This window comes from Gobius niger (genome assembly GCF_951799975.1).
Source record: "Gobius niger genome assembly, chromosome: 2".
Classification (NCBI taxonomy): Eukaryota; Metazoa; Chordata; class Actinopteri; order Gobiiformes; family Gobiidae; genus Gobius; species Gobius niger.
In genome coordinates this window covers 25,384,431-25,445,337 of record NC_136853.1, presented here as the reverse complement: position 1 = coordinate 25,445,337, position 60,907 = coordinate 25,384,431, and the positions used below count along the sequence as shown (strand labels likewise).

At 40.3% G+C, this 60,907-nt stretch overlaps 8 protein-coding genes across 9 annotated transcripts; 4 read left to right on the top strand and 4 right to left on the bottom strand.

Moving 5' to 3' along the window:
- The first annotated feature begins 8,107 nt into the window (after window positions 1-8,107).
- Window positions 8,108-13,748, top strand: grk5 (G protein-coupled receptor kinase 5). The gene is made up of 16 exons (XM_079582876.1): window positions 8,108-8,216; window positions 8,649-8,738; window positions 8,816-8,928; window positions 9,266-9,343; window positions 9,422-9,519; window positions 10,482-10,574; window positions 10,692-10,755; window positions 10,868-11,008; window positions 11,074-11,264; window positions 11,343-11,380; window positions 12,589-12,678; window positions 12,757-12,965; window positions 13,038-13,175; window positions 13,241-13,378; window positions 13,444-13,575; window positions 13,661-13,748. Exons 1-16 carry the CDS (start codon window positions 8,165-8,167, stop codon window positions 13,688-13,690), a joined length of 1,695 nt encoding a protein of 564 aa, XP_079439002.1. The 5' UTR covers window positions 8,108-8,164; the 3' UTR covers window positions 13,691-13,748.
- Window positions 13,749-13,907: 159 nt separating this feature from the next.
- On the bottom strand, window positions 13,908-18,703 carry ash2l (ash2 like, histone lysine methyltransferase complex subunit). Its single transcript, XM_079582879.1, has 17 exons — window positions 18,605-18,703; window positions 18,288-18,354; window positions 18,056-18,201; window positions 17,896-17,984; window positions 17,720-17,814; window positions 16,969-17,064; window positions 16,768-16,863; window positions 16,625-16,700; window positions 16,518-16,535; window positions 16,079-16,187; window positions 15,557-15,774; window positions 15,285-15,452; window positions 14,948-15,141; window positions 14,782-14,874; window positions 14,619-14,717; window positions 14,468-14,527; window positions 13,908-14,327 (listed from the first exon to the last, which is right to left on the bottom strand). Exons 1-17 carry the CDS (start codon window positions 18,664-18,666, stop codon window positions 14,220-14,222), a joined length of 1,794 nt encoding a protein of 597 aa, XP_079439005.1. The 5' UTR covers window positions 18,667-18,703; the 3' UTR covers window positions 13,908-14,219.
- A 4,477-nt stretch (window positions 18,704-23,180) lies between these two features.
- Window positions 23,181-24,074, top strand: pnx (posterior neuron-specific homeobox; the record flags this gene model as incomplete). Its single annotated transcript, XM_079551410.1, has 2 exons — window positions 23,181-23,277; window positions 23,635-24,074. The coding sequence occupies 2 exons, from the start codon at window positions 23,181-23,183 to the stop codon at window positions 24,072-24,074; spliced, it is 537 nt and encodes a 178-aa protein (XP_079407536.1).
- A 1,820-nt stretch (window positions 24,075-25,894) lies between these two features.
- aebp1a (AE binding protein 1a) lies at window positions 25,895-36,723 on the top strand. Of its 2 annotated transcripts, XM_079582878.1 has the most exons (20): window positions 25,896-26,726; window positions 27,452-27,664; window positions 27,745-27,804; window positions 28,350-28,406; window positions 28,473-28,532; window positions 28,607-28,666; window positions 32,183-32,260; window positions 32,394-32,503; window positions 32,571-32,710; window positions 32,806-32,890; window positions 32,971-33,115; window positions 33,192-33,271; window positions 33,341-33,464; window positions 33,541-33,737; window positions 33,821-33,994; window positions 34,158-34,283; window positions 34,365-34,611; window positions 35,447-35,586; window positions 35,714-35,813; window positions 35,880-36,722. In XM_079582878.1, the coding sequence occupies exons 1-20, from the start codon at window positions 26,504-26,506 to the stop codon at window positions 36,422-36,424; spliced, it is 2,964 nt and encodes a 987-aa protein (XP_079439004.1). In that variant the 5' UTR covers window positions 25,896-26,503; the 3' UTR covers window positions 36,425-36,722. The 2 variants fall into 2 exon arrangements, with proteins under 2 accessions (XP_079439003.1, XP_079439004.1); XM_079582877.1 differs by having other exon boundaries at window positions 25,895-26,726; window positions 35,714-36,723.
- A 17-nt stretch (window positions 36,724-36,740) lies between these two features.
- ddx56 (DEAD (Asp-Glu-Ala-Asp) box helicase 56) lies at window positions 36,741-43,152 on the bottom strand. Its single transcript, XM_079582880.1, has 14 exons — window positions 43,018-43,152; window positions 40,767-40,928; window positions 40,531-40,685; window positions 40,284-40,454; window positions 40,081-40,171; window positions 39,733-39,974; window positions 39,508-39,648; window positions 39,292-39,405; window positions 39,115-39,209; window positions 38,972-39,045; window positions 38,806-38,895; window positions 38,632-38,737; window positions 38,451-38,551; window positions 36,741-36,961 (listed from the first exon to the last, which is right to left on the bottom strand). The coding sequence occupies exons 1-14, from the start codon at window positions 43,072-43,074 to the stop codon at window positions 36,890-36,892; spliced, it is 1,671 nt and encodes a 556-aa protein (XP_079439006.1). The 5' UTR covers window positions 43,075-43,152; the 3' UTR covers window positions 36,741-36,889.
- A 100-nt stretch (window positions 43,153-43,252) lies between these two features.
- dusp26 (dual specificity phosphatase 26) lies at window positions 43,253-45,818 on the top strand. The gene is made up of 5 exons (XM_079551716.1): window positions 43,253-43,527; window positions 43,738-43,921; window positions 44,003-44,214; window positions 44,898-45,122; window positions 45,488-45,818. Exons 2-4 carry the CDS (start codon window positions 43,743-43,745, stop codon window positions 45,107-45,109), a joined length of 603 nt encoding a protein of 200 aa, XP_079407842.1. The 5' UTR covers window positions 43,253-43,527; window positions 43,738-43,742; the 3' UTR covers window positions 45,110-45,122; window positions 45,488-45,818.
- A 1,737-nt stretch (window positions 45,819-47,555) lies between these two features.
- On the bottom strand, window positions 47,556-49,176 carry ppiab (peptidylprolyl isomerase Ab (cyclophilin A)). The gene is made up of 5 exons (XM_079551947.1): window positions 49,002-49,176; window positions 48,637-48,667; window positions 48,190-48,278; window positions 47,933-48,105; window positions 47,556-47,852 (listed from the first exon to the last, which is right to left on the bottom strand). The coding sequence occupies exons 1-5, from the start codon at window positions 49,068-49,070 to the stop codon at window positions 47,717-47,719; spliced, it is 498 nt and encodes a 165-aa protein (XP_079408073.1). The 5' UTR covers window positions 49,071-49,176; the 3' UTR covers window positions 47,556-47,716.
- A 1,641-nt stretch (window positions 49,177-50,817) lies between these two features.
- Window positions 50,818-59,357, bottom strand: zmiz2 (zinc finger, MIZ-type containing 2). The gene is made up of 17 exons (XM_079551319.1): window positions 59,123-59,357; window positions 58,875-59,055; window positions 57,170-57,385; window positions 55,678-55,866; window positions 55,516-55,599; window positions 55,240-55,417; window positions 55,025-55,166; window positions 54,844-54,922; window positions 54,635-54,766; window positions 54,449-54,554; window positions 54,226-54,383; window positions 53,982-54,049; window positions 53,814-53,882; window positions 53,501-53,742; window positions 53,026-53,144; window positions 51,225-51,434; window positions 50,818-51,137 (listed from the first exon to the last, which is right to left on the bottom strand). The coding sequence occupies exons 1-17, from the start codon at window positions 59,305-59,307 to the stop codon at window positions 51,030-51,032; spliced, it is 2,466 nt and encodes an 821-aa protein (XP_079407445.1). The 5' UTR covers window positions 59,308-59,357; the 3' UTR covers window positions 50,818-51,029.
- Between the last annotated feature and the right edge of the window lie 1,550 nt (window positions 59,358-60,907).

Sequence of the window (60,907 nt, the reverse complement as noted above, 5' to 3'; positions counted from 1 at the left end):
GGAAACACTGACATGGTTTGAGAGAACTATATAGAGTTATAGAGTTTTTATAAAGTTTGGGATAAAAATATGCCACCTTTGCCAGGAAAATGAAATGCTACTGATCAAAATATAACATAGATATATACTTTAGACCAAAATGCAGTGTTGTAATGAAGAGCCATTAAATGGAAAAACTTAGAAGACATTACTCTACCCATTCCAAGAATGCTCCATTCCATGAATTTCCAAAAAATAAATGATTAAGAAAATTTGAAAAGAAATTCAGTATTATTGTGGTTCCAGAAAAAAATGATATGAGGCAGGTTCAGAGGAAGGGACATGATTAAGAGTTCAAATTTGAAAGGCAAATGGTTAATAAGATTACTGTAGAATAAAAATAATATTTCAAATTGTCTCTATATGACAAAATTTACTCACTTTGTAGCATAACAATTATGCTTACTGTGAGGAAATTCTAGCCTTAACCTGTAAAACCTATGCACACTCCACAGCCGCAGTTCATTCTACAGAACGGGCTCTACAAACAAGATGATGGCATATAAAGAGCCATTAAACCCACTAACACAGTCAGTAAAGTTCTATGATCTATTTGATTTTAATAGTCTTCAAGTAATGTATAAAGCAAACAAGATATTGCCATATTGCCAATGAACACCCATTCACCCAAGACTGACTGAGGAAAAAAAAAGAATAAAAAAAAAAAAAGGAAATCACTTTAATCTGAAATAACTGACCATATAAGGACCAAAGCAATGGGCCAAACATCGTGTTTGAGCTACAATTCTGAAGAAATATAAAAAATCTTGTTTTTATATGAACAAAGATGAATATGATGGTTTTGTATTGTGAATATTTGTAAATACTGTGCAGAAGATACAAAAACAACTGTAAATATTTAGAGTATCGGACATGAACGTTGAAATATTGCCAAGAACTGACTGATAATTGAAAATATTATTGAACACAGCCTGATGTGAATTAATAGTAGGAACTGAGGGGCAGATCATTAGATTGATCTCCTGATCCCTTACATTCAAATTGTATTGGCTTAGCAGTTTTAGTATTATCATTTTAATGGCACCTCTAAATGAAATGAATAAATATAATGGACTTGAACACTAAACAATACGGTGCAGTGTTTATCTTCTCAGGTACCTGGCACATTATGGAGACAGACTTGAACACCCTGATGGCAAGGACCTTTCCAGGTATATAACAATAATGAGGGGGACACTTGAAACGGACCCCTGAACAATGAATGGGGGAAAAGCCGTTCTAGAGACTGGAATGTGGAACGTGGACAGACCTGAGCAACCTGGCCGCAGTCACCATTCTTATTGTCTGACCTATTTTGATAAGGGTTCTATAAGAAAAAAGAAAAAACATGGGCAAAAATTAATGCTAATTTGAACCAAAAATTGTATATTAAGGGCTTCAGAGCCCTGGCACTGCCAGGTAATGGTAACGGTGCCATTGACAGTTACCCTGACTGACCCTGACTTTGACATGACGGACCCTGAGCGTTCCCTCGGTTCCAAAATGGCTCCTTTGTGGGGTGAAGACCCGGATGAAGACATCTTCCCTGTCCCTAGTATTGATTATAGCACACAATACACACTTTACGATTTGCTAATACACCTTCACTACAGATAATTGTTCCATGTGAACTGTGTGATCAATTATATATCACATGTGCCTTACTGACAAGAGCATTATTAGCATTATTAATGAATAATAATGTAGTAGCCATTGTATGAAAGCTTTCTACTTCGCCACAAACCTTACACTCATTTGATATTCTGTGACAGAAATATATGCACTCTGTTATCACATTTACGTTATACTCACGCACAGTGTTGATTCTCTATTATATACCTTTACGTAAATGCCATGTTTAAATTTTATCTTTCTAATTATATATATATATTACATATTAAAATAAACCTTAAAATGACACAACTTCTATATTGTTGATCTCAGTTCTCCTGAAACCACATCTCGCACACACATAGAGCTGGAGCTAACAAATAGGTTTTAATCAGGTACACCATTAGTTACGGCCCAGGGACAGACGAAGAGGCAGGGATTGAATAATTGAATAATTTTCATTTTTCTGCTTTCGCTAACCACTTGTGTCAGTTAGTCTCCAGGTCAGAGCTGCAAGTTAAGGTCTCCAGTGGGTTCTTAGGAGTGTTTCCTGTTCCCACTGTACGTGGATATATTGCTCCCTGGTCGTAAGTCACACTTTACACCGCTTACATGCTTCGTTTTTGCTACTCTGATGGCCTGGGTTGCCCCCGAGTCCAAAAGAGGGAAGATAGAACAGTAGATATTGACTGGCAGGCGTGCAACAATGCCTTCATACACCGCAATAATAGCGGCATGTACAGACCTTACAATCTCCGACTACTATTTTAATGTTGGCGTGATGCCACAAGACAATATGGCACACACTTACTCTATTGCAATAACTCCGTAGTCGTAACCCAGACCGGGAGGTGGGGCATACACATAATGGCAACTGCCAAGACCACATGCAATCACACTTTCCAGAACAACGATTTATGGTATGATGTGACCAGACCTTTTAAAATTTGTGCCCGACGCAGTGATTATTATACCAACCTCATTGACCCGCATGGCATGACACAGACAACCAAAAAAAAAAATGCATTAAGTCAATATATGGTACAAATATGCCAAATGGACTGCTTATCCCAGGAATCTGATCAATTGCTTTGTGTGTACCCAAATGCCCAAATCTTCAGGAACCCCATCTTTATTTGTCAGACCACACCAATCCAAACCAGCTCTGACATGCTACCCTCTGTCCTGTCTAAAGGACTGTTAAAAATATATCACTTACATTGAACAGAACCCCCACCTTTGAATTAGAAATTACTATAGAATTTTGCCACAAAAGCCATCTCTGACCTGCAAAAACAGGCAGAGACCAGAAATTTCTGATGCTCGTACTATTCATACTGATTTTGTTCTGTGTCTTTGCCATGTGCATAGAGCCCTGTCTTCGCAGCATGCTGTCTAAAATGATAATCTCGATGATGGGACCAGGAGGCCAGTACATTACATACTGATGCCGGTATCAACAGATGCTGCGGAGACAGCGGACACCACAGAGACTGATGAACTCCTGCCATAACAGTATGCATTGAACACACACACACACGCCGATATACACATTTGTATTGTAAGTTTTTTGAATTTGTATTGGACATTTAAAATATATATATATATATATATATTTTTATACACAGCCAATTCATTGTTTGCTTTTGCCATTTATGTGATCTCTGGTTAGAGATCAAAAGAGGGAATGTGGGAATTGATGTTTTTTAGCTAATGTTACATTTTAGAATGCTATTGAATGTTTTTGATGAATTTAATCTATGTGCTTTAAGTTTCAGTTGAAAACCAATCTTTTCACACGCACATTGCTGCAACAATACCCCATTTCTTGCTCTTGCATTCTTTTGCTCAAATCTATGGAGACGTCAGGTGCCCACACCAGTGTGGTGAAAAATAACTCAAAATAAGGCATCAGGAAGAATTTAACCTTATGTGTTTTAAGTCCTTGAGTTAGCACATAGCTGATTAGGCGGCGTCTTGCTTTTAAACTTAATAGCCTAAAAATCAATGCTGAAAATGAATAAGATTTCTTACGTGGGTCGGACTGTAACGTATAGTAGCCTATCTATCGTACAGGACGCTCGCGCGAATAAAATGTCTTATCGATTAAACAATGACATAATCTCAAAAGTAGACTACAAATTTGAAGAGAAAAAAATACATTGCATACATACCAATTCTATCATTAACAATCATTTTTAGAATTCTAGAATGTAGGCTATCGGCTTTTCTCACCTTTATGATTTGGTCATGCATCACGGCTGGACCCACAATCAGCATCACTCCACCAAAAACTACAGTGAGTATCCCCGCCACTAAGAACCCTATCGCCAACTTGGATTTGTTAATAGCCATGATTGCTCAATAGAGTCCTTAATAACTTGTTCTTCGTTGCAGAATTGAAGACAGACCTTGGACGGGCGTGATCGCGATTTATAAGACGCATACCACGCCTCCGGGGCCGAGACACCCCTCATCTGGGACAGCAGGGCTAGTGTGAGTCCCACTCCATCATGTTCACATTTTCCTAAATCCATGTCAATTTAGGTTAGAGTCACGCAGCAGTCAGATGATACACTCCGGAGCATAAACTGTGTGCTCATCTTTTTGCACCAAGCAAAGAACATTGGATTTATCTAATAGATTGTTTTATAAAAAGCAGACAAAGCATGAGCAGGTCTCCCGTTTTTGGCTTAATATTATAGCCTGTTTTTCAAGCATAAAGTGTAGGCTACTCATTTGAAACAACTCCTGGTGTCGCCCTGATCCATTGCCACAAAAAATGTATCTATGGCGATAGTAGCCTATATCATTTACGCTATATAAGCTATTTTATGTCGTAAGGATCCAGTAAAAAGGAGAGAATGTAGAAAGTCTGCTTTGAATAACTCAGTCATAACAGATGCGTTTCAAATGCAGAATTTCCTCTAGGCAAATTAAAAATTGGATGGACAAAATGTCTCAACTTGTTGGGGCAAGTACTTTGACTGTAGTTTTAATTTCATTTAAGCTAATTTGACATTATTGTGGGTTTTTTTTTCTTCTAACTTGTCAGCTCAATGTTTGTGCTGGCTCTCAGTCGTCCGGGAAGTAGTCATCATAGTGAAGCTTTACGTTTCCAGCCCAATACATTTCTTAAGAGTCATGCACATTTTTGTGAGAAGAAAAGCGTTACTCTGCAATTGTCCAGTGTTATTGCTTATGTAATTATAATCAGTTTTATAAAGCGCATTTCTGGATTTTGTACTACTACTAGTCAAAAACTTCCCAAACGAAGTGACTGTGATATTTGAGCATGCTGTTTCCTTTATGTGCTCATATAGAAAATTGCTTGTAGTCTTATAACAGCATGACGTTCTGTATAATCTATAATCAATAATTTCTGGCCAGGCACCTAAGAGATTATTTGCCTCCATTTTACACAGACGGGCTTTTGTGAGATTTTACAACAGGAGACAGCTATACAGACTATGAAATTGAGACTAACGTAGCTCAGAGGAATCACACTTTGAGCTCACAAATGATATTTATGCACTGCTTCATTAGTGGATTTGGTTCATTTTGAGGATGAAGGGCCCCTCTCTTACTGGGCACACACATGACCTGAGAGTACGCACTTGAGGGACATAAGGGCACAGAACTGCAGCCCACCACAGCCCCTCATCTGACTGAGCTGTGAAATCTCGCTTCCTCACACCGTTTCAGACATTAAAAGCATGAGTTGTCCGTTGTGAGACACCACCCACAAAGCCAACCTCTCTTCACATGCCTTCCTGCCGAAATGCTGAGTTTTGATTTTCACTAAAAGGAAGTCTTTTCAATAGAAAAAAGAGCCAAACATGCCACCCTTTGTTTAGGAAGCTGGTCACTAAACACTACATGCATCAGATGATTAGGATGACTCATGTCAAAAGGAACACGTTAATATATTGCATGAAAGGAGGTGTCTGGAAATAAGAGATGAAAAGCTTTGGGTCGTAAAACAGACTTTTGGGACAGTAATTACAGGAAGATTATTGTCAGGTCTTTATGCCTCTGACACAATAAACCCAAAAAACATTTAATTGAAAAGTGGAGAGTTTGGAAAAGTTCTCCCAACTAGGGGCATATGTAGCCCTATACGTTTGTTAAGTGATGATGTCATCAGTACTTCCAGGTCCTACGGAGCTTTAGTCGTATTCACTATAGTGGTTGATTTTAATCTGCTGTAGAGGCGACTACAAAGCTCTTTTTAAAAATCTGATCATACAGAAATATTACATTTACTCTGGATTTCCTCTTGTGGTTCTTTTCAGACATTAACCCCCCCCCATACACAGTGAATACTTATTTTAAATATTACTCTTTTTCCTGGAGAAATGGTGAGATATATTATTCTACTTTGATGTAAAACAGTTTTTGGCCTTTTATCTTTTGTCATTTCAGCAGCAGATTCAGATAAAATTGTGTTTTTTGTTGAACTCTCAACAGTTTGGGCTCGGCAGTAGCTTATTATTGTGTGTGATGTCACACATAACAAACGTATAGGATATGAGAGCAGAGGGTGGAAGTGATTTCAGATTTTAAAATTTGCTTTGATAAAGTAGAATCCCAACTTGTACAGAAACTGCTATACTACATTTGTCCGCTAGGTGTCAGCCTTTATCCTTAATTATGCACTTACCAGTGTTGTTGGGATTACTCCATAAATGTATTACTGATTACCTATTACTTAGCACTCGTGCTTCATTGCAAGAAGGTCCTGGGTTTGATTCTCGGGAGGGACAGGGCCTTTCTGTGTAGAGTTTGCATGTCCCCCGTGTCTGTGATTACCTCCTGATGTCTGATGTTGAAAGAAGGGTCTTTGGTATAAGCATCATTCAGAGATTCCTCATTAGCATGGTGTGTATTTTCACATTGAGGAGAATTTGATCTATTTGTTCATGCCTCAGATTAGTAACTCATGTGTGTGATCCTCAGTCTCCACAGTGTGTGGCCGTTGTGCAGAGTCATAAGCAGAGCTGCATAAAGGCTTTGGAACAGGACCCCTGTGCAGATGTTTTCTACGCATGTAAAAAGTATACCTCTGTCCCCGTACATGCAAACACACACACAAACATACCACACAAAACAACCAACCGTGGAGTTATGTCAGAAAGTTGTTGAGGTTGATTCTGAAGAGCACACAGTACTTTATGATCGGGTCCCACACTTGATATTGGTTCCCTGTGGAATTTGCATTTAAAAATCAATATTACTGGCATTAAAACAATACCAACAATTTTTGCGACTAACTGGTTTGAAATATGGTTTTACATTGCTATTCCAGGCAAGCTATTGGAGAATTTTATTTCTTTGGACTTCCTATGTAATTCTAATATCTATAAGGCCTTTCTAAAAAGATATCACATTCTCCCTCTTAATGTATCTTTTAAAATAATTATTATTTGAATGCTTTTTAGGGAGAAAAAGGGGGGAAATAAATCCTAAAGCCATAGGATAATGTGGAGTAATATGACACTTTTACACCATTTTAAAGCTTTGAACTCTCAACAGTTTGGGCTCGGCAGTAGCTTATTATTGTGTGTGATGTCACACATAACAAACGTATAGGATATGAGAGCAGAGGGTGGAAGTGATTTCAGATTTTAAAATTTGCTTTGATAAAGTAGAATCCCAACTTGTACAGAAACTGCTATACTAACATTTGTCCGCTAGGTGTCAGCCTTTGTCCTTAATTATGCACTTACCAGTGTTGTTGGGATTACTCCATAAATGTATTACTGATTACTACTTAGCACTCGTGCTTCATTGCAAGAAGGTCCTGGGTTTGATTCTCGGGAGGGACAGGGCCTTTCTGTGTAGAGTTTGCATGTCCCCCGTGTCTGTGATTACCTCTGGGTGCTCCGGTTTAATTCAAGAACATGTACAACAGTCCAGGATGAATGATGTGTGATTGAATGAATGGTGTTGGTCATAGTGTGTGCAGAGGTGTGCAGCTGCACTTCTGTCAGTCTATCCTAGGGGAAACTGTAGTTCACCACCACCGAGTGTGTTTAGGGTGAAAAATGCTATACAAATAAGCTTCCATTCCATTCCTCATTCTAAAAGTAATTTAGTTACTACTTCGATTTACTGATTTCAAAAGTAATCCTACCAGAAAATGAATTGGTGGTCCCCAGGTTAATATCACTTGTGATATTTTGTTTGGGGAAAGCCAGGCTAATCTTCCGCCCCAATTACGATTCATGTCCAATAAAACTTTTTTAACACCACTCTGTTTCTGTGAGTCTTTTCAGGTTGAATTGCAGCAGTGATTGAGAATGATGAATATTAAGTTGTCCGACCACTATCTACAGAGGGAGTGTCCTAAGGTGAGCTGTTATACAAAGACTGTGCACCGACTGTAACTCCATTCATTCTGTCAGACTCGAACAGCACTTTTCCTTTTATTTTTGGTTGATTTTTTCAGAACTCAGACATTTTGATGTGTTGGAATAAAGAATATTTTTCAGCAAAATAGTCACCAGCGTGTATGGAGATTGAAAGCATGGTTGCGAATAGTGTTCTTGTAAGAGCCAGGGAAGGTAAGATCTTATTTTGAATTGTCATATAACCTTAATTTGACTTTACTGATTGATTTACTGCACTCGCATTCAAATACTTACATTTATAAATGTACACATAAAATAAATGACCTGCTTTTTTTAACTTGATGTTTGCAATTCATTTACATATTGGGGATCAAAAAGTCTAATAGAAAACTGCCTTGGACAATGTTATGGGAACTAGTGTTGCTGCGACAGCCCAGCCATTTAAGTCTGAAAGTACACCTGCAGAATAATGCCGCTCTACTGGATTTGCTGACGTATTGTGTGAGCTATTATTAGTTCATTCACTGTTGTGCTGCATTCTTTGAGACCTGCCAAATACAAGAGATCATGTGCACATTACGCAATCAGGTTGATAGGTCTCTTTGTTGAATAAAATGTGCACTTCTTAAATGCATCTGTGCTCAGGTGGGGGAAGCAAAGGCAGAAGCTGGAAGTGGAAGGAAATGCTGCGTTTCCCTCACATTAGTCAATGCTTGGAGTTGGCCAAGACCATTGGTTTGTGAAGTCAATATGAGTGATTTGAATTTACTGGGTCATCTGAGGTCAGTTCTCACTTTGTGCTTTTGTATCAGAACGAGATTATCACAGTTTGTGCGTCCAGCAACCGATTGGGAAGATACTTTTTCAGCTTTTCTGTCGGAGTCGGCCTGATCTGGAGAACTGCATCGCCCTTCAAGATGCACTGGTACAAGCCCACACTGCAACATTTACAGCAGAGTTAAAAGAAACAAAGAATCGACTGACATAAAACAGCATAATCATACATATTACCCACGATGGGTCACCAGCTACTGCAACTACTTTTGTTTGCAGTACGCTGTGTCAGAAAGGGTAAACCTATGGCAAATCAAGGTTTAAGGTTTCAATTCCTGCGAGTAAAGCAGAAAAGTGAAAATCCTAAAGAAAAGTACATACATTGCCCAGGAACTAAGCATTTATTATTCATTTACTTCTTTACTATTTAATTTTTCTCAAATAAACTATGCATACAAACTGAATTGGGTTTTGTTTTCCTTTTCTAGGAAAACTTTGAGACCAGGTCTGATGTTGAAAGAAGGGTCTTTGGTATAAGCATCATTCAGAGATTCCTCATTAGCATGGTGTGTATTTTCACATTGAGGAGAATTTGATCTATTTGTTCATGCCTCAGATTAGTAACTCATGTGTGTGATCCTCAGTCTCCACAGTGTGTGGCCGTTGTGCAGAGTCATAAGCAGAGCTGCATAAAGGCTCTGGAACAGGACCCCTGTGCAGATGTTTTCTACGCATGTAAAAAGTATACCTCTGTCCCCGTACATGCAAACACACACACAAACATACACACAAAACAACCAACCGTGGAGTTATGTCAGAAAGTTGTTGAGGTTGATTCTGAAGAGCACACAGTACTTTATGATCGGGTCCCACACTTGATATTGGTTCCCTGTGGAATTTGCATTTAAAAATCAATATTACTGGCATTAAAATAATACCAACAATTTTTGCGACTAACTGGTTTGAAATATGGTTTTACATTGCTATTCCAGGCAAGCTATTGGAGAATTTAATTTCTTTGGACTTCCTATGTAATTCTAACATCTATAAGGCCCTTCTAAAAAGATATCACATTCTCCCTCTTAATGTATTTTTTTTTAAATAATTATTATTTGAATGCTTTTTAGGGAGAAAAAGGGGGAAAATAAATCCTAAAGCCATAGGATAATGTGGAGTAATATGACACTTTTAACACCATTTTAAAGCTTTTTAGGTCACATGGTCATTTTATGCTTGAACTTTACCAGACTGATTATACTGAAAATACCAAATACTACTGCACAATAAGATTATATGGAAATTATGTATGTCCACAAATAAAAGCCACTCTGAAAACACAAAGCTAATCGATGGGTCATTAGCAGAATTTCACATTGTGCGTAGTCATGGCAGCAAGTAAAAATGTGGTCATAGTGGAAGACAATGAGACCTAAAAGGGATTTTCATAGGAAGAGTGTGAGTACTTTTCTGCACATTGCACAAATTTAGCTCTAAAGGGGTTACCCAGAGCGCCTGAGGATTAAAGCTTTCTCAAGTCCTTCCCTCCATGTCCCAACAAACTGATCCACTGGTCACACTTTGAGGTGATCACAAGAGGATTCAGAGCAAACATTCATGCTATTATTGATGATGATCTATATGTAATAATATGCATCTGTAGATGACTGCCTAGGATCTAATGTCAGCTTTCACTGTATTTGTCAGAGATCTACAGTCGCATCTCGCTGGGAAACCATTCAAGCAGTACCAAAAAAGTATGTTTTTTGACCGTTTTCTGCAATGGAAGATGCTCGAGAGGTGAGTAACTTGTGGGAGTTGGAAAAAAAGCTCAGTGTTTCTACTTTGATTGAGCCTGATATGATCATCTTGTCCTTCCTTGTTTTTTAACTATGCCTGTTCCTCATTTTCTTTAAGGCAGCCAGTCACAAAGCAAAGTTTCAGACAATATAGACTTCTGGGAAAAGGAGGGTTTGGAGAGGTAAGGCTCACTTGTTCCTAGTTTGTAAGCATTTCAGTTGCTGTGCGCCACCTGAACTTTTACTCATGTAATGACTACTTACGTTAAATTACCACTATATTTTCTTTTGTAGGTGTGGGCTTTTCAAGTGCGAGCCACAGGAATGATGTACGCCTGCAAAAAGCTTGACAAAACGCATGTGAAGAAACGAAAGGGTGAAGCAATGGCCCTAAACGAGAAAGAAATTCTGGAAGCAGTGGACAGTCGTTTTGTGGTGAGACTCACAGGTCTTATTATTATTATCAGTTGATTTTGTTTGACATTTTGGCCACTGTTCAGGTAAATTTGGCATATGCCTATGAAACCAAGCATGCCCTCTGCATGGTTTTGACAATGATGAGTGGGGGGGATCTGAAATTTCACATTCACAACATTGGTCCTCCTGGACTAGCGAGAGAGAGGGTGTGTTTCTACGCTGCAGAGGTGTGCTGTGGGATAACACACCTTCATGAGATGTCAATAATCTACCGGTCAGTGAAGTTACAATCCAGTTATTTATTCTCCAGATCACTTCACAGTTTATGAACATGTATGACATTTATTTCTAGGGATCTGAAGCCAGAGAATATTCTCCTGGACGAAAATGGTTTGTTGAACACTGCAAAACACAGAATGTACAAAAAGGGTTAGCGTTACTTAATCTTAGAGAAGACCCTGAAGTGGGGGATTAGCGCTCGTCTCAAAGCAGGAAGATCACAGGTTCTCTTTCTGTGGGGAGTTTGCATGTTCTCCAAGTGTCTGTATGGGACAACTCTGGGTTTTCTGGTTTCTCATGTTTCTCTATATCACGCACAACAGGAAAATCTTCCATCCAGGTGATTTTGACCAAGAGCATACATAGCTCAGGCTCTGGAAGAAGGACAAAAATGCACTTTCTCCTTCACTTAATAGTTAAAACATTTATATTTGGACACTCATAGACATAATGTATTATCCTAACCCTATCCTAACCCTCTCAGTGGCAGACTGAGACACCCCCAGTGCAGGACGGAGCGCTACCGCAAAGCCTTCATCCCCACTGCTGTCAGACTGTACAATAAGACTGTGAAGTAACGCCGACTGTAACAAGTGAATTTCTCCTTTGTGAGATGAATAAAGGTTTATCTTATCTTATCTTAATTATCCTAGTCCCTAACCCTAACCTTAATCCTAACCCTAATCTAAACCGAATTCTAACCCTAACCCTAAAACCACATCTTGACCCTCAAACAGTCATTCAAATAAGTGAGGACCAACCAAAATGTCCTCATTTTACAAAAATGTCCTCACTCTGTTGGTTAAAAACTCAAACTGGTCCTCATAATGTCGTAAGTACAAGAACACACATACACACACACAGCATTCATCCTTGCCTATTGTACATGTTTTAGTGCGAGGGGAAACCTACACAGATATGGGGATAACATGCAACACAGAAAGGATCGAACCTGGGACCTTTTTGCTGTGAAGGACGAACACTAACCGCTGCATTGCTGATTCTATAATGAAGAAGTATCAAGTGTCATACACCACAGCTGAAGGAAGTACTGATCTTGTTTTGACTCTGGGGCAAACAAAGGCAGCTCAAGGAAGTAAATAGTTGAGAGAGATCTAGGTGTGCTGGGTCTATTCTAGGAATAGAGTGCACCAGACCTGTCTAACCCTGTATTTAACTTGTACCAATTAATGATAGCTTTTTAAACTGTTGAAATAATAATGCCTACTTACAAACCTGAATGGTAAAGGGTAGGGAACAATTAAACAAAAGAGGCATAAGTGAACCAGTTACACAGTGATACACCTGTACATTTTAAGGTCACGTCCGGATCTCTGACCTGGGGCTTGCTGTGCGTTTGTCTGATGGTAAACTGGTGCATGGTCGGGTGGGAACGATCGGTTACATGGGTGAGTGTGCCCTTTGTGTGAGCTTTAAAAAAAAAAGTGACATAAAACACACCTTTACTAATATAATTTGACTTACAGCCCCTGAAGTGATGGGACATGGACACTATGGAGCAAGCGTTGACTGGTGGGGCCTTGGCTGTTTGATCTATGAAATGACAGCTGGTAAGCCCCCATTGCGGAAGAAAGGAGAGCATCCTTCATCCTCTGAGATGGAGAGAAGGATTCAAATTGAAAGGGAAGGATATACGAAAAACTTCAGTAAGGATGCCAAGGACCTTTGCTCCTCGGTAAGACTTTGTGACTATTACAAGTGATGCATTTAATACTCTCCAGTGTTAAAGATTTTCAATGTTATAAAGCTACTGGCCAAAGACCCGACAAAGCGGTTGGGATGCCTTGGATCAGGGGGTAGTGAAGTCAAAGCTCACCCCTTTTTTAAAACGATTAACTTCAGGATGCTGGAGGCAGGCTTAGTAGACCCACCATTTAAACCAGATGTAAGTTTCATTTCAAACGTGTTCATTCCCTTGCGCAAGTGCACACATAACTCTATGTTAAACAGCCTAGACTGGTGTACTGCAGTGATGTACAAGACATCGAAGAGTTCTCCACTGTAAAAGGAGTCGTTCTGGACGAGCTGGACAGTGAATTATACTCAAAGTTCTGCACAGGTCGAGTTCCCAGAATGTGGCAAAATGAGGTACACACATTCATTACACTGTGTTCTGAAGACAGAAAATATATTTAAGCTATTTTGTCTTGCAGCTGATAGAGACAGGATGCTTTCGGGAGCTGAATACATTTGGCGAAATGGGAACTCGTTCTCCCGACCTGGATCAGTCCCAGGTGCCCGAGCGCCGAAAACCCAGTCTACTGCACCGGATCTTCCGCAGACAAGTAAGACCTAAATCTAACAGAAACAGAACAATGCATACGCCATCCCAAGCGAATCAAAGATAACTGTTTTCCCTGCATTGCCCAGTCACCAGATGACAAAACCGAAGGATTCTGATAAAAGTATGAATTTGAGTCCAGACACTGAGCTATGATGGAAACCAACCATGTCACCACTGAGCTTTATGTAAAATATATGACCATGTAAGATTTAATGTAAATACATTTTTGATTTGTAAAGCTTGTTTTATGTGTTCCTGTGATTTTTAAGAGGTTTGTGTGTGAGTGTATATAAAGTCACAGATCAGGACCCATTGTACAGTGCTACCATTTACTGTAGATACAATAAAAATACAACTATTTTATTGAAATGAGAAGCAAACAATAAAAACTAACTTGCATAATGCGTAAAAAAGCAATTAATAAAAAATTCCAAACACAGAATATGCTCAGTGATTAAATGAGTTTCAATAAACACTCATCCCAGAGTTATTCTACATGACCAATCAGGGGTTAGGAATTTCTATGGTGCATTTTGATAAATACATACATAATACATATTTGGCAGCACAGCACATAGCCCTGCGTTGCACATGGCACCGTAAAAATTCGCAACAAATGATAATTTCACTGGTTGAGGAAAATGATCATCCTTCCCAGGGAGGACTGCGCCTCCCGTCCACGTCCGTTTCCACGTGGTACAACATATCAGCCAGAGTGTGCTCGAGCACGGCTCCCCAGCCCATGTCACTCATCTGAAACCGAAGCAAATTAGTTATAATATTCTATCTTAATTGGTTCAAACAGCTGCAATGTTATAGAAAGATATTAGGGCGGGGCAATATGGCAATAAAAGCCGAATATCACCCTACCCTACGAGAAACCGAAATCTCACCGGCTGGTACTTCAGGTCTTTTGGAGGGTGTTTGAAGTGAGGCCCAAAATTCACCGACACCTACAAAATACAGACAAGGCTCCAATAAATCCCCAAATAATAAAAAACATACACACAACATCAACTTCATTTATTGGAGGAATCTACAGACCGTGCAGCTCTTGTACAGTGAAATGGCAGGATAGTAGAGTCCTTCAAATAGGTTTTCAAAAGCCATGCCTTGACTCGAGCCATTTTTGAAGAATATCATCTGAAGAGAATACATTAACAATATACAGCCAATACCATCGCATAGATTTGTCATTTTATCTTACCTTGCTGGAGCTCATTGGCTTAAGACTTTTTTCTGCTTTGTCCACATAGTCTTTTTCTTCGAAGTACAAATAACTCTTGAACTTAATTAGTGCCTAGAATAAACAAATGAGCTACGGTTTAGCCGTTTATTTCCGTAACATACTTTATAATTCTTGCATTGGTTACCTTGTCTTTGTACGTGTCGGGCAGAGCTTTTGCAGTTTCAGTTTCATCTGGCAGCTCGATGTAGAAACCCAGAGTGTCTCCTTGACCATAGCTTGAAGAATAGTGCTTTCCTATTGACTGGTGAAAGCGGGTGCCCTTCTTGCTGCGCCACGAATAGCTGAATTTATCATATCCTAAAGGTGCCTGCAAGTTACCTGACACAGAAAAGAAAAATCTATAAACAAAATACAGTTACGAGTTCAGTAAAAAAAAGGGCATAGAACTTAATCTCTGAGAAGGACAAAAAGATATTGCTCCAGGACAATGAAATTATCAAGTTACTCTACACTGCACCTACCAAGAGGCTGAGACCATCCTAGCCTTGCAGCAGTGTCTGGAGGCATGTCATCAATAGTGACCTCAAAGAACCAGGAACCTTTCCGCACACCGTGAGACGCTCGCACCATAGAGTAGCCCTTTTCCCCAGTCACAGTGAGCCGGTCGTCCGAGATCTTCAGCTGAGGGGCTGAAGCACAAGAGTGACATCAATGTACTGTATTTATATACACATGTTCAGATAGTACTAAGGAATTAGGAATTAAGGATGACATGTAAAAACATGTGAAGTACCTCTGTCATGCAGTGCCAACAGCACCCTCTCATAGAGACAGGCCCTGTACAGATCACCAGGAATAGGTTTCCCAGCCCAGCAGTCCAGCTCCAGCTTTTCAGGATCAGGAGCATGGGGGTCTGGCTCGGCAAGGATGTAACGATAGCCATCCTTATTAAAGGGGTGCTCCAGAGGGTAGCCATGAGGTGGGAGGCGCTGGGCTGATAATAAAGGGTCACTGTGGAAAGGGACACAAATAGAAACATTCATGATAACGGATTCAAATTAAGAGACTCATCTGATGGGATAAGGCATGTTATTGTACACATGTATGTAAACACGCTGCACATGGTGTGTTGACATCAAGTCATTTCTGTTCTACATTAAAACTCACAAACACACTCTCACTCATACAATTATAGCACCTGGTATTCCCCACATTCTTCCATCCGCCAATAAATCAGGCCCAACCCTGCTTAGCGTCCGAGATTAGACTAAATCAGACATTCCCCAGGTGAATTCACAAGTGCGTAAGCTTCTACCTTCTGGTCCTCTTATTAGCTGCTCCTGCAGCAGTCCCTTCTTGTTGCTGCTGCTGCTGCTGTTTACGTTTGGCCCCTCGTCCTTTTCCAGGACCTGCGGCTAGTGCACCTTTGAAAAACACCGGGGATTACTTAACAAATGAATAAAAAACACAGAGTAGCCAGATGAGCAAAGAAACAAGCATCAAGAGCAGTACCCCCGTTAGTCTATTGTACTCTCTATTTAAATGCTTCTAACTCACCCTAGTTTGGAGCTATATCTTTGCTGGGAGAGGAAAAATGCCAACAACATTTGCGTGACTGAGCGCACGCACAAAGACCAGACAGATCAACTCGTATAAGCTAAGGTAAGAACATATCTCAATATGTAAAAACGGTGGCCTATTCCTTTAAAACACACACACACACGCTCAGGATATATGTATATATATATATTCACCTGAGAAAGTAGATCCACCTGGAACACAATGAACAAAAGGACCACAATCAACATGACGTAACTGATTATCCCTATGCACTATTTAATCATTTTCCAATAAGAAGTACCATTAAGTCCGGCAGTGGTGGGAGGCACTGTGGTCTGTTTCTGTGTGTCATATGAGGGACCAATGTTTCCAAGATCCTAAGAAAAAAAATCTGAATGTTATTTATTTGTCCGAATATTCTAATGCACGATGTCCAAAAACTACCTGATCCAAAAGGCCAAATTTGGGGTACTCCTCCTCTGTGTCTTTGCTGCCAGGATCAGGGTGTTCTTTTACAAGGAAAACATCTCGCTCTTTGCTCTAGATCGATAAAAGACACAATTTAATTATAGGTGTAAAAGACCAAATGCTTGTTCATGTATCTTTCAATTTCTCGTGCAACATGTAAAAAAGAAATAGCATTACCATTGTCTTCACAATGTTGTTGGGCCATGTAAGTTTTCCTGGTCTTTGACGAGTTGTCATACACTCCCAGTATTTATCAATGAAAGGTATGATATCCTAAAGAAGTGAAAAGAAAAAAACACATTGCATTTATTCACTCTGCACCTGGTGGTGAGAGAAGTGACGCTTTCAATCAGCGGCCACGCTGACCACTAAAATCACTCAATCACTTCACTCAGACTGCCCGGGCGAGTGTCAAATTAAATAACCACAGTAGAACTATGAAATGTCTGAAAATAACTGGTCCAGCACATCTATACAAAACAATGTAATGAACCAACCCTCCAGGTAGTGAACATACAGGCCCATTCCCTCAGAGCGGCAAGCAACAGCAGCCTAAACATAATATAATATACTATTGTTTTAATAGTATATTTAATTAAACTTCTCTGCCGTGCGGGCGTTTCGGTCTGAGACTAGAACAACAACTGTGCAACATGCTCAAGTGTGCAGGAGAGAGAGGGTAAAAGGAAAATGGAATGGACAGCGTTTCAGAGGCTGTATTGACTAAATAAGTATTTCATTTTGCCAAAGGTAAAACATTAAGATGTATATGTCTGCAGTTGACTTTGGAAGGTGTAAAGTGGTATAGCTCCTTCAACACTGAATAGATTTTATACTGAACCTAACATTCACAATTTAACTCACATCAATATAACATATCAATATTACAACACGTGTGAGTGTGAAATGTATGCAGGGTAACGTTTACCTTGTCCTTGGAGAACATTGTTTTTGGGTGTTCATCCTGTGTCCTTGAGCGCCAGGTGAGGTTGGCCAGACCAGTGAGGCACATTTCCTTCAAATCTCGAATAAGACCAGAAATAAAAAAACACGGGTAGAGCACATAAGTTATATGAATGTATAATATATATATAGAACACATACTTGCTTGTTTTCTCAAGAAGTAGGTGTTGCCACTGTGGTGGCACACATTGCAGTGGAAGACATAATTGGTCATGAAGGGAAGACAAGTGCTGAAAAGAGCGATACAAAATCATCAGTTTGAATGGCTTTCTAAGAGACAGACTGAGTTTAATGCACATACGCAGTGTCGATGCCAAAAGTATCTGCAGTAAACCACTTCATGCACAGGGCGCACTGCAGCTCCACTTCACCCAGCTGTCTGCCACTCTCCTCATCTCCGGACCCAGTCACAGTGTCTGCCGCTTCAGAGCCTTCTCCGGTCGTATCCTGGTATTAACCACCACCAACATACAGATTTACTACAGCTTAATGTCTTAAATATAGTGCATAGCAGTAAAAAGGCAATTCTTTACCATTCCTTCCTTTCCGTTGGAGGATTCAGTGTCCATGTTAGAGGGCAGTTCCCTGAATGTAGCATCACTGACACACAAACATAATAAATCCTGTATTAGAAATGAATAAGCTAAGAGCACAGGTTTAAAAGCAAAGAAGAAAGCCTCAAATTGTGCTACTATCCCTTACGGCTAAATGATGTGTAGGTATCGAGAAACAATGTAATTGTCGTGTATGTAATACCAGCATTATTGTTTTCACGCAGGAGGCAAATTAAAACATTACTTGGTATAAGTCCGGGAGAGAAATATTAACTTATCAATGCTAAAAGACAAACCTCTCTGCAGAATCCACAGTGGCCGCTGTAACGATGTCCGCCTCTGGCTCCGTGGTCGCCATGTTTCAAACCAATGAAAAGACAAACGACGAGACAGACGACTTCCGGTCTGTGTCTGTAAGCTCAACAGCGCCCCCTTTAGGAAACAGTTACAAAAAACACCACTAGAGGATTTGTTTTGTCTATGAACAAGAGTTACTAAAATATAAAATGATGAGGATGAGGATGATGATGATGATGATGATGATGATGATGATGATGATGATGATGATGATGATGATGATGATGATGATGATGATGATGATGATGACGATGATGATGATGATGATGATGATGATGATGATGATGATGATGATGATGATGACGATGATGATGATGATGACTTAAAGTGTTTCTTGAATTGGGATACAATTTAAAAAAAACATTTCTGCCTCATCTATAAAATAATACATTGTTTGTCATCAGCTCCACTCAGACAGTTCAGACCAGAACAACAGAACTCAGGAGAACTCAGGAGAACCAGAGCAGCAGCAAGAGGTGACTGCATCATCCCTGTGAGATAAAGCCTCTTTGGTCAAACCACCTTTTCTATTCGAGTTGCCTATGAATAGAACCTCAAACCACGAATAATTGCAAATATCAATACATATAACTCATTTAAAATACAGTTTAAAAAAATGGCTCATTGAGAATCAGAGCTGTCAGCGCTGACAGGATCACCTCTTGCTGCCCCCTGCTGGCCTCTTGTCTCTGTTATTGTTGAGTTTGTAACAGTTATGTTATGTCCTTAGGCTAATTCTGGCATATTTACATGTATAATGTAGGCCTATATTAATATGCACTGTCCCTATAATAAATAAATAAATTCATTAATTCATTAATAAGTACAGACACACTTTTTTTTTTCTGAATAAAACCAGGCAATATAGCCTACTGTAAGCCTACATAATTCACTTATCCTATTGTTTTGTGTATATTTCTGTGGCTGAGCAGGAATCCAACCATATAATGTTGATCTTTATTGCTATAAACACCACAAATATGGAGAAATTATAAATTTAACCAAGCTAATCAACATGTACATGCTGGCAAATGCCAGATGGATATTAAACCACAGAGTGAAAAAACAGCAGTGTCATTTCAGAGCAAAGTAAATACTAAATATATTTATTTAATTACTATTAAGTATTTATTTATTTGAATTAGGACAGTGCACATTGATCAACATGCCAGCAGAATGCCTCAATGTACAGTTGTGCTCAAACGTCCTCAATATCATTTAGCCACTCTGGGGAGATCTCAAACATGCAGTTCATGTAAGACAGCCTAGGAATTTACAGTAACTGGAGACATTTTGCAAAAAAGAATGGTCAGTCAGGAAATATAGAGGCCCACCCACAACTACCACAAAAGAATCCAAGCTGTCATTGATGTTAAAGGGGCAATACACAGTATTAAGAACTGGGGTATGTAAACTTTTGATCAGGGTAATTTTGGTAGTTTCTTTTTTATATTATGATTTAAAAGAGCAAACTCAGTTTGACCGTAAATGGCTTCGCACAACCACTGAGTGATAAAAAGTTTTTGTTTTTGTAAAGTTTTTGTGTTATCATTCATATTCTCTGAAAAATCAGAGATCAGTAACAGAGGTCAGTTACAAGGACAGTCACAGGTGAGATCACACTCTACCTGTGAGTCCACCATTGTTTATTATGCTTCCAAGTCCCTCATGGATGTGCTTACAAGTGCAAATGTCTTTTGTCTAATTTGCTTTTGCTATTTACAGAGAGGAAAGCAGTAAGTGCTATGTGGTCAGTTGAGACCACCCCATGGAGATTTTAAAGTCAAATGTTATTTAAAAGATTGTGGGGTCATTCAAACACCAACCATTCACAAATACAAAGACAAGTGTGCCAGTACGCTTTTCACAGCAGGGGGAGGCTGTGGCCCCTGAGAGCTACGATAAAAGACCTTTAAGTCATTGTTAATATAATAGTCTATGTTTTCTTCGCTCTTTGTTCTGTGCCGTAGGCACTAAACCATGAGACCCAAAGCGATGACAAAGTGAGCAGTGTGTGTTTTGCCATAGATCAATTGCCACTCATCTGAAAAAAATGAAATGATAAACTAGAAACATTAGAAATACAGCATCCTCGAGAAATATATACACTTGCACAAAATGTGTGCCACAATTATTGGCACTCAAGTGATTTTATAATGGTGATGACTGCAGTGGTCCTAAACTCTCCAACATTCACTGCTTGACAATGGGTTTTCACTCAAATACATTTTTCTCCCTCTTTCCCTTTCTCTCTCCCAAGCATGTGTCTATAAAAGTGTAAGAAATGTCATTATTTTGTCAACATCTCAACTCATCTGTTCCTCTGTGTCTTTGACTTCAGTCTGTCCTGTTCACAAAGCATGGGGTCAGAGAGGGTCAAACATCTGCTAATTGTCCCACTGGCCGGCCTCCCTCCGCTCTGTTTTACTCTGCTGGAGTCGAGCAGCTGTCACTGCAACACACAGGGTGGATCATTTACAATCTGAATGAGACTCTACTCCGTGACCAATGACCCTCTCTCAACATGAACTGTAATGAGGTCTTAAACATTGGCCTTTACGCTGCTTTGTGAATTAACAGAGCTGTTATTAGACAAGCTCAGGACAAACGCAGGAAGAGATCAGTGTAATAGTGTCGCATTTGAATTTGAGGATGCCTTTATCAGTCTCAGATGGCGCGCCAAGTTATTATAGTCTACATCAGGGGTCCCCAACTAAATCAGTTCGAGGTCTGCAAACTTAACTTAACTAAATGTTGTCTCATTACATAGAACTGATTAATGAATCAATCCGTTTTAAATCATTTCGCCATTACATTTGATCTTATTTAAATGTTTTTACAATTGTTCAGATATGTGTTAATTCAGCCTTAGATATTAAGTATACTGAGAGGATGAATAGGCTTTGGGGTCCAGATCTGGACCCAGGTCTGCCAGTTGGGGACCAACATGGTCCTCAAAAGTTTCACAAAAAGCACTTCCTCATCAATTATTTGGTTTTGCACAGGACTAGAACAAATCTAAATTGGGATTAAACCATGACTGGAACTGAAAAAAAATAAACTAAAGGAGTTAAAGTTGACTCATGGAGATGTAAAGCCATGTACAGTATAAACTACAGGCCCAGTTTAAATACATTTGTGTCTTATCAAAATTGATTAAGCTCTTACCCCCTGCCTTAATCAAGTGCATTTTCTCCACTTCCACTTTACCCAAATCTAAAAGCTTCTCGACTGGAGCTCACAGCCTGTTGGCCACAGTAACGCTTCATTTGAAAGCTAAGCCCTACGAAACAGATCTAAGATCCTCATGTTGTCACTTTTGGTATATATATATATATATATATATATATATATATATATATATATATATATTTGTTGCTTTTTTATTTATTTAACTTTTTGTAATTTTTATCACTTTTTTGTGGATCTATTTTTGCTTTTTTGTCATTATTTTGACCCTTTTTTCAAACCGGAGAGAATGCACTCTCCAGGCGGGGGATAAGAGGTTAAGACAAAACAAAAGGCCCCGACTACCATTAGAAGTACTGAATACTGTGAAGCACTAGTTAATGTTGAATCTGATTGTTTGTGAGTGATAACTCATTACATTATACGTTAGTTTACACATGAGCATTTTGAATCTTTAGCAGCGAATTGGCCTAATAGTCTCAGAGTTTTCATACTTAAACAAAACCTGCTAGAGAACTAATTGAGCTTAAAGGTAAGTACCTAATCTAACATTTTGGCTCAGATCACGTGAATACTTAGTCTGTTCATACTGGATAAAAAACAAGCTTTTAGGGGGAGATTTTGCCGTAAAATCACACGCTGTAATTTCCACAATAAACTTTTCTGCATAAAAGACATTTCTTCATACTGCATTCTGTTTGCAGAGTGTGATGGAAATGACACTCTGTTGAGCTAAAAGTAAAAAAAAAAAAAAAAAGTATTTCTAATGTATTTCTAATATTTCTACTTTCTAAAAAAAAGTACGTTGTTGATTTTCTGGTCAAAGAAAAAAAAAAAACATGGTCAATTTTATAGCCCAATAAAGTTGTAGTGACAACACAGCGCTTTAGAAACAGGAACACACAAGAGACGAACAACTGGCCCACACTTTCCCTTTGAACGCATCAATTAACATCACAAGGCGGGTTCACGTGTCCGACCAGCGTAAAATCTCACAATTGCCAATAATGACAAGCTAAGCCATAATAACGAACACGAAAAAGAAGAATGGGGCACATTTTAACCAGATGCACGGCAATAAATAACCCTCGTCGTGTCCCTCCAACTGAGAGGCCAAATTTACATTTCCAAGTGCCGCCCGGGGGTCCCACGGGGCCGGAACGTGTCTGTCTGTCCCTGCTGAAATGGCACTGACTGATTGGTACCGTTTTATTTCACACACCGATTTGAATGAGGTGAAACGGACAATGGCTTTTGGCACCATCCTATATATATGGCCACAAGTGGCTCTTCCATGTCACAGCGCGACTGAGGGCAGAGGAAGACATGCAGCCAGTCACGGGGCCGCTTACGCACAAGACGTCTTTCTCCGTAGAGGACATCCTGGACCCGAGCAAGTTCACGCGCAAAAGACCCTCTGAAGGTGATTTTTTTTTATTTCAGATTGTTGATTGTTTTTATTTCGAAATGATGTGAACTGTGTTGTTTCACTTGGCCTTTGTCATTAACGATTTTACTTATGGATAAAATTGAATCATATTGAAAGACATGATTATTTTATAAGCCTAAAACAATAACATGGTGATACTAATGCCAAGAAGAATACATTTTATTTCTGATAAACTCAACTGGTCAAAGAGAGTAAGACTGATTTTGTAGTTGCCATAATGTGAAACTCTGCACGTTAACCTAATGCTGTAAAATTCTAGTCAGTTATTAATTTAGTGGTAATACAATATCTGAATAATTCTATCATAATCAAGTGTCCTTGTTTCTTCAGAGCCTCAAACTCCATGTGGGAACGAAGAACCAAAGCCCTGTGTGGGCCATTTTTCCTCAGATGACGGCAGCAGCCCAGAGGAGGAAGACCAGGACCCAAAGACGACACAAATGAAGGACAAGCGTCGTCGGATCCGCACTGCATTTACCCTGGAGCAGCTTCAGGTTCTGGAGCACAGCTTCCAGCGGTGCCATTACCTTTCAGTACTGGAGAGACACACCATCGCTGCCCACCTGCACTTGTCTGAGATGCAGGTGAAGATCTGGTTCCAAAATCGGCGTACCAAGTGGAAGAAGGAGAGGCAGCAGGGCAATGATGCAGAGGATGACCAATGTGGCTTCATGCCTTTTACCTCGTACAGCCCATTGTACTGTAAGCAGCGCACTCCGTTCCCCATGTTCACACATGTGCCACTTGTGTCCTACCACTACTACCGATAATGGAATGTCACTGTATATGATAATATATGAAATAATATTTTGTATTATAATGATTTTATTAGAGTGATTAATATGTATTAAAGCTAAGCAGACACGCATATGCAAAAAGTCTAAACAGCATGCATGCACCGCAAAAGTGACGTTTCGGGCATCAAATCAGCCCTTCATCAGACTATATGATTAATATGAGCTAAATTATTTTGATAATAAACACATTAATATAACTTTCAGTGGTCATTGATTTCTTAACCATCATACTTCAATAAACAGGTCTTCGCTTATAATCCAGATGTTATTGCTGGGCAATGAATGAAAATGTAATCAAAATCACAATCCCTGTATACTTTGGTCAATGTCAGAAAATGTTTTGGACTTAATAATTGGCAGGTTTACAGACATTTCTTTGTTTGTTGAGGTTTGAATAAAAGGTGTGTCTAAGTTCATGAATCAGCAACATGGATCTTATTCCTAGAGAAACAGTAGATAAAGTAGTAAAGTTTAAAAGTAGAAGGTAGTGGTGGTAGCACTGCAGCTGAGTAACATTTAATCCTTTGGTTTATGATCATTTCCTTGTTTTTTTAAAAGCCTTCAAAAACATATAACACACGTACAATTATTTCTCATTTATTCTTTATTCATAGGCCTACCCCCCCCCCCCCCCCCCCACAACCCCCCTCCTCATGCCCTCGCCCCTTCCCGGCCATGGAAAGAGTCTGGTAGGAGGAACAGGGTTGTTCAACATAACCATTTGGACTTGGGTGTCTGTCCAGCCCACATACTGCCCACTTAAGGCACCTGGTCTGGAGCTGGTCTGGAGCTGGTCTAGGGCTGGTCTGGGGCTGGTCTAGAGCTGGTCTGGAGCTGGTCTGGAGCTGGTCAGTGCGCCCCTCGTCAGCGGTAAAGTCGACTCTATAATCTGCGTTTAGAAACACAAGATCGGGCCCTGTGTGTCTCCTTTCCTACAGACCTGTTTCAAAGACATCAATTACAAACAGTACAAATAAAAAAACACAAAAGTACATTTGGTTATTGTTCTTATCTTCATTGCAATGTTGAGATAGAAAAAAAACATACTGTAAATATAACGTAACATTTTCGACAGTAGAGATAAAAGTATTAAAAGTAAAGTGCAAGGACTTGTCACATTGATACACATTTGTGGGGGACGTTGTGAAGGGGATGTTCACATCTGCAGCACATCTAAAACCACCTCCACACACGCTCGCTATTGGAAACAGATGGAGGGAAAGAAAACAGAGGCGTCTGAGGGGAGATAATACTACAGGGGAGCTGAACCTCAAGGCCAAAGAGACAGCAACCAGGTTCAACTTCACTCCTAACGCAACACGACGGTTTCATGACCACTCCTAAATCATACACTGGCCCCAAGTCAAAAGTAGGTAATTTTGTAACATAGATTTTATATGTTGTGGTAGTATTCTGTCACGAACGGTCAGGGACATGAAAATATAGAGCGTGCCAGGTAAAGCATTCGACAATAAACAATATTAAATCTAATTCATTTAAGTTGGCTGATACGCCATCACTTAGAATGTAATGTTTTTATCACATAAAATGACTAACTAAATCAATTCCATGTTACCTATTGTATACATAAGATTTGAATGTGGTTGTAGATTTGATTAAAAATTGACATGGCAGGAAAGAACAAATGTTTAACCCGACATGTGTCAATCACAATATAAAACAATGGAAAGCTCACGGGATTAAAGACATGTCATGTTTTGTAACCTCAAGTGATAAAGTTGATGTTTTTGACTCAATCAGGTTAAACAGATAACAAAGTCTTGGCTCCTTGCGCATATTTGTTTTATATTTTCAGACATAAACATCTGGAGAAGACAGTTCAACTACTAGAGCACTCGAGCGTGCAATACTAGAGCCGTAGACCCACAGACTGAAATGGAAACTGTCTCACGGCACATTCTCAAATCAGTGTGTTCTCTGTGCGTCATTTTAATTTGGCTTCTGTCTCATTTGTGCCGTCGGAGCGCACCGTCTATGGTCGCAGCCTGTTGGGGTGTTCTTCCCTTCTCTCCCACCTCCTCTTCTGCCAGTGGAATGTCTCTTTGTCAGAGACTCCGCCCCTCTGCTGAAAGAAGGGAAGGGGGTGCAGGGCCATGAGGGAGAGAGGTGAATCTGGACCAGGACGCGTCTGTGCTCGAGACAGGGCCAAAACTGTGCTTCAAGACTCCAGCCCTTAGCCTTTTGTTCCCTTTTCATGCACCACTGAGGAGGGAGCTTTGCAGGGTTTCTCTTTTGATCTCCAAGGACTTCTTCTGCATACAAGCAATCCAAGTGTCCATCTGCAGGTCAGATGTTACACTGAGCTTGTCCTACATCATTGGGGGTTTTCTGCTGCATTAAGGCTCCTCTTCCAGTCGTCTATTTGAGGAATATCTGGAGAAATGAGGGCGCACGTATTGACGGTCCTGGCTCTGGCACTGGCCTTGTGCCGTGCCCTGGATAATACTGAAGAAGATCTGAAGCCTACAGAGGTCAAAGGTCAGGTTCAGGTGAGTGGAGCTCAAAGTCTGACGACGGAGCTTGTGTCTGATGAACCAGCACAACAGGAAACACCGAAGAACACAAAACCAAAGAGGAAGAAAACACCGGAGGAGATAGAGGCATGTAAGTGATTTATGATGTTAAAAGTTAAGTCTGCAGCACAGCATTCTGATAAAGTTGTTGCAAATAAATAATGTCCAAAACAAACAGATACATGTTTGTTTTTCCTGGTAGTTCAACATTTTTCGGATAAATTCTATTCCTCTTAACTTGTGCTTTTAAACAAGCTGTTTTTATACAGGGACAAGCCTTAATGTTCAGACAGGCCCCATCGAGGCAAATATGAGCAAGAACTAAAATATTTCCTGTCTTTCCCAATGTGGAGCAGTGGATTTACGAGAAAGCCCTGTTTGTAGTGGTTAATAGTGCTGATGTTACACTAAACTTTCCATCGCTTGAAGCAAAACCACCACAACATGAAGCCAGCAGCCAAAATGATTTACTGTCAAGGTGATTTAAGCCCCTCAAAACCTCATGTGTCCGCAACAATGTAAAGACTTGTTTATAGGTTTGGGCTGAATAAGCAGACTTTAATAGACTTAGCCAAATACTGGCTGTCAGAGTAATGTTTTTTCGGTGAGTAATTATTTCCGTTACAGAAAATCCAGTCTATTTCCAAGTGTATTTGAAGACAAACAGCTGTCAATGCTCAGGGTAGGCTGCTGGGATAAAGAGGGGTGTACACATCTCTAATCTGTAATTTCATTTTTCCTACGCAAAAGTCGCACAGTTTGTTGGACAGCATAATGTGTGGCCTATGTGCCTGATTAGTCTGTGTTTGTCTGTAGCCAAGGCACAGAAGGCAGCGGAGAAGGAGGCCAAAGCTAAGAAACAGAAGGCCAAAAAACCCAAGGAGCCCAAACCAACAAAAAAACCCAAAGCACCGAAACCCACCAAAAAGCCTAAGACCTCGAGGAAACCCAGCACCACCACAGAACTGAACGTCCGATTGACCACTGAGAGGACGCAGCCGGTCACCACTCAGTACAGCCACCACACAGGTACATGGTGAAGGGACCAGTCAAATACTAACACAAGCACACGTTAAAATGAAAGACAACTTTCCTTTTTCTTCCTTCAGTGAGTGAAGCTGTGCCGACACAGTCACCGGTGTGGGAAGAGCCCGAGGAGCCCGATCTCGGTAATGTTTTTAAAATGATTTATTTCTTTTTAGATTGTATTATGTTCGCTAGAAAAATGTTCATAGAGACCTTTATCACTGACTATGGGACCAAAAAGGTAAACATTATGCGGCTATTTGCACAAAATGAGAAATAAATAAAAAATAATGATACTTTTTTATAGTCTTAAATGGTGACAGGACTCTATTGTTTTATTGCGTTATTGTTTATTCTTAAAGGGGATAGATGCAAGTTAGCCATTTTATACTCACTACTGCCACCTCAGGTCATACGTGTAGCTGCGGCTTCTATATTAAGCTCGTGCATGACGGCACTTCGGACTGAATTAACACCTTTTTGAGTGACAGTGCAGGATTTTAGAGGCAGTTGTGGTGAATATGTCTGGGCTCATTCTACACATTAGGACATTGTTGTTTAACATTTATAAACTCTGTATAGTCCCTTTAATGGTTTAGCTTTTCTGTGAAGAAAAGAAATAATGATAAGCCACTATCAGAGGACTCATGTTTTTGATGATTTCTAAAGCAGTGCTTTTCATACGTAGTGCCTGCTGCTGACAAGAAGCAGACCATCCCAACAGAGGTCATCATTTACATACCAGGTACGTTACGTAATAGAAATCTACTAAATCAACACATTATAAACTTTTGTTTTTTGCTTTTTTTAGAAGAAACAACTGCTGTTCCTTTTGTTGGTCCATGGTATGAAGAATATGACTATGCTGACCGTAAGTTTGATCTCTTTATAAACTGAGTGTAATGAGGCCATATTGTCATGCAGAATACTATGTCTGTCTCACAGTGGCAGCCAAAAAGCAAGAAGAGGAGGAAGAGCGAGCTCGAAAGGAGAAGGCCGAAAAAGGTTAGTGCAAACATTCCATATGAGTTTTTGTCCTCTTTTGATCAAATTTATCGTGGTTACTATGGCACCTTTACTTTCTATCACAGTGGCCTCTGTGATGCTCCAAGATCAATTGTTCTTAGAGTTTGTGGTCAGTTTTCGCTGCTGACGGACCCTCCCACCAGAAAACCTACAAAACAATTGATCCTGGAGCGTTGTAGAGACCACCGTGATTGAAAATAAAGGCGTCATGCTAACCACCCATACAGCCATTGGGTCACAAAATGGTCAATTACGCACAAATAGCAAGTTGTTTTTTTGTTGCTGTTGTTTTGGCACAAAAAGTTCCATAATGCACCGTTAAAGAGGCTAGATGCAAGTTGGCCATTGTATACTCACTACTGCCACCTCAGGTCATACGTGTAACTGCACCTTCTACAGTGCCTCTCGAAAGTATTCATACACCTTGAACTTTTGCACATTTTGTCATGTTTACAACCCTTTCTGAACGTTCACACACAAGTAACCGACAACTGTGAAGTGAAAGCTAAATTATACATGATTCTGTTATTTTTCAAAAAATGGAAAACCGAAAAGTGGGGCGTGCATAAGTATTCATACAGCATGAATGAATACTTTGTGGAACCCCCTTTTACTGCAATAACAGCAGCAAGTCTTTTGGGGTCTGACTCTACAAGATTTACACATGTAGAGACTGACATTTTAGCCCATTCATCTATACAAAACAACTCAAGCTCTGTCACATTAGAAGGAGAGCGTTTGTGAACAGCAGTTTTCACATTATTCTAAAGATTTTCAATAGGATTTAGGTCAGGACTTTGACTGGGCCATTCTAACACATTAATATGTTTTTATTGAACCATTCCATTGTAGATTTATCTTTGTGTTTAGGGTCATTGTCCTGCTGGAAGGTGAATCTCCGCCCCAGCCTCAGTTCTCTTGCTGACTCCAGCAGATTTTCCTCCAAAATGTCCCTGTATTTGGCTCCATCCATCTTCCCAACTATTCTTACAATCTTCCCAGTCCCCGATGAGGAAAAGCAGCCCCACAGCATGATGCTCCTCCCCGTATATTTGACATTGGGGATGGTGCACTCAGGACGATGAGCAATGTCAGATTTGCTCCATACATAACGTTTTGCATTTGGGCCAAAAAGTTCAAGTTCTCATCTGACCAAAGCTCCTTCTTCCACATGGAGCTGTGTCCTCCATATGACTTCCAGCAAACTTCAAACAGGATTTCTTATGGCCTCCTTTCAATAATGGCTTTCTTCTTCCACTCGTCCATGAAGGCCAGATTTGTGTAGATACGACTTATAGTTGTCCCATGTACAGATTCCTCCAGCTCAGCGGCAGGACTTCACAGCTCCTCCAGAGTTATCTTGGGGCACTTGGTTGTATATCTTACCGATGGGCGACCGTGTTTTGGTAAGTTGGCGGTGGTGCTATACTCTTTCCATTTCTGAATGATGGATTGAACAGTGCCCCAGGAGATTTTTAAATCTTGGGAAATCTTTGTATAACTTAACGCTGCTTTAAACTTCTACAGAACTTTATCCCTGACCTCTCTGGTGCTCCTTGACCTTCATGATGTTGTTTAGTGACCAATACACTCCGACCATAGCTCTGAGGGCCTAAAAGAACAGCTGAAATTAAACTGAGAGTAGATTACACACAGGTGGCCTCTATTTAACCGTTAGGCCAAGGTGTGAACATTCTGGAGTCATTAGGAATGTTATAAAGACAATTTAATGCACTCAGAAAATGCTGTATGAATACTTATGCACGCCCCACTTTTCACTTTTCTATTTTAAAAAAAATAACACAATCATGTATCATTTTGCTTTCACTTCACAGTTGTCGGTTACTTGTGTGTGAACGTTCAGTAAAAAAATCAAAATAAAATCTTTATGTTTAGGGTTGTAAACATGACAAAATGTGCAAAAGTTCAAGGTGTATGAATACTTTCGAGAGGCACTGTATATTAAGTTCATGCATGACGGCAATTCAGACCCGAAGTAACACGTTTTGTAAGAGAAGGGGGGGGCTATGGAGGTGTGTGCAGTGGGATGAACTTAAACCAGAAAAATAACTACTGTAACGGAAAGGGGGTGAAATGACCGGGTGAGAGCACACCGTTTACCAAGGAGGACAGAAGAGTGGCCAGGTGCACTAAAATTTATTACAGAATGGTTAAAAACAGTAAAAATGCCCACAGGTAAAAACGTTATGCTAAAAGTCCATTAAAAACAAGGTGGGCTAAAAAAATAAATAAAACTGCGTTAAAAGGGCACCGTCCACAGTAAAGTGCATGTAGTGCTCCTGCTCCGCTCAGCCCAGGGAGTGGATCCTCTGGTCACACGCACCGGGTCACCTGTAAATGCAAAGCATACGCCAGCACGGGGGTCCGAGACAATAAGGCCTTAGGCTACGCTGGTGGAGTGTCGCTACAATACTTACACACAAGGCAGAGTTATCCTCTGCCCCTGCGTGTGTTCAGCGTCACAACACTCCTTCACTCAGTCTCGATCCCTCCCGGCTGGCTCCCGTCCTCCGCACGCTGAGACACCTACGCGGACAAAACTAGCGGCAGTCAAAAGTTCTAACCAATCATATCCTCCGGCTAGCTTTATCCGACAAGTGCTACTACGTTCCCAAAGGGTACTTACACTGGAGGCAGAGTTCTCCTCTGCCCCTGCGTGTACGTCGCCTCGTAACACTTGCGGTCCCAGCGTGCTCGTAGTCCCCGATGCGTGTGCCGTCCTGCTCTCCAACGTGTGGTGGTGGTGCGCCGCAGCCTTTCTGCTCCTGCTCGTCCTGCTTTCGTTTCTCTGTCTGTCTCTCCTCTCGTTCCACCGTGCGCCTTTTGTTTGTTCCCCGTTCCCGCCAGACACAGGTGCTGTGATTATTGCCTCTCGGGGATTGGGGTAAAGTCATGTGATAAAAACTGGTGGTAAAAGCATGTGACGAGGGCGGGTCCTTAAAAACTATAAATAAAGTTAAAATGCACTGCAAAGATAAAACCAATATAAAAACACACTAAAAACACAGCACACAATAAAACGAAATAAAACCCCAAGTCACTTGCTGGATCACAGAGTGACAGTGCAGGATTTTAGAGGCAGTTGTGGTGAACAGGTCTGAGCTCATTCTACACATTAGGACATGGCTGGAACATGTAGGGGGAGGAAAGTACATCATTTTAACATTTTTAAACTCTGTATAGTCCCTTTAAAGCTTGTTTCACAAAAGAAAAATACACAAGTTGAATCACAAGTTAAATTCTTATTCAGGCAGGGTCATGAGTTTCCTGTTTCATAAAAAGTTGCGTTGATCGTCCTTTAAACATTGCACCCATTACACGTGTGAATGAGGAAGTAACTTGTTAAATCAGGCCCTCCTTCAGATAGCTGCATGAGGAAACTCAGGTTGTGCTGAGTGATTTTATGATTAAGTGTTTACACTGTGCACAGCCATGTTCCTCTGACACACATGGATTTCCCATATGTCCTTTAAGCTGAGCGACTGCAGAAGCAGTGGGAGGAGGAAGAACAGGAGAGACTCAGACAGGCTCCTGTCCCAGTGGAGCCCAAAAGTGAGTTCTATGAAAATGTTAACTTTTGCACTGAGAGCAATTAAGAAACCGTAAACTGCTGCATGTGTCTCCAGGGAGAAGTCTTGTTAGGTGCTCCTGATTTTTTAAGCAAACGTGTGTCTTTTTCTGCCAGAGTGTCCTCCTTTAGGCCTGGAGTCTCACCGTGTGGACGACGACCAGTTGTTGGCTTCATCACAATCACATCATGGCTTTGCTGCACAGAGGGGCCGCCTCAACATGCAGGTGCCATAGTCTCATTTTACCGAGCAAGATTAAGATCTCTGCACGATTAACAGGAAGACTTGTGCAGGGCTCTGAAAGCGAAGATGACATGTATGGAGGAGCATGGTGTGCTGAGGCTGAAGACAAAAACCACTGGTTTCAGGTTGACGCTCGCAAAGAAGTTGAGTTTACTGGTGTGATCACCCAGGGCAGGAACTCAGAGCAACAGTGAGTATGTCCTTCATACAAACATTTAAGCTTTGGTTAACACAAGAACAAGGACCATCTCTGTAGATAATGTCTTTTGTTCACTGCATTACCAGCGAGGACTTTGTGTCCTCTTACTTTGTGGCCTTCAGCAATGACAGCCGTGACTGGACTCTGCTTCATGATGGCTATGCAGAATGGGTGAGGAAAAACATGCAAAACAGTGTGTCCAAATCAAGTCTGTTGATCTAACTAAATATACTTATGCTGCTTTGTTTCAGTTGTTTTATGGAAATGTGGATAAGGACACACCAGTCATGAGTCAGTTTGCTACACCTGTAGTGGCTCGCTACGTCCGAATACTTCCTCAAAGCTGGAATGGCAGCCTGTGTCTTCGAGCAGAGATTCTGGCCTGTCAGCTGCCAAGTCAGTACCGCACACACACTAACCAATGTGTCTTGATGTGAGGAAACAAGAGGCAGTGACAGAATATTTGTTTTAGGCAACTACCAAAGTGAGAATGAAGTCAGTTCATCAGATGACCTGGACTTCAGACACCACAACTACAAAGAGATGAGACAGGTTGTTGTTCAAAGTTGCCAATCACATTTCCAAGCATCGGCTGAAAAAAAACACTGCTTTGTTTTTCAGATGATGAAAGTAATAAATGAAGAGTGTCCCAATATCACCAGGATCTACAATATTGGTAAAAGCACGCAGGGACTCAAGATGTATGCCATGGAAATTTCAGATAATCCAGGAGAGCATGAGACAGGTAACATCATTTTGTCTCTGTTTTGTACTGATCTATTGACCAAAGAAGACAACTACATTTAAATCCATGTTATCAGGGGAACCAGAGTTTCGCTATACAGCTGGTCTCCATGGAAACGAGGCACTGGGGAGAGAGTTACTTCTTTTGCTAATGCAGTTTCTGTGCAAAGAGTACAATGACGACAATCCCAGAGTGCGCCGCCTGGTGGATGGAGTGCGGATCCATCTCGTGCCCTCACTCAACCCCGATGCATATGAACTTGCCTTTGAAATGGTAAGCCAAATGTAAACCAAAAGTGGGAAATGGAGTTTTGTTCTGTGTTGCCGCTTGCTCAAAGAAAGGGTCATGTTTTCTAGGGCGCTGAGATGGGGAACTGGGCACTGGGCCACTGGACAGAGGAAGGATATGACATATTCCAGAACTTCCCAGATCTTAGCAGCATCCTTTGGGGAGCAGAGGACAGAGGATGGGTCCCTCGAATAGTGCCCAATCATCACATCCCCATGCCAGAAAACTATCTCAATGGCTCTGTAAGGTTTAACGACACATAGATGACTAACAGAGGTGTTCTTGAACATAGATAGAAAACACAAGTTCTGGTCATCCCTTGTGAAGTTTTGCCAAAGCTGCTATTACTGCTATTGAGGAGTGATGTAAACCTCATAGTGATCATTTGTTGTACTCATCCTTTAGGTTGCTATGGAGACAAAAGCAATAATTTCATGGATGGAGCGCAACCCATTTGTCTTAGGAGCAAACTTACAAGGAGGAGAAAAAATGGTGGTGTACCCCTTCGATATGCAGAGACCGCCCATTTCTGTGAGTCCAGTGTGGCAACATTTCCTTACTTTTACCTCTTCAGCACTTTGATGTGTAAAGCATGTGTGTAAATATGTGCAGCTGGCTGACAATCGCCGATGGAGAATAAATGCGGAGATGAATGAGGAGACATGGGCCCGTATCCAGCGTCAGAATCAGGGCGCCCTACGGGAAACACCAGACGATGCAATGTTTCGCTGGTTGGCAATGTCGTACGCCCACAGTCATTTGACCATGACAGAGACCTACAGAGGTTCATGCCATGGGGATGACATCACCGCGGGACAAGGCATCATGAACAGGGCCAGCTGGAAGCCAGTAGTTGGCAGTAAGGGCTTTATAGGGTCAAAAATATACACACTAATGAGAGAACTACACTAGAGTAACTTTAGAGACATAAAATCCAGACATTCAAATAACATAGAAGTGCATTAGGGTTGTCAAAAAATGTTACCCAGATACTTAAACCAGTGTCTAAACTAGATACTCGTGATTAAAAGCATCAGGGAGGGGGCGGAACCATGCAGTTTAATGCCCCGGAAATTGCGTGTTTTGTGAACACCCCCAAGGAAGACCTCAGCACCCCTTAAGCCCATCCTGGGACAAATGTCTGGCTCCGACGCTAAAAGATATCAAGTACAGCATATGACCAAATCTGTACAAATCTTGATTACTGACTATGGACAAGGTAAAAGCGACAGTATGTGCATGTTCAATGTTCCTTAATGCACAACTTGTGCACTGTGGTGTAATTGAGTGTACGATTTTCTTATCTAAATAGTTTGAAACTTTAGTAGCATGATAACACTATTGCATCAGGCACTGAGGACTAAACTAAACAAACATATCCCAGTCCCAATAGGAATGGGAAAAAGTCTGTGCTTGCATAACCCCAGCTCTTTGAATCACTATCATACAGCAATAACTTCAGTTCTTATATGGCATCATAAAATAAATAAAAAAGAAGTATTTTATGAAACATTAGTTCATAATTTCATATATGGATTTCTGTCAGATGTGCAACCATTTTATTGCAATACATTTACTCTTATATAGTACAAACATGACAGCTATAAATATTCACAAAAAACATTAATTCTATACTTTGAAAACAAGAGATGTCTATTTAAACGTGAGGTCAATTTCTCTCCTTTCATCCACAGGCATGAATGACTTCAGCTACCTCCACACCAACTGCTTTGAGCTGTCCATTTTCCTTGGATGTGATAAGTTTCCCCATGAAAGTGAACTGCCTCTGGAGTGGGAGAACAACCGTGAGGCTCTGCTCTCATTTATAGAACAGGTATAGCAGCTTTTTACCACAGTAAGAAACAGTAAGAACAGGACCATTAAATAATTTAGTGTTTTTGTTTTGTATTGTAAGAAACAATAATAATATGCTGTATTTAAAACTTTATTTCCTGTTACAGGTTAACAGAGGTATAAAAGGTATGGTAAAAGATACAGAAGGCACCCCTCTGGCCAATGCAACCGTCACAGTGGAGGGCATTAGGCATGACGTCAGAACAGGTACTTCATATAACTGGCTTCATTCCCATTTACAGTTTCCCAATCCTAAACATTGTTACATTTTAGCTCCAGGTGGTGATTACTGGCGCCTCTTGAACCCCGGTGAGTACAAGGTGACTGCCAAAGCAGACGGCTACACCCCACAGACCAGACTTTGCATGGTTGGATACGATTCCGGGGCTTCTCCGTGTAGCTTCACTTTGCCCAAATCCAACTGGGACCGAATCAAGAAAATTATGGCGCTTAACGGCAACAGACCAATTCGACTGGTCACCAAAAAGGTATTGACCACACCGAGCCCAACTGTACCAACAGGAGAGGCTCATATTGACCCTGAGAGAGCAGAACGAATGAGACGGCTGCGACAGCTGCGCTTACGCCGACTGCGCTTACAGAGACTGAGAGGCAGAGTGAGCACAACTCAAAGTACCACCACCACCACCACCACCACCACCACAGCTCCGACAACAACACCCGACACTGAGAGCACGACGTCCTGGTATGACCCCTGGTTTTCTGTGGACAATTGGTTAACAGAAAACCCTTTTGATGGATTTAATTTGGAGTCCGCTCCAACGCAGGACTATCCCTTCGAATTCTCTATAGATTGAGTCCTCACTCAGAAGTAAATACTCAACTTGGCATCTACTTTTCTAAGGAAACACATATGTGTGTTCAAGGGGCACAATTTACAGAGATAAATATATTTTTCAAGCCAGTGGAGAGAATTTATCTGTTAAAAATGGCATCTGCTGCGCAGACTATTTGGTATATAAATCTGTACAAAAAACAACTGCATTCAATTTGTATTTGTTTGCATGAATGTGTGCGTTCTTCAGTCAAATTCTATGGTATTTATGCAGTTATTCTATTTTTATAATAGTTCATAACGACTAATAACAAATTCAGAATAATTGTATTTTTATTGAACATGAGGTGGAAAAATGCAAACAGATCTCTGACATAGACCTCAGACTACTGATAATAATCATCAAACAACATTTGTATTTTTGTTTAGCCCACAGAAATCACCGCACAACAAGCAGCACTTGTTTAATCAATGACTCACAATTGGTTCATTTCGACCTTTTGTTCCTTCCTCCAGTGTAACGGAAACTCTTCAGTGGGTTTTTCTCTCCAACGTGTTTCTACAGATAGAGAAAAAATAATGATTAATGCTAGTTAAACTTACTATGTGTATTTATTCATGCATGTTATGGATGGTAATAGATGTAGCGTGCATAATTATTAGGCAAGTACAATTTTCAGCATACAATATAACTGACAATATAAATGTAATTATTGTGCAACTAAAGAAAATATAAAAAAGGAAATTAACCATCTCACATGTCTATTTTTATACATTTTAGAAAAAAAACAATTTGACAAAAAAAAAAAAAAAAAAGGTTACCAAAAAAAGCCTTATTGACCAGAGCCTCAGCCTGAGAGATTGTGATTTTTAAAAAAGCCGGAGAAAGAGGCGTTCCTGGAAGACTAAGGAGCATGCGGGGGGACATTGGTCTGTGATTGACAGGCCTGAGTTGCCTTACAGGTACACAGCCCTCTCCCTCCCTCCTCTCTGCAGGAGGCGGGGCCAGGGCCATGTGTGGGAGCGTTTCATTGGAGTGTTTGTGCTGCAGGTCAAGTGACATCAGATTTTACGCCTCGTCCAACAGTGGTGCCAAATTCAAAAATAGACATTTCGCCTGTAGAGACGCCACACTGACGTTTTTATGCAGGAAGTTGATCTATTTACTTATTTGCACTAAATTGCAAAAATTATGACCGCACTATTGGACACTCATTTGTTAGCAAAAAAAATGGATTTGAGAGAAAGTTTTTCTTTATTTCCTCAGGCACAAGCATTCCATCCATGTTTTTTATTTGTATATGATAAACATTTTGTGTCACATCCGTCTGCTGACACTTTTCATAGAAATATGTTTTGCTTCACTGCAAATCTGACATTTATTTAGGAGAGCCCTGCACATCTATTCTTTCATCTTTAGGGCAAAGGCGCGATAGCGCATTGTATTGGATGAAATGGTAGTTGCATTATTTCTGAAGTAAATAGTGCAACTGCGTTTAGGTTCAGTATTGATGTGATGCCCAAATAAACCTGCTAGATCTCTTTTCTTGCCCACTTTGACAAAAAGAAGCTGCATAATTCTCTACACACAATCTGACCTCCTCATCATGTAAGATGCTTCAGTCCAACAGCCTTTTACACCACTATATATTGTAGCCATACCGCCTTTGCTCTGCCCAATCCTGTCAGACCTTGGAAGCTATGCAGGGAAGGGCCTGGCAGGACTTGGATGGGAGACCGTTTGGGAACACCAAGAAGCCTAGTGAATGTAGTGCGTGATTGAGTGAGTGGTGGTGGTGGTTGGAGGGGCTGATGGCGCAGACTGCTTGCCTCGCTTCCGTCAGTCTACCCCAGGGCAGCTGTGGCTACAATAGTAGCTTACCACCACCGAGTATGGAGTGAATGAATAGTGCAATGTAAAGCGTCTTTGAGTGTCCAGAAAAGCGCTATATAAAACCAATGCATTATTATTATATATTGCACATATAACGGTAATTGGTCTTAATCTAAATAGCAGTACAGTACAGTACAGTATTAGAATTTCTTACCTTAAAACTTGCCTTGATAAGCCCTCCAGGCTTAGGTTTGTCTTTCCTTTTCCTTCTCCTTCCTGACGATGGATTAGCTATACCTCTCAATGTTTCAGGAACTGGGGAACAACAAATCAAATATCAATGCTACAAGCACTACAGATCATTTTGAAGTGATTGAGCTCTGCGTTCCCCTCACTGAGATATTCAGGCACGTTCTTCATGTGTGGTTGGACGACAGCAGGGTGGAGGTCTTTGTCATGACGCAGCAGCTGCAAGTCCCTGGGGTTATCTTCAAAGTAAGTCTGAACAACAGCAAAAGGATTCAGTTACATTGTTTTAATTTATCTAAAATATATTGTAATGAATTTACCTTTAGTTTTTCTGAATTTAATAGTTCTTGCTTGATCTCTTTAAGTCTGGCCTCTTTTACTGCTTGCTTCGTTACTGAACGCATGGCATCCTAAAACAAAGTATAGTTTTATAGTTTTTATAAACAAAAAGTTTTAATAAACAAGAAACCAAGTCATTCCTCTCACCCGACACCTGTAGCGGAAACTTTCAATCTCCTCCATCTTGAATTCATAAGGCTTCAAAACACAGTCTGCATTGTCTTTTGAAACACACTCATGTTAGTGTCCGAGGTTACTATGAATGTATATAATATAAAGCATGATGGTACCTCCTTTCAAAGCGTCCTCCACTTCTCCGAGCAGAGGCAGTTCCGTGTGAGAGATAAAAGACAGAGCAGTTCCCGGATTGTCCGCTCTGGCTGTTCTACAAAAACAAAGTGGAAAAACTCAAGTTGAGTAAAAAACAACAACAAAAAACAACAATCGACAATTCTGCACAAACAAACCTTCCCACTCGATGAATGTAAGACTCTACTGTTGGGGGGAAGTCAAAGTTGATAACGTTGGCAATGTTTTGGAAGTCAACACCTCTGGACACTCCATATTCCTTGTCCTTATTTCTAAAAACGTAACAATTACAAAAAGAAAACATAGATGCAGAGCTGGTTTCACATTTTCCCAGCTGATTTCTTCAATCACTTAAAAGTTTAGTTTCTTCTCACTTTGGCCGTTTCTCTGTGGATGCCTTCTTTCCTTTCCCTGCAGTAACTTGTGGTGCATTGGTGGGATCAGCCAAACTCTGTTCGTCTGTAGCAATTATGTAGTCATAAAAACCCTGGTTGAATTGAGTAATAATGTGGCACCTGGAAAAAGGAAAAAATAAAGCTGTAATGCAACAGAAGGAGGGACACCAAATTTGTTTTGAATTTGTTTTTTTTTTTCCAGACCTGGACTGCACTGGTAGCTCAGAGTTCAACACGCATGCAGGAATAGCAAACTGTTCAAGAAACAGCTTGACTCTGTAGCATCTTTCCACTTCTCCCACGAACATAAGGGTCTTGCCTTGAACTAGGCGCAGCTTCAGCAGTGTGTAAATGAGCAAGAATTTGTCTTCCTCCTCACATTTGATACTGTACTGCTGCAACTGGCTGCTGTCTGGGAGTTGAGAACCTTGGAGCTTCAGAATCACCTGCAAATTAAAGTTCCCAAAAGCTTCAGATTTTGGCATTACCTGTTTATTATCAACAGGAAACTACATAACTACATTCTGACAAATAAAGAAAAGCCGACATTACCGGGTTGTGTAGTAGCAGCTCCTTTAAAGCTTGCACATCTTCAGTGAATGTGGCTGACATCAGAAATGACTGGTAGATCTTTGGCAAATGGCTGTTTATGCAATAGTTTTAGTTAGCTCTGGTCTCGTATTGACAAAGGAAAATCAAAGAAAAGCTAAGAAGGGGCATGATGCTACGATAAAATTGAATGAAGAGCAACTCACATCAGTAAATTCTTTAGATCTGCTTCAAAGCCAAAAGAAAACAGCAGGTCTGCCTCATCTACAACCAACATCTCAAGAGACGAGTGTAGGGCAAGGTTCTGTGCATTCAGATGAGCGAGTACACGAGAAGGCGTGCTCACCACCACGTCAGGTTTCTCCATCAAGATAGGTCTAGACGGTCAAAAAAAAAAAGTAGCGTGATCAATGTGTACAGAAACACTGGTTTGAACTCTGTCACGGAGCAAACCTCTGAGCTGACAGGTCGGTTTTGCCAGAGATGTCGGCGACTCTGACATCTCTGGAGCAGTAAGCGGTTAACTGTCGGATCATGGTCTGAACTTGCTGACCCAGCTCCTTGGTTGGCACTAGGATGAGTGCCCTGACATCCTGTTCCCTAACACGCTGTGATAAATGTACGGAATGTCAACATCGGGCATGGTGTCACTACATTTAAAGTTACATGCAGCTAGTTTTACATAATACCTGTTTGGAGTCTAGGAGGCGTTGTATAACGGGTATAGCGTATGCAGCGGTTTTTCCAGAGCCAGTCCGTGCACGAGCCAAAAGGTCCTTTCCTTCTAATGCCAGAGGAATAGCTTTCTCCTGGATCAAAGTGGGCTGAGACCAACCAAGGTCTGCGACCGCCTGTATCAACGAACAAAGAGTTTGCATTACATTTTTTTTAAAGCTATGGCATCACATGAAGTGGGTCCTTTAGATGCAGTGTGCGTTGAATAATTTCTCTTGGTTTATGAGAAACCAAGAGAAATCATTCTCTTGGCTTCTCAAGAGAAACCAAAACATAAAACAAAACTCACAAGCCAAACTTTATAAATGTGACAAAATAAATGTTAGTCACCAGAGCCACATCTCACTGTTTTAAGGTGAAACAGTAAATGGCCCAAATGAAGGCAGTTTGTACTTTTGTTTTCATTTAGAAGAAATTTAAGCCACATGGATTATTTGCAGACATTACACAGCTGAAGAGCAGACCTCACTGTGAGTTAATGTGGCCTCTTTTTCTGAGGATGAAGCAAAGGACAGGGTTTGATGGGATATTTGGCTGTGGAAGGTTATCCCCCATGGTAAATGGTAAATGGTCTCAATTTATATAGTGCTTTTCCACCTCAAAGCGCTTTACAGCAAGGATCCACTCACCCATTCATACACCAATGTACACAGGCACTGGGGGCAATGTGGGTGAAGGGTCTTGCCCAAGGACACAACGAGAGTGTGCACTTTCAGACGACCCACTCTACCATCTGCGCCACTGTTGCCCCATGTTCCGTGTGGTTTATATCGTTACTGTGGTTCATGTTTGAGTGATTAAAGTCCGTGACCAGCAGCAGGAGTTGATATAGTTTTTTATGAAACATCTGTCACTTCCCCTGTTGTTTCCGCTGCTGGGTGAGGACGGTCGGATTGTGCTGAAGCTCTAGTTCCTAACTGCATAGGGATCTATGGCATGGTACAGCTGTTCACAGCTACAAGGTCCAGGTTCGATTCCCACCGGGGACGGGGCCTTTCTGTGTGGAGTTTGCATGTTCTCCCTATGTCTGTGTAGGTTTCCTCCGGGTACTCCTGTTTCCCCTACCACTAATGTGACGTATGAGAGTGTGTTTGAGAGTGCACATGGGGAACACCAGATGGATATGAGCCCAAGGCTACAATCTGGAGTTCATTAACGACCAAATACACCAATAATAAAATCTAATGGTTGACCTTATCATGTGACAAGGGGATATGAAGCTAGGATCACCTTATTCCGGACGTTCGCGTGGGTGCTGCCATGAATTGTGTCATGTTCATGTGACATCACAACATTTTAAAGAGGCTATAGGTTAAATAAAGAGCCTATCATTTAAAACTGAGGTGGAGGGAAGCTGAAAATCCCATGGCAGTAACTATGGTAACTGACAAAATGCAGATTTTAGAGTTTATTGTTAATTCCTATATAAATTGTGGCCAATTCACATGAAACATAAAAGTACATATGAACTATGGTCTAAATATTTCCTCATATAAAAGTGTCCAAAAGTGACAATATTCAAAAACACATACATGATGTTGGCCAGTTAAAAGGACTTTCAGCCATAAGAATAATGTGACAGGTTTGTGAATCCCATCACTATTAAATGGTGATCAGGAAAAACATTTGGATATTACCTTTGTGTAAAGTTCTTTAAAAAACAGTTTCTCTATCATAGTGTTGTATTGGTCCATGCCCTTCAACAGATTTCTATAATATGAAGGCAAGCAATTCAATGGAAGTGCCGATCCGTGGCAAAAACAATGTAGGCGAATAGGAGCAAATATTGTAGATATTCAGATTCAGCCACAGACCAAGTGAGTGTAAGCAGATTTGCTGTTAGTAACAGTTGAGATAATTCAAAAATAAAGAAGGGATGAACAACAAGATAATTTCCCTCTAGATCAACGTATGAATCCAGTCTGCTGTTATTTGATCATTACAGTAAGTTCCTGACGAAACCTCTTGAGGTGAGAGGCGAAAGGTCCTCACCGCAACCTAGTACACATGACAGCTTAAGATCCTTTACCCAAGACAGAAATCTCCAGCATGACTGAGACTAACAAATACAAAACTGTCCCCACACAGTCTTCATGTGATGCTCGTTGCCAAATGAACTCATACTCGTTACAGAACGAGTCTATTGTTTTTTACAGTGATAACGTTTCGATTAGTGATGATCCATGAAAATACTTCGGTTCATACCTTTAAAACACGGTCATCTAATCCCATTTCATGAAACTGTAGCCTTTCTTCTGCCATATCTGCAACAGCAAAGAGAAGGTACACACGCTATATCATAATACTCCCATGTAAACACGTGTCGCCGTCGCACTGATTATACGTAGATGAGGGACGTTCTTCTTCGTGGTTTCTCCGCCTCATCTGGAACATAACAAATGCGCTTGTGTGTTTCAACAGCAGATGGCGCCAATGAAACCTTTTCAGTAACAGCGGATTTAAATGTTTAATGTGTTTTCAGTATGTCAACAGGCATTTGTTACACTTAATGAACAAACTGTCTGTTCCACCAGGCGCAGCAGCCATGTTTGTTCCGTGTGTGTAGCGAATTGAAGAAGGGAAGATGTTGAGCCTCTGCATGGAGATGCAGATGTCTGGATGCTGGGCCGCCGCTTCATCCTCCCACACCGAGTAGGCATCATGGCTGCTTAACTAGTGGCTGAACTGTGGCAGGGAATATCAAAAATACAAAAGGTGAGTGGGATTTAACCACGGAGACTTCGCCACTGCCGTTGTCCTGCTGTTGTTTTTTATTAAGAAGCAGGTCTACAGTGAGACGCTAACCCACCCACAGGTTGCCAAGTCTAAACTAGGCTGTTTTACAACCATGCTGTGTGTGTGGATTTTAAAGCACTGAGGGTTTTGACGTCTGTCGTTTACTTATTTTATTTTTTTCTGATTCAGTGTAAATGGCGTTTATGTCCCGGTTTTCCCGGTCAAGGAGCAGCTCCAGGTCCCCAAACAGAAAAGACTCGGAGCGATCTTCCCCTGTCCTGTCCGTGTCTGAGCTGGAGAGACTGCTGTGCACGGGCAAAACCGCGTGTAACCACGCAGACGAAGTGTGGCCACGACTCTACATAGGAGACCAGTGCGTGCTCTGTGTTTAGTTAATCATCACATATGCTCATGTTTGATGTTTATTTTAATGTGCTTGTGTATAACTCTTTAGAGACATCGCCTCAGATCGCAGAGAACTGGCCAAACTTGGCATTACACATATTCTCAACTGTGCTCAGAGCAAGTGGCGTGGAGGAGCAGAGCATTATGCCGGGATGAACATCACCTACCATGGTATTGAGGCTCATGACTCCCCCACGTTTGATATGAGCGTCAACTTTTACCCAGCTGCTGAATTTATTCACAAAGCCCTCTCTACTGGAGGTGAGTTACCAAGGAGCGTTACTTTTTAATTTGCATGGTTAATGTATACTGTACACTGTTTAACCTCTTACCTGAACTGAGTGCATTTTCTCCAGTTAACGACATATTATGTATATCATGAACTGACATATTTGAAAGCTAAGACCTACACAACTCAGATTTTTCCTAGCATTGTCGCTGCGTTTATGTCACTTTTGTGTCGTATTTTTGGAGCTATTTGGTCTCGTTTTAGATGCTTTTGTCTTTGCGTTTTTGCTGCTTTTTTGTTGCATTTTCATCACTATTTTTGTAACCATTTTGTCGCTATTTTGACACTTGTTTCAAGAAGCTTTTACATTTGGGTAAAGCCACACTGGAGATAATGTGCTCAGTTCGGGTGGGGGTTACGAGGTTAAATAAACACAATGGTTCACTAACTGGGGTCTGGACATTTCTCGACATAAACGAATGACGTTTCAGGACAGACCAAGTCCTTTCTCCTGAGTTTGTGCAGGATTCTCACCAGGGTGCAAAATAATACATAATTGGCATTGACGTTTTTCAATCACAAAAGTATTTCTACTCTGGCAAAAGAAAATGATTTTGCTGTAAGAAACGTTTTTTTTTACACCAGCTATACTTTATAGTTATGTTTAATTGTTTGTTTTGGCACGTCCTGTAAAAGTTCTTTGCTCTTTGTGTAGGCAAGGTGCTAGTACACTGCACAGTGGGAGTCAGCCGCTCTGCTACATTGGTGCTGGCCTACCTGATGATTAGACAGAACCTGACTCTGGTGGAGGCCATAAAGACTGTGAAGGATCACAGAGGCGTCATCCCCAACAGAGGGTTCCTCCGTCAGCTCAATGGGCTGGACAGCATTCTCAGAGAGAGCAGGAAGACGTCCCCACAGAGCTGAGAGTCAACAACACGTGAGCAGCAAGCTTTGCTATTATTGTGTTTATGTTTGTACTTGTCTAAAAGGAAATAGGCACGCACATCCAAAGACAGTGAAACCTGCGTGCTGGATCCAAAATAAGAATACAGTGATTTAAAGCAAGGGTCCGCACAGCAGTAAGAGCTCCCAATTTTTTATGAAAAATTGGGAGCTCTTACTGCTGTGCCTTAAATCTATGTTTGTACTCGTACCTTTTACAACCCATTGATTTTTAATACAACCGTTTCACCTAAATGAAATACTTGCCACTGTGATGACAGTTTCCTTAAAATGTCTCTATTACCATGATGATTGTGATAAGCAGCATATGTGTTTCTTTCTTTTTTCTTATTGTAACAGTACCTCAGGGGCAACATGGACTGTATGACAAAGCGCTCCAGAGATAACAACAGTAATGCCAGGTTTTATTGTTTTGGTCGTCTTTTAGTTATTGTTTGAAGTCCACGAACCAGCAATGTAGCCTTTTAAGCAACATCCCAAGAAGTGGTGCCCGAGTGAGTGGGGGGGTCATGGTCGGAGGGGCTGATGGTGCAGATTGGCTTCCGTGCTTCCGTCATTCTACCCCAGGGCAGCTGTGGCTACGTATGTACTGTAGCTTACCACCACCAGGTATGGAATGAATGAATAATACACAAAATAATAAAAAGACTTTGAGCATCCGGAAAAAAAACAAAAACATTATGTACGACAAATGCATTATTATTATCATTACAAGATTTTTAATATCAAGCGTCTTAATAAGAGTGCAGCAGTGAGTGTTTCAGATCTTGTCATAAGTGCACTAGTTTCTTTTAAATGTGTGAATTATTATTATTATCAGTTCAAGCCAACTTTGACGATGCATTAATGATGTCAGAAAATATACTGCCAATTATATTTTGATATTAAAGGTTGACCTGTTTCTATCACAATTGTGCCATTTTAATATAGGGTTTGGCAGTGTGATATGACAGAAATCAAATCATGATCTGATCCCTGTGACAATCTGCAGTAGACTTATCCCTGCTCACTATCACTGATTTAATAGTCCAGGAGCAAGACTTCACTATTATTTTGCTACCTTTTTGTAACTATTATTTTTCTTTAAAGTAACCTCAGACCAGACATTACCAGTGAGGGCCTTTAGTTTCAAACAATGTTTTTCCTTTGCACATCATCCCTATTTCCAAAGCTCTATACTGCCTTGAAGTATTGTTCAGAGGTTGTGCAAACACAATGTGGGTATCACAAAGCTAAAACAGTTTTTAAACTAAAAAAAAACATGTTGTCAATGTTTACCTCAAGTGTCACATTTGAACTCAGTGACTCGTAGTTTTAATATGTGCTTTTTCACAATGTTGACACAAATGCTCCCCCAATTTCCCCTTTTCTCAATGTTGTACTGACTTGTTTTGTTGATCAGAACATTTGTATCAGACTTGGGAAGCTATTGTCACGTGTAGCGTAGCCAGTAGTTACATAATATTTGAGTTTATTTCTAATTGTATCCGTGTGTTGTGCTGCACTGATAACCTGTGTCAAGTGTTTTGTAGTGGTGGTTGAACTGTGTTGTGATCAGCTGTCGGCCAGGTGATTATATTTTATACTGAACCTTCATAGATTGATATTTATGTCTTTCATTCTTGATGGAGTAACTTGATCAACTGTATTTCTGTCAACATTACATTTTTAATGCCTTGGTTGTTTTGTTAATAAAAACGGAACTATTAAAAATAATAAAAATAGAGATTTTCTTCAGAGCTCAGTCTGCAGTGCAGTGTTAATTTTGACAACATATTTTAATTAGATTTTAGTCTAGTTTTAGTCAAAAAAATGTAATTCAATTTTAGTCTAGTTTTAGTCGACTAAAATTGCAAGTAAATTTAGTCGACTAAATTTAAGACGAATTTAGTTAATTTATTTATTCTTTGCATTTATAATATTCACTATAATCATATTTAATCTTGTTCCTCTGCTTCATGGTGCTGCTCCACATGAACAAAGCTCAGAGCTGATCCTTTGGCAGTGAATTTACATGATATGAGGCTCTTTCAGACGCTCAATAGAAGTTTGGATGATTTTAGTCTCACCCTTTCATTTTTATTTAGTCTTATTTTAGTCGACTAAAATATCTGGACATTTTAGTCCGAGTTTTAGTCTCATGAAAAACTTTAAATTTAGTTTTAGTCCAATTTTAGTCGTCAAAAATAACACTTTGACTAAAATCAAGACTAAATATTTTAGTCGACGAAATGAACACTGCTGCAGTGGCCTTGTTGTTGGCTTGAACGTCTATTTTTAGCATCACACGCTGGAAGAAAAAAAAAGATGGGGTGCAAGTTCAAACCTCACCACTAGATGGCGAGAAACCTTATGTAATGAATGCTGGCATAGTCCTCTTTTTCGCAGCTTTTATTCACATATATCGTTTTTGTCAGCATATTGCAATGAACATACACGTATAAATAATTTGAAGAACAGGGTGCAAGTGGACTGGGGTTAATTCATCTATTGTCAATATAGACTACTGGACCTCAAAGTAGGCTACATCAAGTGTACAATACATTAGCCTGATGTGGTTCTGCAAGCCTACTTTAGTTCCCCAGAATCAACGATGACAACTTTGGCTTTCGGAGTGCCACTCTTTGTCCCCTGTTTATCCATTGCCTTGACAATATCAATCCCCTCGACAACACTGCCAAACACCACGTGCTTCCCGTTCAGCCTGCAAGAAGAGACAGACCGGAATGTAAAAACCCAATCTGTGGCGCGCTGTTTTAATCAGGAAGGTGTGTGTGGCCGTACCAATCAGTGGATGCTGTGCAGATAAAAAACTGTGATCCGTTGGTGTTGGGCCCTGCATTGGCCATGGACAAACATCCTACGCCCGTGTGCTTTAGCTGGAAGTTCTCATCGGCAAACTTCTCTCCATAAATGGACTTGCCTCCCGTGCCGTTGTGGTTGGTGAAGTCCCCTCCCTGGAAACAGCGCGGTGTGAGCGATGGAGAAATGCATTTTAAGCCAATACAACTTAATAAACACTGGAGAAACTGGCTTTGTACCTGGCACATAAATTTCGGTATGATGCGATGAAATGAGGAGCCCTTGTAGCCAAATCCGTGTTCACCAGTACAAAGAGCCCGGAAATTTTCTGTAACGCAAAGACATAATGTCCTCCGCTTTGGTCAGCAAGTAAACAATATGAGATGAGAAGGATGGAGGTCATGCTGGATGTATGCCGAGGAGAGGGTTGTAAGGCCTCTATGTAATAAACTAGGTTAGGGCTAAGTAGGACAAAAGGCAATGTAGGACAAAATCACTCTTAGCATTTGTAATGTATTGGCCCAGTCTTGGTGTTGCTTTCAGTTGTGCAAAACGAATGTAGATGTTATATAATTTAATGAATACAACAATAACACATTCATCTTGTGGCCATGCACTGGTGATAATGCCTTTCCAGAAGCTCGAGTAAATCACACCAGAAAGTATAATATTCATTATAGTTTTACCTGCAGTCTTTGGAACTGCGTCAGCTCGCAGCTGAAAACACAGACATTCTGAGGTTATTATGGGGTCATAGAGAGAGAAATGAGATTATGACAGAACATAGTACATGCGTTTCGTGATCAAGTAAGAATTGACCTGTTTTCTCCAGTAAGCTCATCTAAATGTTAACCAATCCAGATTTTTCTGCGCTGCCTGTACGGTATTAGATGGGCGTTCCCAATCCCAGTAAACTGCACATTGAATCTTTATTACAAGGCAAAACCATAAAGGCTATTTTATAACCCACTCAACTGTACATAAAACATAGTGCACATATAGAAACAACAAAAAACTTGTGAAGCCATAAACGTGGGCATATAGGACTTACCTCCATCACAATCCTGCCCGCGTTTGCGCCATCAATACCAATGTCAAAATAAACTCGAGGGTTTCCCATTTTCCAGAGGTTTTAGATATGTGTGAGATGAAAAGAGACGCGGATATCCCGACAACGCCGAAGATCTTTATTTATTTATGCCTTTGGGTGGATGATGCCACATATTCAAGCCACCAATGAAAAAGCCCCTCTGTGCGGAGTGGTGACGTATGAGGGGGGTCATGATACAGTCTATGGTCCATGCGCGCTGAGAGATCCGCACTATAGACGACATTTGTGTGGAAATTACCAGCAGACAAGTCAAGTTACACAGATGAGAGGGCGTTCGTTATCATTTTAAACAAGGAAAAGATGATTCAAATAAATAATGCATCGGTTTCATTTGGCGCTTTTCTGGACACTCAAAGACGCTTTACATTGCACTATTCATTTATTCCATACTTGGTGGTGGTAAGCAACTATTGTAGCCACAGCTGCCCTTGGGTAGACTGACAGAAGCGAGGCAACCAGTCTGCGCCATCGGCCCTTCCGACCACCACCAACCACTCACTCACTCATTCGCTAGGCTTCCTGGTGTTACTAAACGGTCTCCCATCCAAGTACCGACCAGGCCCTTCCCTGCTTAGCTTCCAAGGTCTGACGGGATAGTCACAAAATCACAAGATCACAAACAAAGCGTCGTTTTAAAGTTTATTTAAGAAAACGATGTAACAGTACAATGACAAACATGATTTAAACATAGATTTCATCATGTTGTAAAAAATGTATATGAATGCAAGACCATCTATTTATAAAGCACATTAGCATTCAGTACCCAATATATTCCCCATACAACTGTCAAATGTATTTATTGCTGCCTTGCCAAGACAATATTGGACTCCATAGGATTCAGGCCAAGAGAATTCATTGAAAATATGTAAATAACTTATTGTGAGCTGGTCATTTCTATCAACAATTTTATGAATTCAATATTTTACACACACGTTCTCTTATGAAAACATTTTAAAGAGATTAGGGCTGCAACTAACCATTATTTGGTAATCAATTAATCTACCAATTATTTTCACGATTAATTGGTTAATCGGTTGGCTGTGAGTTTTTGTTGATGGACTAAACTTAAAGTGAATGTTTGTAGGAGGTTCTGGCTCTAATTCTGCTTCTGATTGGACGAGACACAGACGGATATTTATGAAATGTTCAATGTACAAAACACTACAGACCCAAACTTTTAAAACCAAGTAGGTTTTCATAAAAAATACACCATTTTCATATCATTTTTGCTCTATTTGAGTCTGCGTGAACCAGAAAACGATTAATTGATTACTATAATAGTTGTCGACTATTTCAATCATCAACGTTTCAGCCCTAAAAGAGATAACATAAACTCGTACAATTATGGATTCTATATGTCAAATCTAACCGAGGTTCATAACTAACTTTCCAATGGCAAAAAAATGCAGAAAAGCTACAAAGCCAAACTCTATGGCAGTGCAAAAGAATACTGTATATTAAACACTTGTGGGGTCATTTAGATTTAAAAAAGGTTTGTCCAACATGTCTTTACCCTTTAATTAACCTTGTGTTCTGCCCTATATTTGTTGTTTGTGCTGCATTTTATTTTGCCAGACAGGGTTAAAAATGAAATGAGATTCAGGATGAATATGCAGAATATTACAAATACAACACAAACAAATGTACATGCTCATAAAAACACTGTCGACACAAAAATAGCGGGAATGCTCAGGCTCTGCCCTCTAAGCAAGGCCGCAACCCCAACATGACCTTGTGAACATTTTGGGGGAAATATCACTGCTTCTAATAATGTTAAGTAGCACTAGTTTGAAAAATCAGATTTAATATTAAGTATTTTGGTCGTTTACTTTATCTGACACCAACTTAGCAATGTATGTTGTTATTAATTAAGAACCGTTTTAATCATCTTGAGACCCGCTGGGCAGTCGGGACCCCACTTTGGGAAACATTGCTAAAAGCTGTTGAGGGATGGACCAGAGCAAACCGTCAGTTGTTCTCAAACAGTGACAGGAGGTCATCGCTGCTGTTGTTCGGGAGGTCAGGAGGGCCCAAGAAGGACAGCAGCTCATCTGGGTTGTTCAGCTCTGGGAGAAGCTTTGCATCAAAGATACAAAAGTTTATAATCGTATAAAAACAGTTTAAAGATAGTTTCATATTCTAAACAGACTATTCTGCACTCACATCAAGAGTATGGTCCGATCCCTCTCCAGCAGGTGTGACTGGGCCTGCAAGTCCGAAAGAGCCCTCACTCTGAAGTCTTGTGTTCTGGGTAGTGGGGGTCCTTGGGGAAAGAGGGTTGCCTGCGTCAGCAAGGCCCTGGTTACCATGCTCACCTGAGCTGTGTGAGGGCAGGGTGTTGTGGGAGAGTTCAATACGCCCAACAGGAGGTACCTGACAGAACAGAAAGGACTAGGTCAAATCAAATGGGAGTAGGTTGTATGGACATTTTATTAACGAAATGTTACAAAAGTAAATGTAAACTGGCCAGAGGTCACACACCAGACGTGTATGACAGAGGATTTAGTAAAGCAGCTGCATGTGACAGGAGAGGCCTTTTCCTGCACATGCCTTAATACGATTTCAATCAATGCGGTCTAGGCGTCTACTTCAACTTCAGTCAAAGACTCTCCAGAGACCTTGTAAAGCAGAAGGACTAGACAGTGAGCGCTCTAAAAAATAGTCAAATGAGTTTAACACTAGGGAAGGCAAGTTTATTTGTAACAAAACAACTCAATGTGCCTCACAGCAACACCAAACACAATAAAAATACAATAAAAACAAATCAAATCAATCAATTACATTATATATATATATATATATATATATATATATATATATATATATATATATATATATATATATATATATATATATATATATATATATATATATATATATATATATATATATATATATATATATATAGGCAGCAGTACAAAAGTGTGCTTTTAGGGTTGAGGCCTGTTTCACGTCCTCACAGAGGCTGTTCCAGACTTTTGCTGCGTGAAACTGAAACGCAGCCTCACCGTGTTTAGTCGTGACTCTAGAAACCACCAGAAGACTTCTCCCTAAGGATCTCAAGGCTCTGGGTGGTTCATGTGGCTTTAACATGTCGGCAATATACTTTGGTGCCCGACCATAAAGTGACAAGCAGAGCTATTTTAAAGCCTATTCTGTTGTCTATTCTCCAGTCTGTAAGCTGGCTTCAGCAGAGGCTTAATGACAGCTGTTTTTAGGCCCTTTGGGAAGATCCAGTCTGGAATGAGGTGTTAACTAGTTGTTGTGACAAACTGCTCAGCACAGACTATAGAAATCTAGTTGGTAGTTGGCTAGTTGGTAGCTCAGACCAGAAATAACATTCCAACTAACTTCCACTATTTTATTAGTGAACAGTGTAAAATGTGTCAGCTCTAGGTCTCCTACTGGTTGCAATGTTACCATTTGTATTGAAGAACTGATAGCTTTTTTTATGGTTGGACCTTGTCACTAAAACATTTTGCAAAGTCATTGCACTTAGATGTAGAAATTAATTCTTGGGGCATTGAAAGTGGAGGGTTTGTGAGTCTACCAACAGTGGCAAACAGAACATAGGAATTACCCCGGCAATTTGCAATTATTTCCGAGAAACACTTGCTCTGGTTGAACACATGTAACTTTGCTTTGTAAGTAATGAACCTGGAGCTTTGACAACTGCCCTTTGTTAAACATCCTTCAATTTTCTTTCAAATTTATGCTAGTATTATAGCAAACTCCTTGTAAGACTCATTCCACTAACAGATTTTTGCTGCAAAATACTTCAAATAGGGTCATATTGACGTCGCTTTGCTTTAGAGCTTCCTGACTATTGCTTTGAAGCTTATTGAACCGTGAAGACACAGAAATGAAGCTCATTCAGAGGCCAGAGGCAAACCACATTGTATGTGTCTGAGGCAAACGACACGGCCTCTTTCTGTTGCATCTAATAACAGGACAAAAGACTTACTGGGTGAGGCGAATAAGAGAGTGATGATGGAGGTCTTGTTGATGGATATTCGCCCAGTGGTGGGGATCCAGGTGTGTTGGGGAAGTCTGTGAATCCTGTTTGCTTGGAAAACCCTTGGCCTGAAGAAGCATCAGAACAATACACATTAGTCCAAGCTAATCGAAGCATGCATATTATGTAGTAAGATTCAGAGCAGTATAAGCTAAATGAATTACATCAGTAGAGCCTACACATTATTCTGAGTAAAACAGATGTGAAGAAGTAGATTCTGAAAGTGGGTTGTTCTGTGTAGACTATGTTAAACAGAGATATTATAACTAATACATATAGGACTAAACACATTCTGTTTTTAACAGTATTGAATCATATTACCGTCACTGCCACTAACAGCTGTGCAGTTGGCATGCACATTTGCCAAATTATCCATTACATTATTATACATAACCGGTGGGGGCTTTCTCCCAGCAGCTCTTACTTGGCCTGTTAAAGTCTGGAGTGTTCCTGCTTCCTGCTGTCAGTGACTGGTATGGAGTGGAAGCAGGGCCCAGGGCAGCGATAATTTCCATCACATTAGGCAGAACCATGTGACTGGGGCTGACTGTACGGCAGCGTTTCAGCACAGGGCCGTCAGGTTCCTCTTTTATGTGCAAATCTGGTTTGACAGGAACTGGTCTCCAACCACACAGAGGGTCTATGGTAATTTCTTCATAGTCTGAACTAAGGATGACAAGAAAAACAAATGGCATGACCATAAAACCACTTAACACCTTAATTCTGACAACACTCACATCTGGATGTACACAAGTATTCCAAGCATGTATTGGTCCACCTCCAGTCTTTCCAGCAAAGCTGTTTTACTGTTATCACAGAGCACACAAAGCAAAAGTTTTTTTTAATCAATGAATATGTGTTAAGTATTCTCTTTTAACTTAACTTTTTATTTTTCATGTACTTACTTGCATACTGGACATCTCCAGGTTCCTCTTTCACAATTCAGTTGCAAATATGATTCCAAGTCAAAACACTAGATAAAAAGAAAACATAGTGCAATTGGATAACAATCAGAACATATCATTTGGTATTTACTGAATGTATAATGGAAAAGGAGATCCAGACAATTGTAATTGCTCTCTAGCTTTCTTTGATTTGCTCACCACAGTCACATTTCTTCAGATTCAATGTATTGAATGTTTACTGTACCTGTATGTGTCTGCAGTCATGGCCTCGAGCAGGAAGCTGGATCCTTCTAAACGTGATTGGACATTTTAAAGACACTTTGATTGCTGTTTGCTCTACTCCATCCTCCCCATTCAGACCTGGGGTACCAGGAATAGTCCCAGAACTAAAATTTCTCTTTACTGGAATGAAAATAAGACATAAGACAACAAAATGACAGCATAGCAGTAGTGAACTGGTACCCTACTTTTAGCGATGCAGTGCTCAGCTGGCAATAGCCTCTTCTTCATCAGACCCTGGAGGACAGATCTGACAGATGGCCGATGGACAAGTTGTAGCACAAACAAATGTGACTGAAAGTCAAGAGGAGAATATTTTTGCTGTGCACTTGTATGATGATGATGAAAAACTGCATTGTGTATTAACTACTTACACAGCAACAAGCTGTCACAGTGATCTGTACAGTGTTGCGTCCAGGCTGGCAAACTTGTTTTAGATACAAGGGCTTGTGGGAAGTTTTATTATCCCCCCTTTCAATGGACAAAGGTGTGGCATTCACACTGACCTAAGCAGCATACATTTTTAACACTTTTATAATAATTGAGTCAAAAACATCTCAGTGAAGTTTAGTTAGATACATACTTGAACAGACGCTGGCCAATTGGTGTTCATCTGTCTGTCCTCATGATGGTAGCATTTAAGCTGTAACTCCAAGTCTGGCCTAAAGGGGGCAATAGAACACAACAATAGAATGGGCTGGAGAGAGGAACTAACTATTGCATAAACATTATGCACACTGCATTACTGAAGGTGTGCTTCTTACCTCATCAAGAGTGTTTGGTAAACGGAGTCCCTAAGCTGAAACGCATGATTACTGACAGCAAGGTTGTGCTCCAGTCTGAAGGGATCCAAAACGACACCATCTCGTACAGGAAACGTCAAGCGCAGGTCATCACTGGGGTTTCCTAAATACAACGTCTTCTTTATTGGGTGATTTGAGGTCATAACAGACACATTGGTATATGGCAATACTCTCACCTGTAGATACTAGCTGTGGTGTGATGTTGGATTTAGTGTCTGGGGAGAGGTAGGGAAGTTTAGTATCTTGGCCAGGAGAAACACATGAAGGCATTGTGGTGCCTGGAGTCATTGGCGGAGTGGGATTCCCACCCGTAGGTGAAATGGGATATCCCTGTATCGCTCCACTCCTTCCTGGCTATAATTGTAAATGAACAGATTTAGATTTGTACAACATTGATCAAATAAGATATGGATTCATTAGATGTGAAGTAGGTATATTAAACAAATATTTACTCCATTCACTGCAGCCTGTGTGAAAGCATTATATATTCCTGTACCACCTTGTGAATGGCTTCCTTGACCATTGTAAGGGTCAGGCTGCAAATGCAAACAAATCATTGCACACTTATTTTAAGCATGAGAGATATATAACTCATCCAATCTAAAATGACAAACCTTATAATACTGTGGGCCGGCCCGTGGGGTAAACTGTCCTGGGTTGAGTGGTGCAGAACTGAACTGTTCTATGTGGGGAAAGCGACTGGATGGGTAAGAAGGGGAGCGTTGCTGTGGTCCAGATGAATACGGCAATGGCTGGTGAGCGTAAGACATTCTCCCTGAGCCATACTGCTGCACTGGAAATCCCTGAAATAATAAAATAGGCCTGAGCTATTACTTTTAACTGTATGTGACTGATATTTGGGGAATCATGTTGCAGCTGTGGTAATCAGATCATTTTCTTGTAGTAGAGTAAACTTCATTTGGCTCCAGAGCTCTATATTGTAAACGCGGCATTTGTGATCGAAAAACTAGACTCTGTGCCTGTTGTGTGTCTAAATATAGCACATTTTCCTCCAGCGCAAACCAGGAAGTCAGAGGCTAACTTATGGCAGTGTTAGCACTGGCGGTCCACCTTCTTCCTTCCTTTCCCTCTAGACTTCTTTTAATCCGTGTTGGTGGGAAAGTGAAGATACAAGCACAGAGATGCAATGAATAAACGAGGGTGCAAACATGAGCGTGCCATCTAATTTGTTCATACAGCGTTTGGTCTGGACAGGAGAACAGCTCCACAGGTGCCCATCAGCTGTGAGGCAGTGTGCTGAGCAAGAGTCTCAGTTGTTGGAGAAGCACTGGTCTTGGTTCAGCTGGCCTCACGTGTAACTTTCATATTCTATTTTAGGTCTTTAGCCTGGTTTAGATGTGATTTAGTCCTGCTTTAGCCCTGATATTGCCTGTTTTTTGTCCTGGTTAGTTCTGAGTAGTCCTGGTTTTCGCCCTGGCTTAGTCCTGTGTTCATTGGAATCAGTTTTGACTGAGCAGTGCTGTAATGACAATGTTTATGTTTTGATTTTTATTGCTGTGTGTTGCTGCAACTATGCACTTAAAAGAGTATATAAATAAAAGTGCACACACAACAGTGTTAATTTCGTCGACTAAAATATTTTGTCTTAATTTTAGTCAAAGTGATATTTTTGACGACTAAAATTGGACTAAAACTAAATTAAAAGTTTTTAATGAGACTAAAACTATGACTAAAATGTCCAGATATTTTAGTCGACTAAAATAAGACTAAATAAAAATGAAAAGGAGAGACTAAAATCATCCAAACTTCTATTGACCATCAGAAAGAGCCTCATGTCATTTAAATTCACTGCCAAAGAATCAGCTCTGAGCTTTGTTCATGTGGGAGAAGCTCCATTAAGTCGAGGACCTTGATTAAATATGATTATAATGAATATTATAAAAGCAAAGTCGACTAAATTAGTCTTAAATTTAGTCGACTAAATTGACATGCAATTTTAGTCGACTAAAACTAGACTAAAATTGAAAAAAAAAATTTTGACTAAATCTCTACTAAAATTAAATTACATTTTAGTCAAAAGACTAAGACTAAAACTAAAATAAAATATGTTGTCAAAATTAACACTGACACTCAAAGGACACACACCTCAGATTGGAAAGGCCTTTTAAGTCCTTGTTGCCTCCCTGAATAGCTTCCATGTGGGGATATTTTCTGCATTTGTGGATGATGAGAGGGGCACAAGCCGCCAGTGGATGGAGAGTGCCCATGTCTGGTGGCACCCATTTCACCTGGATTCCCCAGAGAGCCCCGGGGCCCAGAATGAGACAGGAACTGGGTGCTGTATGAGGATGCTCCACCCATCTGGAAGGAAAAAAGTATGAGTCGGGACAAAAATGCAACTATCTAGGTGTGACACATCTTTAACTCAGTATTAAATCAGTGGCTTTACTGTTGAAAATACAATAAACATATGCCTTACAGGTTTCTCACAATAATGCAGCAGGACAAACGCATAGCATGTTTATTATTTAAATATATTAAATATTTAAATATATAATATTTATATTGAAGAGCAAAACTAACAAAACTAACAAAAAATCCACACAACTGAAAGTCCACCAGCTTTTTATAATCTAATACAAAAGCGTTCAGTTGTTCAGATTTTTTGGCTATTTTTGCATTATTACCTTTTGATCCAGCCCACTGGCTTAGGACCGGTGGATGTGTGTGTTTTCACCTATGAACTTTACTGAAGAGCAAAATGTCTGGCAATCAGAGCTGTAGCAGTTCTATTATTAGAAACATGTGGCACAAATGTTTATCAACTGCAGAAAATCTCATTTCAACCCAATGTTACATGTCCCTATGGAAACACAATAGGGCTGAACGATTTTGCCAAAAATCAATATTGCGATGTCAATTTTATTTAGATTTTTCTTCCCTGTTTACCGTTAATAACTTTTTGATGCATATAACTAAAATCTAGCTTAAACTCATGAAATATTTACAACTGACTTAAAGGTAACATTTTGGACTATGCTGTTGCCATCAGTGCAAAACCGTCTCCCAATGACCAGCTCCACACAGAAAATGCTATTACTGCAGTGGGTAATCAAAGAATGGATTTGGATAAGAACTTAACCTGTTTAAATCTGAAATTCTGCTGACTTTACTCGACATCTCCATGGCAACGACCTGGAGACGTACCCACTCCTGGTAAAGTTATAGTCATTTCTTTGGAGAGCTGAGCCTCTCACAGCAAAAGCACATGTTTGTTTGTACATTTATGAGGTATTTTTCATTGATGAAAATATCTGTCATAAAATAAATGCTTGTATTTCAATTGTATTTTTTGGGTAAAATTCTACACGGTGTGGCTTTAAAGAATTACTTACTTTTTAGTCCTTAATAATCATTTTAAATATAATTCAAAATAGGCCTTTTATTTAATTGTATTCTGTAATGCTGTATTATTTTATATACATATATATACACATGTATATATATATATATATATATATATATATATATATATATATATATATATATATACATATATATATATATATATATAAAAGCAGTACTCCTTTGCAGTGGCTGATATTTTCACTGTACATCCACGATCTACTGTGCACCTTAACTAGACTGAGAAGTAAACGCCACCGTCTACTTCTATGGGCCCACGGCCATCAGCTGCATGGGCCAAAATCGCATGCCTCTGCGATTTGGAAATCATGTTGTGTAATATCGTGAGAAACTTATAAATTAAATTAAACCTTCAGCCCTAGAAGCCGATCATGCAGCTTTTGTAAGCCCTATATTAAGTTCCACTTTTGTTTTCAAACTGTACCTGTCCATAGCTCAGCTCTTGATTCTGTTTTTCTTGTATGGCTGCAACGGTGGCTGTAGCTGTGGCAGTGGCAGTGGCAGCCGCTACAGCAGCAGCAGCGGCCTGAGTGAAGTCTGGGGAAGGTCGGGCTCCTAAACTGGCTCCTCCGCTGTTTTCAGGAAAACTGTGGGGATGGAGGCCACTAAACAAAGGAGTGGTGCATTAGTGTGTTCTTTATTCATAAATAGGAACGAAGAGGAATATATTACCTTTCTGCATAGGCTGGGGGGTTATAGGTAGAACTGGGGCGTCCATACATTACAGATTGTCCATATCCTTTAGAGACAGCATCGTTATAAGACTGCTGGCCCATGAACTGTGAGCCCATCCCACCACCGAAACCAGGGCTTCCAAGAGGCATCATGTGACTACTGGAGCTATCACCTGGACCCATAGGTGTACCAAAAACACCTTGAGAGAATTCTTAAGGCCCAGTGATGCTAAAAACCTTAGACATTTAAATAGTAATAAAAACTGATTAAAAATAATAATAATCAGAAAACAGAGCAATACTAAGAGAAAGAACAGCAGAGATCAGGATGAAAGAGGCATACAACTATTAAACATGACACATAGCTCAACAGTTGCTAAAGTTTTGTTGTGTTTTTACCAATAAAGTATTGTTTTCTCAATTCATAGTTTAAGATTATGGTAAAACTATCATATGACAATGCATGTAAAATATTGTGCCAGATCTCTAATAATCAGAAAGGAATATTGTGTTACCTGTGAGTGGGATTGGTCACGCCCCACGCAGTTACAGTAGAGTGGAAAGACAGGATGCGTTTTGATTGGTTGCCAGGAGAGCGGGTCATGTAGGAATGGGTCTCACCGCTGCAAATGATGATGAAAGCAAGTCATGGGCTATATGCACACAAGTAACACGTGACAATCAAGTGAACTCTCTGGAGGACACTTCTCTTCCTCTCCTGTTATTTCAGTCTTATGCAGACACTTGAATAATAATAAGCTGCTGGAGCTTGCCATATTGATGACAAATCATGTGACACCCATCAATCGCACAGTGATCGGTGATTGATATAGCGACACCAGTATGATGTCACACAGTCGGCCAAATATAATGTTAAGGTCAAGGTGCCTGAATGTCATTATACAGCTGTACAAAGCGCCCCAGGACCCATCTCCAGATGTTGAGCCAGGCTGATGGATCTGTAAGCACTGTATCTGTATGTGACATGACAATGTAGTGAAAAACAACTATTTTAAAGGATCTTTATCATGCTATTTTTTAGACCTTCCAAAGTCAACGACAAGAACATATGGTTAATATTTCACATTTGGCAAAATGGAATACTAATTTATTAAGAAATATTACTTATTTTCTCTCAACCCGGAAGTTGAGATGCTCGGTTCTTCTGAAACGCCGCCTCTCCCTGCACATTGCAGTGGAAAATATACAGTGCATTTTTTCTCACAGTCTGACATGAAACCAGAATTAACTTTTACTTTTTTAGGTCAATTCGATTTTCTTTAATTATTATGATTTACTAAATGCCAGAAGGATGACAGATAAAATTTTCTATAAGGTTTTATATTACTTTTTACAAAGCCAAACAGAACTGGTGTAACTGAGACACATTTGTAGCCACCTTGCGTGTACATTTTCAGCTCTGATCATACATTTTCTGGACTGAGATGAGGACTTTGCGAAGACCACTTCAAAACATTGACTTTGTTTTCCTTAAGACACTTTGTAACCAGTTTGGCCGTTTGCTTTGGGTCATTGTCCAGTTCAAAGACCCATCTGTGCCCATCTTTAACTTCCTGGCTGATGTCTTGAGATGTTGCTCCAATATTTCCACATAGAGTTCTTTCTTCATGATGTCATCTACTTCGTGAAGTGCACCAGTCCCTCCCACAGCGAAACAACCCCACAGCATAATGCTGCCCCCCGTATTTCACAGTTGGGATGGTGTTCTCAGGCTTGCAAGATAATACTCTTTTTTTTTCAGGCCACAGGATATGTCTCAAAA

What these genes read in the sequence shown, in the direction of transcription:
- grk5 (XM_079582876.1), top strand. Translation starts at nt 8,165, where the DNA reads ATGGAGATTGAAAGCATGGTTGCGAATAGTGTTCTTGTAAGAGCCAGG. An exon ending in GGAGTTGGCCAAGACCATTG is followed by an intron (nt 8,739 to 8,815) that starts GTTTGTGAAGTC and finishes CTTTTGTATCAG; the next exon opens with AACGAGATTATCACAGTTTG. An exon ending in TCGCCCTTCAAGATGCACTG is followed by an intron (nt 8,929 to 9,265) that starts GTACAAGCCCAC and finishes TTCCTTTTCTAG; the next exon opens with GAAAACTTTGAGACCAGGTC.
- ash2l (XM_079582879.1), bottom strand. Translation starts at nt 18,666, where the DNA reads ATGGCGACCACGGAGCCAGAGGCGGACATCGTTACAGCGGCCACTGTG. An exon ending in AGGATGGTCTCAGCCTCTTG is followed by an intron (nt 15,142 to 15,284) that starts GTAGGTGCAGTG and finishes TTTCTGTGTCAG; the next exon opens with GTAACTTGCAGGCACCTTTA. An exon ending in AAGACCTGAAGTACCAGCCG is followed by an intron (nt 14,328 to 14,467) that starts GTGAGATTTCGG and finishes CTTCGGTTTCAG; the next exon opens with ATGAGTGACATGGGCTGGGG.
- aebp1a (XM_079582877.1), top strand. Translation starts at nt 26,504, where the DNA reads ATGAGGGCGCACGTATTGACGGTCCTGGCTCTGGCACTGGCCTTGTGC. An exon ending in GGGGCCGCCTCAACATGCAG is followed by an intron (nt 32,504 to 32,570) that starts GTGCCATAGTCT and finishes AGACTTGTGCAG; the next exon opens with GGCTCTGAAAGCGAAGATGA. An exon ending in TCCAGGAGAGCATGAGACAG is followed by an intron (nt 33,465 to 33,540) that starts GTAACATCATTT and finishes CCATGTTATCAG; the next exon opens with GGGAACCAGAGTTTCGCTAT.
- ddx56 (XM_079582880.1), bottom strand. Translation starts at nt 43,074, where the DNA reads ATGGCAGAAGAAAGGCTACAGTTTCATGAAATGGGATTAGATGACCGT. An exon ending in TACATTCATCGAGTGGGAAG is followed by an intron (nt 39,210 to 39,291) that starts GTTTGTTTGTGC and finishes TTGTTTTTGTAG; the next exon opens with AACAGCCAGAGCGGACAATC. An exon ending in GGAGGACGCTTTGAAAGGAG is followed by an intron (nt 39,046 to 39,114) that starts GTACCATCATGC and finishes GTGTTTCAAAAG; the next exon opens with ACAATGCAGACTGTGTTTTG.
- dusp26 (XM_079551716.1), top strand. Translation starts at nt 43,743, where the DNA reads ATGGCGTTTATGTCCCGGTTTTCCCGGTCAAGGAGCAGCTCCAGGTCC. An exon ending in CGACTCTACATAGGAGACCA is followed by an intron (nt 43,922 to 44,002) that starts GTGCGTGCTCTG and finishes ATAACTCTTTAG; the next exon opens with AGACATCGCCTCAGATCGCA. An exon ending in CAAAGCCCTCTCTACTGGAG is followed by an intron (nt 44,215 to 44,897) that starts GTGAGTTACCAA and finishes CTCTTTGTGTAG; the next exon opens with GCAAGGTGCTAGTACACTGC.
- ppiab (XM_079551947.1), bottom strand. Translation starts at nt 49,070, where the DNA reads ATGGGAAACCCTCGAGTTTATTTTGACATTGGTATTGATGGCGCAAAC. An exon ending in CGCAGTTCCAAAGACTGCAG is followed by an intron (nt 48,279 to 48,636) that starts GTAAAACTATAA and finishes TTTGCGTTACAG; the next exon opens with AAAATTTCCGGGCTCTTTGT. An exon ending in TGCACAGCATCCACTGATTG is followed by an intron (nt 47,853 to 47,932) that starts GTACGGCCACAC and finishes CTCTTCTTGCAG; the next exon opens with GCTGAACGGGAAGCACGTGG.
- zmiz2 (XM_079551319.1), bottom strand. Translation starts at nt 59,307, where the DNA reads ATGGGTCCAGGTGATAGCTCCAGTAGTCACATGATGCCTCTTGGAAGC. An exon ending in CCCCCAGCCTATGCAGAAAG is followed by an intron (nt 59,056 to 59,122) that starts GTAATATATTCC and finishes TCCTTTGTTTAG; the next exon opens with TGGCCTCCATCCCCACAGTT. An exon ending in TCCAGACTTTAACAGGCCAA is followed by an intron (nt 53,145 to 53,500) that starts GTAAGAGCTGCT and finishes ATGCTTCTTCAG; the next exon opens with GCCAAGGGTTTTCCAAGCAA.